This window comes from Temnothorax longispinosus, chromosome 3 (genome assembly GCF_030848805.1).
Source record: "Temnothorax longispinosus isolate EJ_2023e chromosome 3, Tlon_JGU_v1, whole genome shotgun sequence".
Taxonomy (NCBI): Eukaryota; Metazoa; Arthropoda; class Insecta; order Hymenoptera; family Formicidae; genus Temnothorax; species Temnothorax longispinosus.
Genome location: NC_092360.1, coordinates 4,359,751 through 4,431,839, shown reverse-complemented (window position 1 = coordinate 4,431,839; position 72,089 = coordinate 4,359,751). Strand labels below are relative to the sequence as shown.

General features: G+C 38.1%; 2 protein-coding genes and 1 long non-coding RNA gene across 3 annotated transcripts in view; 1 reads left to right on the top strand and 2 right to left on the bottom strand.

Moving 5' to 3' along the window:
* Positions 1–34,162: 34,162 nt before the first annotated feature.
* Positions 34,163–37,149, bottom strand: LOC139810532 (uncharacterized). The gene is made up of 5 exons (XM_071774159.1): positions 36,715–37,149; positions 35,926–36,073; positions 35,761–35,843; positions 35,115–35,259; positions 34,163–34,678 (listed from the first exon to the last, which is right to left on the bottom strand). Exons 1-5 carry the CDS (start codon positions 36,781–36,783, stop codon positions 34,479–34,481), a joined length of 645 nt encoding a protein of 214 aa, XP_071630260.1. The 5' UTR covers positions 36,784–37,149; the 3' UTR covers positions 34,163–34,478.
* Positions 37,150–38,122: 973 nt separating this feature from the next.
* LOC139809849 (ATP-dependent DNA helicase DDX31) lies at positions 38,123–52,488 on the top strand. The gene is made up of 9 exons (XM_071773082.1): positions 38,123–38,341; positions 38,502–39,620; positions 39,697–39,963; positions 40,051–40,271; positions 40,425–41,010; positions 41,104–41,334; positions 45,178–45,520; positions 49,333–49,534; positions 52,184–52,488. The coding sequence occupies exons 1-9, from the start codon at positions 38,276–38,278 to the stop codon at positions 52,320–52,322; spliced, it is 3,174 nt and encodes a 1,057-aa protein (XP_071629183.1). The 5' UTR covers positions 38,123–38,275; the 3' UTR covers positions 52,323–52,488.
* A 17,837-nt stretch (positions 52,489–70,325) lies between these two features.
* Positions 70,326–72,089, bottom strand: part of LOC139809644 (uncharacterized) — a 3,052-nt gene continuing 1,288 nt past the window's right edge. The window contains exons 2-4 of the long non-coding RNA XR_011731152.1: positions 70,782–70,913; positions 70,528–70,563; positions 70,326–70,407 (exon numbers count right to left, since the gene is read on the bottom strand). This is a non-coding gene — a long non-coding RNA (uncharacterized lncRNA). The remainder of the gene's footprint in view (positions 70,408–70,527; positions 70,564–70,781; positions 70,914–72,089) is intronic.

The following is a 72,089-nucleotide window of genomic DNA, read 5'->3' as shown; positions in this document are numbered from 1 at the left end:
AATTGTATATCGCCATTGTCCTCTCTAAATAGTAATCCGCCTCTTATAACGTAGCCATCGCGTTGTCCTTCGTCCGCTAGCGAATGAATAATTTATGAATTCGCATCCTCTCGTTGAGCCTTCGAATTCTCGCGGTAATACTTTCTTTTAATTCATTTATTAGTATTATTACACGGCAGTGGGCAGTGGATATCAGTGAATAATTTACATCTACTTGTATTTTTACCTGGGCGATATATCCTATAAAAAAAAGGCATAGCGCGGGAGAAGCGCGCGTCTATGATGTCTAGTTTACTGTAAAATACATATACTTAATCAAATCTTTCAAGTAGCAAAGCCCATCTAGCGACGCAGATCTTTATTATTCATTGTCAACGAAAACACATGGCAATTAGTAACAATTTTAAAGATAATTCTTAAAAAAATAAATTCTAAATTTTCGCAGCTATATTATTGCAATTTTGCATAGTATTATATCGGATATAGCGCATCACCGTCGTCGAATTTCTGAAATATTATAGCACCGTATCCGTACTTGGAGGCATCCATGTGTAATTCCGTTTCAGTTTTCTGTTTGTACAATTTCAACCGGCTTAGTACTTAATGCGAATTTTAATCGATCAGAAGCTTCTGTTTTTTTAGCACCAAATTCAAATTTTTTAGATAGACATTCAAAAATTCTACTTTTCACGTTTTTGAACGTGTTTATGACGTCTTTGAGACATGCGTGAGAATGTTCTATCAGCTTTATGCATATACCATCATGAATCTATTCCTTTCGAAGAAATTCCTGAACTGGGACACAGGCCGTAATAAGTTGAAGTGAAACAAAATATACTTGTCTCAACCTTAATTGCATTACTCATGTGGGGCACTAGTTTCTTCAAAACGGAACACACGTATAAAGTTTTTTCAATGGCCACGTTCAGCAGAATGTTTATTTTGCAACTGTTGGAAGTTTTCTAAGCTCAGATTTTGTCCGATGACAAATAGATTTAAGAACCGGTAGGACAAACTTAATTCAAGAAATAAATGGAAATAATGCATGGATAAAATGATTTATTTTGTTAATAATAATTAGTGCAATATAAATTTAAATGTTTCAAAAAATGCTATTAAAGCTATAATTATATAATGTATAGATAAAGCAAATTATAATTTTTAAAGGAAAAATTTAACAAATAGGTATTTTTGTTAACTGTAGAAACGTAAAAAATACGTTTCTTAAATCATGGTTTTAAAAACATTTTTGTTCAAACGTTTCTTAATGGTCCTATACGGTTATGAAACTATGTATACGTTCAAGAAACATATATGAAACTAATATGTGCTATCTGGGAGATTTTATGTTTTAAATTATGCTCTTTTATTTTAGTCATTTTTCTCAAACGATACGCTATTTGTATTAATAACATTTTTCATTAATACAATTATTTCACATTATTATGTTCTTGTAATCTATTTAACCGTACTACTAACAGTTAGTTAAATATTAATTAATTAATTATGTTAACATTATTTGTTTTTTATCAGTTTATACAAATTATTAATTATTACATCAACTTCATATTATATGGCTGTAACGTTATAATTTTCTGAACTTTCTAAAACCCTACTGATATCTACTGCCGTGCATCTATCTTAAGAAACGTGCTTTTTCGAACCAGATTCGATTAATAATAAAACGAGCCGTTTATACAAAAATTCGGTAAGTGCAGCATTGCATTCTGTACGTGTTAAGAGTATATCGCACTAATCTTTATTTTGGTACGGCGAAATGTCTAAACGCCGTGTTTATTTATTCTTCCTCGTATTAAACGCATTAAACCACAGAGTAGGGGAGACCGTGCCGCCATAGAGTACCCACGAATACGCTGTCATAAAGCTTGTAATATTTCATCTCCACTAACCGATGAAGCGGCATACTCTTCTCTATAATAGAGGGTTGCTCCTCTCCTTGTGCTAGTTGGGTGTACGAAATAGCTCGTTTCAAAAACATCGCATATGATATATTTACAAGCATTTACTTAAAACTTGGACGTGGTAAATAAACTATTCTTACCTCTATTTTATGTCCCGTTGGTTTTTGGAATTACTAATCGTAATTTCTTTTTAGTCCATAAGAAATATTATAGTTTCAGCTATATTTTTTCCTGTATTTAGTTAACCGTCATGGCAACATATATTTTATAAATATAATCTTCTTTGTTTAAAATGACCGTTCGAGATAAGTTTGTCTCAAATGAGATGAGATTCAAAGTTTATTTTAGAATTATTATTCTTTTCTTTTACTCTAAGTTATGAGAAAATTGTATTATATTACAAAAGTTTAATATTAACAAAGTTCAAGTTAAAAATCACTAATTTTTCGTTTAATTTAGTGCTGCAAAATAAATAATTAACGTATCTACAAGAAACTGTCACTAACATTAATAAAATATTAAACCAGGAATTAATTTGTCCGTATGTTTCCTCTATATGAAAGATACATGATAAGTGAATAACGAATCCGGAGTCAAGTAACAACCAACCCTGGGTATGGGGGTAAGTTGTCACATTTGCACGATTCTACTTAGAATTATATATCTTTTTTGTGTATAAAAAATATAAATAAGTCTATATATTTTCTTTTTTACACTTAAAGGATGTAGCTGACATTATAAAGTAGTAGTACGATATTATGAAATATTTTGCTAACATTTTTTTTTAATCATTATTTAAAAAGTGTATTTCCTGAATTTAGTTAACCGTCATTGCAACATATAGTTTATAAATATAATCTTCTTTGTTTAAAATGACCGTTCGAGATAAGTTGTCTCAAATGAGATGAGATTCAAAGTTTATGAGAATTATTATTCTTTTCTTTACTCTAAGTTTATGAGAGAATTGTATTATATTACAAAGTTTAATATTAACAAAGTTCAGGTTAAAAATCACTAATTTTTCGTTTAATTTATGCTGCAAAATATTATTAAGTATCTACAAGAAACTGTCACTAACATTAATAAAATATTAAACCAGGAATTATTTGTCGTATGTTTCCTCTATATGAAAGATACATGATAAGTGATAACGAATCCGGAGTCACGTAACAACCAACCCTGGGTATGGGGGTAAGTTGTCACATTTGCACGATTCTACTTAGAATTATATATCTTTTTTGTGTATAAATATAAATAAGTCTAATATTTTCTTTTTTACACTTAAAGGATGTAGCTGCATTATAAAGTAGTAGTACGATATTATGAAATATTGCTAACATTTTTTTTTAATCAGTATTTGAAAAGTGTTTTTCCTGTATTTAGTTAACCGTCATTGCAACATATAGTTTATAAATATAATCTTCTTTGTTTAAAATGACCGTTCGAGATAAGTTGTCTCAAATGAGATGAGATTCAAAGTTTATGAGAATTATTATTCTTTTCTTTACTCTAAGTTTATGAGAGAATTGTATTATATTACAAAGTTTAATATTAACAAAGTTCAGGTTAAAAATCACTAATTTTTCGTTTAATTTATGCTGCAAAATATTATTAAGTATCTACAAGAAACTGTCACTAACATTAATAAAATATTAAACCAGGAATTATTTGTCGTATGTTTCCTCTATATGAAAGATACATGATAAGTGATAACGAATCCGGAGTCACGTAACAACCAACCCTGGGTATGGGGGTAAGTTGTCACATTTGCACGATTCTACTTAGAATTATATATCTTTTTTGTGTATAAATATAAATAAGTCTAATATTTTCTTTTTTACACTTAAAGGATGTAGCTGCATTATAAAGTAGTAGTACGATATTATGAAATATTGCTAACATTTTTTTTTAATCAGTATTTGAAAAGTGTTTTTCCTGTATTTAGTTAACCGTCATTGCAACATATAGTTTATAAATATAATCTTCTTTGTTTAAAATGACCGTTCGAGATAAGTTGTCTCAAATGAGATGAGATTCAAAGTTTATGAGAATTATTATTCTTTTCTTTACTCTAAGTTTATGAGAGAATTGTATTATATTACAAAGTTTAATATTAACAAAGTTCAGGTTAAAAATCACTAATTTTTCGTTTAATTTATGCTGCAAAATATTATTAAGTATCTACAAGAAACTGTCACTAACATTAATAAAATATTAAACCAGGAATTATTTGTCGTATGTTTCCTCTATATGAAAGATACATGATAAGTGATAACGAATCCGGAGTCACGTAACAACCAACCCTGGGTATGGGGGTAAGTTGTCACATTTGCACGATTCTACTTAGAATTATATATCTTTTTTGTGTATAAATATAAATAAGTCTAATATTTTCTTTTTTACACTTAAAGGATGTAGCTGCATTATAAAGTAGTAGTACGATATTATGAAATATTGCTAACATTTTTTTTTAATCAGTATTTGAAAAGTGTTTTTCCTGTATTTAGTTAACCGTCATTGCAACATATAGTTTATAAATATAATCTTCTTTGTTTAAAATGACCGTTCGAGATAAGTTGTCTCAAATGAGATGAGATTCAAAGTTTATGAGAATTATTATTCTTTTCTTTACTCTAAGTTTATGAGAGAATTGTATTATATTACAAAGTTTAATATTAACAAAGTTCAGGTTAAAAATCACTAATTTTTCGTTTAATTTATGCTGCAAAATATTATTAAGTATCTACAAGAAACTGTCACTAACATTAATAAAATATTAAACCAGGAATTATTTGTCGTATGTTTCCTCTATATGAAAGATACATGATAAGTGATAACGAATCCGGAGTCACGTAACAACCAACCCTGGGTATGGGGGTAAGTTGTCACATTTGCACGATTCTACTTAGAATTATATATCTTTTTTGTGTATAAATATAAATAAGTCTAATATTTTCTTTTTTACACTTAAAGGATGTAGCTGCATTATAAAGTAGTAGTACGATATTATGAAATATTGCTAACATTTTTTTTTAATCAGTATTTGAAAAGTGTTTTTCCTGTATTTAGTTAACCGTCATTGCAACATATAGTTTATAAATATAATCTTCTTTGTTTAAAATGACCGTTCGAGATAAGTTGTCTCAAATGAGATGAGATTCAAAGTTTATGAGAATTATTATTCTTTTCTTTACTCTAAGTTTATGAGAGAATTGTATTATATTACAAAGTTTAATATTAACAAAGTTCAGGTTAAAAATCACTAATTTTTCGTTTAATTTATGCTGCAAAATATTATTAAGTATCTACAAGAAACTGTCACTAACATTAATAAAATATTAAACCAGGAATTATTTGTCGTATGTTTCCTCTATATGAAAGATACATGATAAGTGATAACGAATCCGGAGTCACGTAACAACCAACCCTGGGTATGGGGGTAAGTTGTCACATTTGCACGATTCTACTTAGAATTATATATCTTTTTTGTGTATAAATATAAATAAGTCTAATATTTTCTTTTTTACACTTAAAGGATGTAGCTGCATTATAAAGTAGTAGTACGATATTATGAAATATTGCTAACATTTTTTTTTAATCAGTATTTGAAAAGTGTTTTTCCTGTATTTAGTTAACCGTCATTGCAACATATAGTTTATAAATATAATCTTCTTTGTTTAAAATGACCGTTCGAGATAAGTTGTCTCAAATGAGATGAGATTCAAAGTTTATGAGAATTATTATTCTTTTCTTTACTCTAAGTTTATGAGAGAATTGTATTATATTACAAAGTTTAATATTAACAAAGTTCAGGTTAAAAATCACTAATTTTTCGTTTAATTTATGCTGCAAAATATTATTAAGTATTTACAAGAAACTGTCACTAACATTAATAAAATATTAAACCAGGAATTATTTGTCGGATGTTTCCTTTATATGAAAGATACATGATAAGTGATAACGAATCCGGAGTCACGTAACAACCAACCCTGGGTATGGGGGTAAGTTGTCACATTTGCACGATTCTACTTAGAATTATATATCTTTTTTGTGTATAAATATAAATAAGTCTAATATTTTCTTTTTTACACCTAAAGGATGTAGCTGCATTTTTCCTGTATTTAAGTTAACCGTCATTGCAACATATTTTATAAATATAATCTTCTTTGTTTAAAATGGCCGTTCGAGATAAGTTGTCTCAAATGAGATGAGATTCAAAGTTATGAGAATTATTATTCTTTTCTTTACTCTAAGTTTATGAGAAAATTGTATTATATTACAAAGTTTAAAATGAACAAAGTTCAAGTTAAAAATCATAATTTTTCGTCTAATTTATGCTGCGAAATATTATTAAGTATCTACAAGAAACTGTCACTAACATTAATAAAATAATAAACCAGGAATTATTTGTCGTATTTTTCCTCTATATGAAAGACATGTGATAAGTGATAACGAATCCGGAGTCACGTGACAATCAACCCTGGGTATGGGGGCAAGTTGTTACATTTGCACGATTCTACTTAGAATTATATATCTTTTTTGTGTATAAATATAAATAAGTCTAATATTTTCTTTTTTACACCTAAAGGATGTAGCTGCATTATGAAGTAGTAGTACGATATTATGAAATATTGCTAACATTTTTTTTTAATCAGTATTTGAAAAGTGTGACAACTAGCCTTGGTTCTCTTTTTATTCCGGATTTGACCACACCCCCTCATACAATGAAAAAAAAACAGTCGTGTATTATTTGGTGGAAATGATTTTAGAACAATTACTTTTACATTTACTACCAGAAATTGAAATTTAAACAACAAATTGCAAATTTCTACAAATTTGTGAAAATTGTAGAAATTCATGATAAATTGCAATAAATTATAATGAGTTGTAAAAGTATTTAAAAATTTTTACAAGTTTCAACAATTTTATGAACATATTTATGAAGACGTAGTAAATTGTAGATGCTGTAAAAATGTTATTTTTACAAATTTTTACAACTTTTAATGCCATTTTTTTAGCAATTATAATTGTTTTAGCAATATTATAACAATTTCCAATTTTCTACATCTTTTTACACAGTATTAAACAAGTTGAACAAGTTTCACGTAAAAGGCATTTAAATTTTTTATGTCAGTACATTCCCCTGTGATACGTGGCTAATATATTTCTTAGCATTATGAGTTCATACAAGATTCAGTACTATTTTTCCTATTTTTATGAAAAAATACAAATCGTATAAAGTTTTAATAAAATCGTAAGGAATGTTCACTCTATTTTCTACATTTTACAACAATTATGTAAATTGACGTATTCCTTTTAATACTTCTTTTAATACTCATCTTCACTTCTGGAAGTGTTTTACTATAACGTAGAGAAAATAAATAGTTTTGCAATTTGATTTAAATATGTTTTATTTACTTCAAAATATTTCTAAAATTAATTACAAAATATAGTTCATTTATTAATCGTGTAAATGACCATAAAGAATTTTACTTACATATTAAAAATTATCTACCTGCATAAATATATACGACCTAATGAAATATAAATTTTTATAATATTACAAAATATAAAACTAAAATACACATTAAAAAAACATAAAAAATATAAAAAATACTTTTCTTATCTTACAAAATATATTTTTTGTGTTAGATGCAATAGATCACACACATAAAAATAACTAAAGTTAGATATGTAACAACTCATAAATAATTATCTAATTTCTTAATCGTTATCAATAAGTAGCATTTTTTTTTTTAAAATATGTTAAACATATCGCGTATTTACATCTAAAAAGTTGTAGTTGCATAAAAACTTTCTACGTAAATTTATGAAAAACTGCAAATAGGCACAAATCGCATAGTTTAATGTAAAAATACGTAAAAATAATCTAAAATAATAGTTTATCACATAATTTTCACATATTTTCGCGTAAAAAATTGTAAAATATTTTCACCGTTTATTTATTCTTACAATAATCGGACAAAATATTTTAAAAATATTATTCACCCTATTGATTTTTACATATATATTTTATTTTATTTATTATTATTATTTTTTTTTAGATATGACTGAAAAACAGAGCTGGTCGACGGAAAACATGGCTGCAGCAATCGAAGATGTTAATAAGGGAAATGACCTACACAGAAGCTGCTAAAACCCATAAGGTTCCTGTTTCCTCTCTACAATATAGGCATGAGAAAAGCTGAAAAAAGAGGTCTGTCTCCTTTAGAAGCTGCCCAGAAAATCCAGAACCTCTGGTCTGAAGAAAACATGGCTGCAGCAATCAAAGATGTTAATAAGGAGTATAATTACCTACATAGAATTCTGCTAGTTTTTATGGACGTTCCTTATCTACTCTGACCCCTAGGGCATAAGAAAGCTGAAAAAAAAGTAGGTCTGTCTCCTTTAGAAGCTGCCCAGAAAGCAAGACCTCTGGTCTGAAGAAAACATGGCTGCAGCAATCAAAGATGTATGGAGGAGAAAATAGCCACTACCCAGAAGCATGCTGAATTTTGACGTTCCTGCTACTCTGAGCGATTATGGATAATTAAAGCAAAGGTAAGGTCTGTCTCCTTTAGAAGCTGCCCGAAAAATCTACTCTGGTCTAAAAAAACTGGATGCACCAATAGGATGTTAAGGGATGACCTACACAAAGCTAAAACCCATAGGTTTCTTCTAACTAGTAATGAAACTAACAAAGAAAAGTCTTCTTTTAGAAGCTGCCCCAAAGCACCAGGAAATCCAAGATGATGAGGCCTACTCTGTGATATCTGGAAATAATGAAACCCACCCGTCAACATTTGCAATGTCCTCGACTTCCCCTTCTCAAGAAGAAACAATATTTAAAAGAGAAATAAAAAAAGAGAAAAACTGCCATCCTGACTTCGTCTCTGTACAAAAAGCAGGAAATGGAGACTGCCACTCGGAAAAAAAAGTTAGAAATAGAAGCCCCTAAAGTTGAAAATAATTTAAAAAAAAAAAAGCAGAAAGACAGCTCATCCTCAGATTAGGAAGAAGATGAAGCCTGCATCTCTTGCAATGATTTGTCAACAACAATCGAGCGCTGGATACAGTGTATTAAATGCAAGGGTGAACCTATGAGTCCGGCAGCAATGTAAAGCAAAAGGATATCTTTGTTTGTGATTTTTGTTATAAAATACATTTTTGTATTGTACACTAAGAAAAAAATTTCTGCATTTTAGTAATATATAGTTTTGCAACAAACCTTGACTCCATTTACTAAAATGAAGAAAAGTTTCCTTATTATTAGCATATGTGTATTCACTAAGAAAAATGCAGAAAATTTTTTTCTCATTGTCAGTGTAATTTGACTGATAAAACAAAACTTCGTAATTGTACTTTGTAATTGTAACTTCGGTGTTTTACATGCTTTCAACCGATTTTACTCTACCGGTGGAGCAAAATCGGGTACTATAATATCTTTAAAAAATCCCGTTTTATCCTTGTTAAATCTTTTTTCAAATAACTAGCCTTGTTTTTTCTCATAGTTCAAGGTTTACTAAAGACTACTAACGGTCAGCAAAATCTTTTTACTTTCTGATTTCTTGTAGATAGACAAATCCGAAAAAGCATCCGTTTTTGCTCCACTTTCTCCTACTTTTAGGTATAAGATTTAAATAACCATCTAGCCTGCCTGTGTTTTTCATTTGCTAAAAATTCACGACAACTTCGAATATTCTTTCGATTGTATTACGTATATTAGGAAACCAATAATTTTGTTTTATAAGTGCTTCTGTTTTCTTTATAAGTATATTTTGAGTGTATTTTTTTATGTATCTTATATCTTGAAAACAACAGCATTTACATGTCGCGGGCAATTATGCATGGCATTATTTATACAACGTAAAGTGTCATGTCCTGTTCCACGGAGAAATTCAGATTGCATTGTACAGATATTGGTAATACACTTTGTCTAAAGCAAGCATTATACGAGTCGCACACATTCTTTCAAATCTTCTCCGATTATCTAAATCCACAGCATTTTCAACCGCAAAGTGACTATTTTCGTGACCACGCCGTACTATCAGAAATTGCAAACATTTCGGCGCTACTAATTGTATATCGCCATTGTCCTCTCTAAATAGTAATCCGCCTATTATAACGTAGCCATCGCGTTGTCCTTCGTCCGCTAGCGAATGAATAATTAATGAGTTCGCATCCTCTCGTTGAGCCTTCGAATTCTCGCGGTAATACTTTCTTTTAATTCATTTATTAGTATATTACACGGCAGTGGGCAGTGGATATCAGTGAATAATTACATCTACTTGTATTTTTACCTGGGCGATATATCCTATAAAAAAAAAGGCATAGCGCGGGAGAAGCGCGCGTCTATGATGTCTAGTTTACTGTAAAATACATATACTTAATCAAATCTTTCAAGTAGCAAAGCCCATTTAGCGACGCAGATCTTTATTATTCATTGTCAACGAAAACACATGGCAATTAGTAACAATTTTAAAGATAATTCTTAAAAAATAAATTCTAAATTTTGCAGCTATATTATTGCAATTTTGCATAGTATTATATCGGATATAGCGCATCACCGTCGTCGAATTTCTGAAATATTATAGCACCGTATCCGTACTTGAAGGCATCCATGTGTAATTCCGTTTCAGTTTTCTGTTTGTACAATTTCAACCGGCTTAGTACTTAATGCAAATTTTAATCGATCAGAAGCTTCTGTTTTTTTCGCTCCAAATTCAAATTTTTTAGATAGACATTAAAAATTCCTACTTTTCACGTTTTTTGAACGTGTTTATGACGTCTTTGAGACATGCGTGAGAATTTTCTTTAAGCTTTATGCATATACCATCTATGACATCTATTTTTTTCGAAGAAATTCCTGAACTGGTAAAAACACATTCGTGCAATAAGTAAAAGTGAAACAAAAATATATGGAAGTTTTCTAAGCTCAGATTTGTCCGATGACGAAATAGATTAATACCGGTAGGAAAATTAAAATTAATTCAAGTAAATAAGTGGATATTATATGCATGGATAAAATGATTTATTTTATGCAATAATATCTAGTGCAATATAAATTTAAATGTTTCAAAAAATGCTATTAAAGCTATAATTATATATATAGATAAAGCAAATTATAATTTTGAAAGGAAAAATTTAACAAATAGGTATTTTTGTTAACTGTAGAAACGTAAAAAATATACGTTTCTTAAATCATGGTTTCAAAAACATTTTTGTTCAAACGTTTCTTAATGGTTCTTTACGGTTATGAAACTATGTATACGTTTAAAAAACATATATGAAACTAATATATATCTGGGAGATTTCATTTTTTAAATTATACTCTTTTATTTTAGTCATTTTTCTCAAACGATACGCTATTTGTATTAATAACATTTTTCATTAATACAATTATTTTACATTGTTCTTGTAATCTATTTAACCGTACTACTAACAGTTAGTTAAATATTAATTAATTATGTTAACATTATTTTGTTTTTTTAGTTTATACAAATTATTAATTTGTTTACCTCAACTTCATATTTTGTGGCTGAGACGCTATAATTTTTCCTTAACTTTCTAAAACCCTTACTAATATTTTTATCTTTCTTTTATAAGTGTAGCATTGTTGAAATTATCATGAAAATATAATAATAAAGTAAACAAAAGAGCAATACTTATAACAAGACGACGTTATAATAGCATTCAAAATTAGGAAACATACAGATGAAAAAGATAAAGTTGTAACTTTTGAGCAGACCAATATCTTTTTTTTTTTCGTTTTTCATGATGCGGTCTTCTTTTCACGGGACAGGAACGTTCGAACACGACCGCGCTAGTTATTTCGAGTCTACGCGAGGGGTGGCGACGCGCGTTTCGCCTGCAACCTGCAACTAACTTCCGCGGGTACGAGACAATGTCGGGTTCGGCAGCTGTGTGCACACTGCACAGCCGGTAGCCGTGGTAGTTATCCTCTGTCTCGGAGAGTCTTCTCTCCTCTCGTCCTCGGTGGCTCACAATGGCATTAAAATTACCGAGGAAATTCAATTCCCGGCTGGATATGTATCCCGCGCTCGCGCGCGCTCGGCCATGCGCGGAGAAACGCGCCGAAAAATCATGGCGGCCGGATGGGGAGCGTCAATCCGCGGAACGTCGAACGTGCTCAGGTGTCCAGGTAAGACGAGGAGGCGCGAGATAACGCGCACCTCGCTCGACAATACGGTGGTGCGAAAATTAAGAGACGTTCGATCTATCATGTTTTCAGCGAGCGGAGAGGGATATGGATTCGGCGCGGAAATGAAGGCGAAACGAAAACTTCGTAGTTGGGAGTAGATCGACGCGTTCGTAGTGAGTCGTACAGTTTTATTAAAAATTTTAAGAGTAGATTTTTTATAAAATTTCTTGCTTTACCAAACGTAGCTTCACCAAAATATTGTTGATCATTGTTGGCAATTTCCATAGATTATTTTTTAAAAAATACGATTAATTAATGGGAACTTTAGCGGAATATAAGAACGAGCTAAAATTATCGCGTGCGATATTATCGAAATTTGATTGAAATCGTTTGACAAATATTTGAGCAAGTGCCCATAGTTTCGCAGAAACCTCTGTTGAGATACCAACATCGAATCGATAATAAAGCTCATAGTGTAGTACAAATGTGTACACACACATCATATACAGAATATTCAAAATATTCATAGGGAGTTTAAACCAAAGATGCTTTTCTTCAAAATTTTTTACGAATATAATAGCTTGTTTTTTTCAAATCTTCCTTCATTTTTATTTAATTCTCAGAGAAGTATACTTTAAAAAACAACTTGATGCTCCTATATAATTGTATAACTATTTAAAATTATTTATATTGTGGTAAGTTATATATTATATAATATTGTATTATATTGTGTGTATATATATATATATATATATATATATATATATATATATATAAGTTTATATCGTGATATTGTGTAATAGCTTAAATTAGATTTGCTCTAAAGGGAAAAAGTAAAGTAGTTTTAAAGACATTCTAATCTTTCTTCGATATCTCTCTAAATAAACGTTCTTTGGGCGAACGTTTTTGATATTCGGGAACGAATTCCCAACTCATGCGGGGAACTTCTCAGGTTGAACGAGGATACGTTTGGTCGAAAACACCCTGTATACGTCGCGCACAGCCACGTAACCAGTAACCACTATGGATAGCTTAGGTTGGTTAGTTAGCGTGCAAGTACACGTATCAAAGGCACTCAGAATCCGAGCTTAACAAAGGCAGCTTCGGGTTTACCAACCGTGTCACGTAGTACGTGTATACCTTACCTGCCTGCTCGCGCGCTTCGCAAAACCTAAACCTCCTGGCGGGCCGTATAACTTTGGCCTTAATGCGTTAGCGGGATAAGTTTCGGGCGGGTCAATTAAAACTAATTATTCCCGTCGGCGTAATCGGAGCTCCCGCGGGCGATCGCGGCTAATTGTATACGCAAGGGCGTGTTTAAAGGGAGTCTCCGTTTGCCACCGACTGAAAACAACACCGAGGGTTTCCGAGATAACTCGTGAAACTTCTCCGTCCGGTGATCAATTTCGAGGAATCAAGGTCTCGCGAGAATTTGATATTAAACTGTAACATCACTAATGCTATCGAAACTGTAACGAAAATGAAGAATGTACAATCGGGATAATATATAATCGCAGATAAATATAGAAATCGATATTGCGTATTTGAGCAAACGCCCATACATAAATGTTTTCAATTAATTAAAACGAACGATATATATTCCAATATTAAATTTTGTTTTGATTTAAATATATTTTTGAAGTATTCTATAGCATAATTTTATCGTATTATCTTTTTAGAGTCGGGCATAATGCGATTGAATGTATCTATGGCTTGATTTTATTAAGATCTTTTAATTACCCTTTTATTTTCAATTTGATATGCAACTGACAAATATTTGCATCAACACGCATAAAATGAGAGAAGCGTGTAACACATTAGAACGCCCATAAAGATGATGAAATTCAAAGTATATCAACGTGACGTAGTTAGATACCACTTGGGTCACAGAAGTGCCGATAAGCATCGCAAAATCGCTCTCCATGGCCCAAGCTATCACGAATTTCAAACCAAATGTGCATCTAAGTACCTACTTAGGCCCCGTTTGACGCAGGGGATTGAGATCGCATTTGAATGGGAGATTTAGCCGGCGGATTTTCGTCCCGAATTGAGCCATTGTGTCCTTTTAAAACGACCACCTGACGGCCCTTGACACGCTACCGTTTGCCTTTCTGTATTTTAAGCTCGCTCTCGGCACTGCGGATCGCTCGTCGAATCTCGACTGACAATGGCGACTCTTAATCCTGTAGCCTGCCACTTTTCCGAATCGCGTTATGTCTTGGTTTCTATTGTTGTTACATCACGAAAAATTGATACAGAATATATAGGTGGAGAGATTTTAAAAGTTGAAGCAAATACCAAAAAGTATTATCCCATTTCATATAATTACTATAGTATTTATGATCAAATTCTGTTGACTTAATTTTAACATGTTTAAATATTATTTTTGATAAAATCGAGTTTAGCTATATATTTATTGTTGCACAAATAGATGCTTTAAAAATAATTGCCAACAAATATCGAACATGTACTTTTGCAAGCTTTATTGCCTCAATTTTGGCAGCTGCATTAACGCTATTTTTTCCAAGCCACGGCGCCAATCTGCCCTAAAGCATAACACGAAAATCTAATAGGCGCATCCACGCCCAAAAAATTAGCTCAAATGAATAAATACGAACAGGCTCGACGTGAAAAGTATTGACCTTCGGTGATTATGCGTCCATTCTTCCAGCGTGTCTAAAAATATGTCATTGATTTCATTAATATTTAGATTGTTTTTTGGCGGAATCGTGATATTAATACGATAAAATACAAATAGAGCTGATCAGATAATTTTGTGACAAACAAAAATAAAGGATAATGATCCTTTGACAATACTTTCTCGAATAGCACGAGATGTTTTGGCACCCCAACGCGCAGAAATATTCGTCCCTCTTGTAATACGCCACCCCATCTATCGAATTATTTTGATTCTGCGATAATTCACCCTTAATACGCCGTTCCCCCGCTACGTAAAGCGAGAGGAAGAGGAAAATGGTGATTCGATCTTTTTGATGGAAATTCGAAAACATCGCGCAGTAGCCACTCTTCCTGAAAATTCGACACGAGAGATTAGCAGGATTTATAAAAAAAAAAAAAACGCGAGATATATGCGAGCGAATTCTGTTACAATTTCAAGTATGTTTTGAAACAAATGTTTATTAAAGCAGACACGTTAATAAATAAGATTACACCTTTCAAACAGAAAAAAATCTACTTAAAAACAATACAATTTTGCAGCTAAATATATAGTTTAATAAACTTAATAAAATCATATAGATACGCTAAATTATTCTTAGAATTTTATAAAACTGTATTGTTAAAATTGACATATATTGGTGCAATTGTTCAGTATGTAAGCGTAAACAAAAGAAAGAAATATTTTGTTACAAAACCTGACAGTTCGCAACAATGCGTTTTACAATGCGTTATATTACATTGCGGTTTCCCCGAGGAAAATCTTCTATCGCCGTATGTTCGGCACGATGATCGAATGCGAAGGAGCTCTCCAAAGTTTGCCGGACGGCTTAGCGTCGTCACGCGGTCCGCCCGGTGAAAGAATAATCGTTAGCACGATTCGCGCGATTCGTCGAATCCTTTGGCCGTGTCGAATCGGATCGAGGGAGGAATGTGTCGAAGCCGATTTCAACGTAATTTTTGGAAAGTACAGCCGGTCGCGTATCGACGCGAGCGCGCGATAATCCGTCGCGGCGACCATTGTCGACGTGAAATTGTATTTCGTCAATTAGATTTTCGGCGTTTACGGTTGGTTAATCCAACGCGCCGAGTCCACAATGGACGCACGCCACGTGGACAGCTGTACACGTCGCGATACATACTTCTGCTCCGCGCCAGATCACCCACCCTCGGGGGACTACGTCCGATTCCCGCATTATTATAATGTGGCCTCGGGCCTAATTTTACCAGATCACGAACCCGTGCCTAATGCATTGTCCGTATTCAGGGTCGCGACGAGTGCGAGATCAGTCAGTGGATCCGGATAATTGGTAGCAATTCCGCTTCGATTAATTCGCGATGATTGGGACACGGGAAATGTGCGGAACAATTTAAATATTTGTTTATTCCGATTGATTATATTAAGCGGGATCGGACAAGGATTTTAGTATAATATTAATGATCTTCAATTTAATGATAAAAACGATCTTTATTAAAGCTTAGTATAATCAGAAAAAATATTGAGACACATTTTTTCGCGGAAGATACCGTAAGATTTTTCCCAAGATACACAATTTCATTATTTATCTCGTTTACCTCATTCGCAATTTGCGGTAAAAGTGTTTAACATAATTTCAAATTGGGATATTAAAGATCGAGATAAAAATTTCTCGAGAGAATTTCTTGTTTCGACAGGGAAAGAAAAGCAACGGCGAGTCCTTCGGCAGCATTTTGCTCTTAATTGAAATGCCTCGAAGATCGTCGCTCGAACGGACGGTGGATTTGAATATTCCTTCGGCTAATTCCCGACCGACAAAAGATGTTATTCTCCCCCCCTTTCTCGTCTCGAACTCGCGAACCTCTTCCTCTCTCTTTCGTTCCGTGTTCCCGGGAGAGTCGAAGTTTGCGTCGAGCGTCTTGGTTAATCACTATAATTGATATTCCGCTGATATCACCGTCGCGAGTAACGGAGTAACGCGGTAACGAAGTAACCCGATTAAAGGGGGCCTCTTATTGGCTCGCTCGCTCATTCTCTTGGATTGAATTATATTATTACCGCCGGGATAGAGAGAGAAGGAGAAAGAGAAAACGGGTGAGACAGTTTCTTGTCGCGAACTAGACAACGATCTTCGAATCGGAGAATACGGCGAACAAACACCGATGAGGTCGGCGTCGTATTTTCATTGATGCCCTCGCCTGCAATTATTACTCACAAAATGTACTGATTCGCTCGATATAAACCGACAGAGAAATTGAATGGACAATTGCAGGAAAAACATATTATATAAAACATTTTTATTAAAAGCAAATGTAAGCAAAAACAAGAAGTTTCTAATTTAATACATGTATAATTAAATATCTACACAATGATCAGGGATTCAAGGAATAATTTTAAATAAAATACAACTGCATTATAGGATATAAAACACGATATATAAAATAGTGCTGTTGATAGAAATTACAACTAATGTAGGTTCTCTCAATTTTGTAATCAAATGTGTTTTTTTCCAGCGCTCAATTATCTAATCACGAAACAATGCTAAATGGTCGATAATACAAAACAACCTATCAATCTAACGACAATATCATCCTTGACTGTAACAACGTCGCTGTTAGCCTTGGTGAAATATGGAGCAATCGCATTTACAAACCGAAAATGATCATTATGCCGGAGCGGCTCGCGCGCGTTTCCAAGAGCCGAGACAAAGGTGTCGTGACACCCGTTCTTTCCGGCAGCAGCGATTCGTTTAGCAGGAACAATGACGTATCGGCGACTTCCGGCACGCGGGGCCAACCGCCGGAATCCTCCGCGCCCGGCGCACAGGACTCCATTGCGGCAGATCCTGGGGAACCGCATCACGCAAGGGCGGTTACGAGTACGGGCCGCTGATTTCCGACGTTAATGACATATTTGCGACAATAATGTTCTGTGTAAACGAGTATATTATATAATGGCGAAATGCGCCGTCGCGGGAAACTGAAAGGTGCACTCCAGGCTCGGACTAAAAAAAAATATTTTAATAAAATAAAATATATATATATATATATATATATATATTTTCTTTTTGACTTAAATTATATTAATACATGTAAATTGAAATTATATCTATCTATATATATATATATATAAAAATCGATATGAAAGAGAAAAAGAGATAAATTTAAGTTGCATTTCAAATACAACTTAAATTTCTCTCTTTTTCACTCTCATATCAATTTTTGTATCAAACTTTTACACATATAAACATAAAACACTAGATAATCTAATGGAAAAGAATTTAAATTTTTACACAGGTAATCTAAATTCTAATCTTTTAACTTTTCGAATAATGTATGTATTATTATTTTGAATTTGATTATCTTAAATTGGAAAAGTCTCATCTAATTCCTATATAAAATAACGGCACTGAATACATGTGACTTAATTGTAATTTCAAGTATAAAGAATTCAAATGTAAAGAATTTCCGGTATAAAGAAAAATCTACATTATAAAGCTTTAAAAAACTATATATCATTTATCATTATAATATATATACTCTTTCAATGTCAATATTTCTAAAGTATATCTTTCATATGTCATAAATTTTGCATTTTTGGAGTAACCAAATTTACAAGACGATACACATGTCGTAGAGTTCGCAATTTAGCTTAAAATGCAATTTGCGTAATACAGAATAAAAAGGTATGCGAACGCGAATAACGTCGCGTTGCTTATGATGTCGTTGAGAAATTTCTCATTACATTGCCTGTCCAGTCCGACCCTGAATGCGTTTATGAAACGTACGCGTGTAGACGTGCGCAGGTCGTTACATACCGGTCGTGTACATATCGTGCACACGAAGTACCACTCGTGCGTGTACACGCACGGGCCGACACGCGTGCGTTTTCCTTGCCGCGCCGCAGCGTGGGTGGAAGATACTCACGGTCGCAGGAAACAGCGCATCATGGTAATAACCGTCATCAAACGACAACCACTTAGAACCAGGTCGAGTTCCACGTGGAAAATTCGTTGTTTTATGTATATCCGAACGCACAGGGGTACGATGCACCGTGAATCGTTGAAGAACAACACGGGAAAGCAGTCGCGCTCTTTGCAAAGTTTATCAACGCTTTAATTTTTATGTTAAAAGATAATTGCAGAGCGATATAATTGTAACATAATTTTTCACTACTAAAATGTTTAATAAATAATTAACAATCAATATTATCGTAAGTTACAAGCAATATAAAATACATTCAGAGAACAATATTTTATTATTATAACTAACTGACCGACAAAGTAAATTGTGAGAAAATGCATTTTCTCACAATTTTAATAATTTTTAAAAATAATTTTTCCTTTTTTTTTAAATTATATTAATAGAATTTTCAGAGTTGTTAAGTTAAATTTATTAAAATGTTTCAACAAGCTGTCAGATATTTTTTTATTATTCAGTAACCTTATTTAAATAATTGATTCTGGAAGTTATTCCCGCTTTTCTCTATATCTTAAGATAATCAAAAAAAGATTTGTAATCAGAGGATAAAGTGCTTTTTTCGTAGATAATAAGTAAGCAGGTAGCAATAAGTTCAAAGTCACGTTAGCTCGGATCCAAAAATATCAGAAAAAAGGTGGTAATTTAATGACACACTTCGATTTGACGTTTATTGCCTTTTTGCGGGGATATCTGTAATTCCAAGCATGGAATGCCGTGTTGATTTTGTACCAGACATGCTCGTTCACGGACGCAGGAAACGGCGCATCATAGTAATAACCGTCATCACACGGCGACCAGTTAGAGCCGAGATGGAAGATTCGCGGAAAATTCACCATAGCTACGGTGAAACAATATTTCAAAATAATCTAACAGAGATATATCCTCAATTGAAATAAGGCAGTTTAAAACAGATATCCGTATAGCTAACAGTTTATTACATAAAATTTTTTGTATTAAAAACATTTTTAATTTTATACATTTCTTATAGAAAAAAAGAAACTATAATATAATCCTATATTAACAACAATATAAATTCTATTTTTTTTAGTTTATTTATGATATGTAATTTTATGTAATTATATTTATATTCAAGTATATAAATATAATTTTATTTAAATCTTATATTCCCGTGTGGCATATTACAAGCAAAGTTTATGATATGTAATAAACTAAATTGTTTTCTATATTAAAATTAAAATTACGATTTGAGGAATAAATGCAAATAATTAAAAAATAATAAATTAAAGCTGCGGTTGCAGTCGAATAATAAAAGTCATCGACAAGTCTCCAAAAGCAAGCAGAACGAGTAAACTGATAAACCCATTGCTGGTTAATGTCACTGGCTGATTACGCGAAACTCACAAGGTGAATTTGATTTAACTGAAGCATCGTTCGCTAACGAGCGGTCGTGATGTTGGCGCGGCATTAAACTGTCCGCAATATCCGCCATTTCAAAACGGGCCGCGAACGATATAGGGAAGAAAAAAATGAGAGCAGGATAGAGACGCAGGATAAAGACTGGTAGAGAGAAAGAGAAAACGCGGGACGGACGGACGGACGGACGGACAGAGAAATTACAGCCGCATGCTGCATTCAGGAAACGGCGCATTCTATTGTGCTTTTGTCATAGTTAAACTGTCAGGCCGATTCTGCGTCAAGCCAATTTATGCTCACGTGTCCCGATTCGTCCGCGATTCTCTGCTGCTACACGTACCGGCGCACGTTATGCTGCCCCGCATAATTCCACGGAATTTTCTGCGGCCGCATACGAGACGTAACAAAAAAGAAACGGCGAACAACGGTGCTCGACATTGCGGAACAATTTGCGTGGGTGCCAAGTGCTCGTTCACACTCACACGAAGATTTTTACGCAGGATCGCACAGATATTCGTTTATCATTTCATTGAATTAGTAATTTACGAAACTAACAAAATGCCGTCTCAATAAAAAAGATTATTTCAATTCTTGCTTACATATTTATAAAAATATATGTACATATAGTATAGTATTTCATTAATAGTATATTTCCATTTAAATATAGACAATTTTTATATTTACTATTTATATAAGATTATTTATTACAACTATAATTTTAGCAAATACTATAACTATATAATAATAATATAGAAATAAAAAATACGCTTGTACATCTCAATCAGCACAAAAATTCAAAATAAACATTTAACAAACGTTAAAAATATTTTAAACATTTCTCTGATATTTTCTTACATATACATTTTTAATTCCGGCATTTCCTACAATTAAAAAAATGATAGAATATTTAACGGAAAGTCCGAGTAATATTTTAAAAATATGGAAAAAGGTCACAATAAACAAAGAAATGGTAATATAAAAAATTGCGATTACGGCAATTTGCATGTCGAGTAAATTAATTAGCGCGTTCCTACTTATATTATTAGTGACGGCGATGATCACATCCAAGCGAGCCCGATTTATTTGGAACCCGCGAAGTTTATTCCAGCTTAACGATCGCCGCTCCCCCGAACGGCTCGCAAATCGCAAGAGGCCGGGACTCGGCAGCGGGCAATTAGCGTAATTAAATAATAATTGAAAGGAGAGAACGGTTGGCCGAGAGCTAGTAATCGAGCCACGCCCTGAGCGTTCGTGATATGCCGACCAATCGGGCAGGACGACAATTTCCTCCCGACTTGTCTTGATCGAAACTTCATAAAGAGTGTGCTCTTCCAACAAGTGCGCTCTAAATCCAATAAGCTTCATTCACGAGCCTCACGATCGCTAACTAGTTTGACTGAACTTTTTTAATTATGCATTACGTAATGATCATAGCTTCATAACTATGTCTATTGATCGTCGCGTTTATTGTAAGTATAAAGAACTATTTTTTGAATTAATAATCGTAATCGATACATTTGATTGATAGATGGTAAATAAATTAACGAATCAATCAAACTTAATCAACTCTGAACTTTAAGTATTCAAATAAATAAAAACAATTTTATTCTTCAGTTAATTTTAAAAGGACTTGCTTGAAATTACAGCTATCAGGAGAGTTTTAATGTTATGTAAAATTACAAATTTTAATTAAATTTTAGTAAAAAAGTGGATTTACATACAAGAAAACATTTGTTGTTCGTAATTTGTTGTTTGTAAATATCTTTCATGATTCAATTCTCTGACAGTTATTAAAACATGCTTCATTATTCGGAATTCAATGAATTGTGGATGATGGAGGAGAGGGGACTCGCTTCTATTATGTATTTTAAATTATTCCCTCAAATAAATTGCAACACCGCGAAAGTATCGGAAGTGCGAAACGATCAGCAGAGACTTTCATTCACGGCACGTAACCACGCAATTAGTCGAGGTGCTAAAATATTCTATGGTTTCAAGGAAAAGTTTATACGCACTTAAATATAGGCAACTCTGCTCGACCAACGCTTTCGATGGACGCGGTGTGCATGAATAAAACATTATTTCAAGGGGTTCAAGAAACAGACGAGCTTTGAAAAACACTACTCTTCAAAGGTAACATAATTCCTTCCGCTCGTTAACAGCTACATAATATCATGATGACGTCATAGGTATCTTGTAGATCTATACGAGCTATATAGAAATTGCATTATCTTGTGAGTTTATATATGTAGAAGTTTTGAGTAAAATTTGATGGTAAAATGTCTCGACGAATGTCTGAACTATTAAACGTCAAACAAAATATTTTAAATTTAAAAAGTGCATTTTTACTTTTCTAGATTTCTTAAACTTAATGTTTCAAAAATGTGTCAAAAATTTCTTAATTTTCGGTATTATATAATTCTATAATTTTTGTAATATCAACGTTGAAATAACGGTCATTTTTTCAATGTGATGTTTAGAAGAGTCTTGTATAGAAAAATTAGAAAACTGTAATCTAGACTAGAACTGTATCTCGGGTATCATATATCATATTGATAAATGAGTGATATCGAAATTAGGTCGGAAGAACAATTATGATATGAGTATAACATCCAATGGTTTTAAATACATAACGAAATAAATGTGTGACAGCTATCGCGAAGGGTGGGCTTCGACATCTAGACACTCGGTTCAGGAAATTACGTTATGCCAGCGGGATACCTGTGATTGTAGTCGATGACGTCAGCAGCATCGGTCGTATAATGGAATATTCCAGTGTGTGGCGTGCATTAACGATACCATCAAAGCCTTCGTCGAGGACGTTTATCTTCGTAGAACGTGGACGTAACGGTCCAAAATTCTTTAAAAATATAAAACATTATTTTATTTTTACGCGGGATAACTTGGCAAAAAGTTATCTTAGGACTATTCAGCATATAGGAAAATAATAAAATGCGAGTTTCTTTGAGGACATTAAAATCAAAGTTCTCGAAATTAGTTTTTTAGATGTCGCAAAAGCATGTTTAATCCAATAGTGTTTCTTTTGAAGAGAAATCCTATGTAATGGTAAAATAATGTGTGCGTCAAAATAATGTGATCAAAGGTGAAAACATCCTCATTGTCAGTTGCTCGATATAGCGGCGACCTAGTTCGTGAGAATATACAAGGATCGTTGTTGTACACTCTCACGGTTAATTGACTTTTATTGGGCGTTGCGTCATCCGAATGTATGGAAATGCGATCGCTGCTTGCTTCCCGGTCTTGAGTTTCTAAGGATTTCACGGGCTCGGAGCCCGGGCTCGTTTCCCGGGAGAAAAATGGAACGATAAAGTGTCTTCACGACCATTTTGGTGGCGCGGGTGGCAGGATGTAGGTATAAAGTATACGCTCTCTTTACTAGTGTCTCAGTGACTGCCAGGGTGCCGAAGTACCCCCGAGCGACGATGACGACGGCAACGACGGGCGATGGGTGGGTGGATGGGTGAGTGAGTGGATGGGTGGCCTCGTGTGTGCGGTCTGTGTGCATGTGGCTCTTCGAGCGGCACCAGGATCTTCCAATGAAATCGCAGCGCATATATACATCGGGTGGTACGACCCGGCGCAGACGCGTTAGACAAGTTGAACCGAGAGCGGGAGGGTGCGTACTTTCCACCCTCTCGACTTGGTGTGGCGGTGCCGTCGCCGTCGCCGCCGCGGCCGGGGTGTGAAAATCAGGAGCGCGAGCTGCGGAGGAGCGAGATGAGGGTGGCGGGGAGTGAGAAACTGAAACACCCTCCGGGGTCCAGTGGACTGGCGAGAGGGAGGAGGGCGAGCGGGAAGAGGGAGGATGAGGACGCGAGGGATGGTTGGCGGCCGCTCGAGTGAGAGGGAGAGATTGCCGCCATTTTACAGTGGCGCGGATCTGCATAACGATCAGAGACTGTCGTGTTTATCAAAGGTTTTCTCCGCCATCTGCATAATTTTCTGCCGCGCCAGGGATGGCGGGAAGGGTGGGCTGGTGGATAGGAGGGAGCGAGAGCGGCGCAACGAGATAGAGAGGTGGCGAGGGGGTGGACACTCTTACTCTCCATTCTCGAGTGCATTTTATGTGCACGACTTATGAAACTTTAACGCCCTTACGAATAAATTACGCGGGTAAGCACCAACCACTGCAGTGCCCCCCGAACGCGTGATTGAGCCATTTGCATTCGAAGCGAAAACAGAGTTAGTAAAAAAAAATATATATATATACTATATTCAGCCTTAAATGCAGGAGCTATCTTTATGTAAAGCTTTGATCTGGTTTTAGCATCTGATAAAACTGAAGGGATATTTTTATTCATCGCGCGTTGTCTGAAGAAAAATACAGAACAATTTTCCTTAATCTCCACAGCTTACATCTTTCACTAAAACACTTTTTGTTGAAAGAAAGAAATATTATAGTATTATTGAGATAAAATATATTATTATGCAAATATAATGCAAGAACAGTCATTTTTACGATACACAGCAAAAAGGAAATTTGATGTCAATGTATTTTCCGACAAAGTGATTAGATAAATCTAACTTAAGCCTTTTTTATTAAATATTGAGAATGTAAAAATCGATCTTTGTCGAAATAAGCCGTCCGTTGAGGACATATGCGTCATGGCATCACGGACGAACTCCCAGAGCAACCGTTGAGGAAGAAAAATATTTAGTGACAGTCCCCACATATACCGAAGGGGTGGGGCACCCGTTATTAGGGCTCTTATTAGCCCAGCATATGGACCAGAAGGGCGACTTGAGATAACGATCGTGCCAATTCGGCCCTTCTAGCGATCGCAGATACAAGCAGCAGTTTATAGTAACAGGTCCTATTTCAAGGGATTACAGATAGTCGTAATCTGCATCGGCCATCTTCCGCTTTTCGATCCGTGGAGAGAGAAATGCAAATGCGCGCTCCTTTCCGACCGCAAGGGACGAAAGAAAAAAAATGAAATAAAACCGCGACGAGAGAGTAACATTACACTTCATCCCCTGTGGTGTATCGTTGCGTATATTCTGTCGATCGCGACGATAAAACATACTTGATATTTCATAACGTCATCGGGCAATACGCAGTGCTTGCCACTTGCGGAAACCGCGCGGTGCGTCATATTTTGGATGAATCACGCAACTTTGTAACCTTTTATAATTTTTACTTTAAAAATTAGGTAGGTAAAGGTTTTCTTTATACAAAAATCTTTTAATGACTTTTATTTTTATTATCCTGTATTTTATTCATCCGTGTTTACGTTTTATAGTGAATAAAAATAATATTTTAAATATAACATTTCTTATATCTATTAAAATTTTTATGATTTTATTTAACATAAAGAAGTCATGCTTTAGTTTATAATTTATTATATATTCTATATATGCTTCTTTTATACCGCGGACAAAAGAGAAGCTGGAATCGAAGCTTGATCAGTCATTGAACGAAAAGGTGTCGGAGCCCTTAATACGCACATAATGGCGTGAACAAATTCAAATTAAACCACTAGGGTGTTTATCGACGAACCCGAACGAACGGAACGGTCGAACGGTTACCGCGTTAGTTCACCTGATTTGGAGGCTTAATGAGCCCGTTGACACTTTGATGCAGGGCGTACCGCGTGTCGCCGGGGAATTGCCAGCTCAATAATTCAGAGCCGGCCGTAATGGAACTTGTCCGCGGGACTCGATCTATCATAGGAAATTGCACGGAGCCCTTTTACCGGCGCTCATAAGAAACATACATATTAGAGGAATAACGGCTAGCTCGCCTCGCTTGCTCGTAACCCGCTCGTCTGTCGTTTCGCCTTCCGAGAATTGATTAGATCCCGGAAATCAAACGGACAACGTGTGGGTGCACTCGCGCGCGCGGACACTTGTATATGTGAGGGTGAGTGCACGTGTGTTCGAAGGACGGCGTTTTGCGGAAAATGTAATATCTGTGAAAAATGCAATGGTATCATTGACGCACGCAGTACAACGTGGTACGCCCTCGCAAATCATAATGCATATAATCTGACCATAATATTTCGTCTAAAGTGAAGTCTATCTGAAATTAAATGAAAAATAAGAAAATTGCATATTTCTGAAAATTCGTTTTTGCAAATTCCTAAATTTCTCGACGCACAGATTATTCTCGAAGAACGCGACTAAAAAAAATCCTTTCGTAGCTTTTTGCTGCGAAGAAATCGAATCGGAATCGATGAAAGCGTCCGAATGTGAAACGACGTGCATGGAACGAAGCTGGAGCGCCTCTCTGTAACGCGCTCCATGCTCCATCTCGACCGGAGCCGAAGTCGACCAGACTTTAGCGACGCACCTCTCCGCCTGTCGACAGCGCGAAATGCCTCGGCATCAAAAGCAAAGCTCAGAGGCAATCATGAGCTTTCGAATGCAAAACAGCAGCTTTCGCCTAGCGGCACTCGGCACTTTTACATTTAAATGTAAACTTGCTGAGTGCGCGCCGCAGAGCCGCCTCGCCGTATCCTCCTTCCCCTTCTGGGGGGGCAGCTTCCGACCCCTTTCCGCTCTCTCCGCTATCGCCCTTTCCTCCACTTTATCTATCTCTTTCTCTCTCCCTCTATCCTGCCGCCCTGCCGAGGACGTAGGCGATATGGCGGAGGCGCCTGGATTTAATATTTTACACCTCAAATGTTCGGCGCGCGCGCGAGAAATGCAAAACAGCCCGACAGCCACCCTTCTATTCCCTTTCCCCCCCGCATTCTCGTTCCCATCCCCGGCATAGCCATCCACAACGACTCCCCTTTTCAGCACGGATTGGATTTAAAACGCGCTAATTTGTCGAGCACGACACGACCCACGCTTACAGGCTCTTACGTGTGGCCCGCGTGGATTCGCGCGCGCCACACGAACGGCGTGCTAGCGCGCGCGTTATGTGTGTATGGGCCACAGTGGGCCGCATCTAAATTTAAAATCTGTTTTGCATAATGCCCGACCCCGTCGCTGCGCCCGTCGTCGACCCCGGGACCGCCTAATTGCGGGCTCGTTCGAGCCTCGTGTCCCTTCGACACCTACGGCGGCAGCCGTTCCCGAAAAACCGGCTTCTTCCGCCTCCGCCCCCCTCGGCTCACTTCCGTCGCTTTGAATCGCCGGGCGAGATAACGCCGGTGTCTTTCTATCTTTCGACGGTATGATCGATACGTGCCCTACCGCGAGGCGAACGTTATAAGTGATCGATGCCTGCTTTACTTAACACCCAGATTCTTACGAGGTTCAGCGCGTTATCGAAAATAAGGCAGAGCTCGATACTCGCGTGCCGTACTTGACAGTACGATTCTATTGATTTTCTCTTGCTACTTTTCATGAGCGATTACTTTGCTTAACATTATTGTGTTATTAATTGCTAATAAAAGATATTAATATCGCTAATATCTTGAACTGTTACTTATAATACAATACCTGATGAAAAACATTCTATTGTGTTTTAAGTACTATTAAGTTATTTTCCTCGTCAATTGGAATAAACAAAATGCTATTAGAAGTGGTCCGATAACAGTCTTTACGCATGAAATTGATTTCTGGTGACGCCAAACATTTCTGGTGACGCTCATTACGATTCAATTCGCACGCACGCGCACTTGAGCGATCGCGTGAAAGCCTGGTAGCGATTTTTACGCTAATTTCCAGCATGGCATCGCGCGTAATGGCAAAATGCGCCATTGAATGGTAATTAAAATTGCCGCTGAATATTCAGAGCTTTAAAGGTGAATTTGCCGTCAGACACGGTACGTCGCCCCATAATTTACATCCATATAAGTGCGTCATTGGCGCGCGATATTGCGCGGCCAATTGCCAACAATTACCAATTACCAATTACGTAGCGCGGTAACGAGGCGGAGCGCGTGCAATTGCTCAAACCGCCGCAAACCGACATACGTGCGAGAACGTCGATGCCTCCTTGCTCTTTCGAGGCCGGAAGTCGATCGAAGGAAACTCATTTCGAACAGTTCTTTCATGGCGGAGGATAACGATTGCGGCAATTTAGTCCGACGTTGCAACGCAATCTAAACTGATACATCGAGTACGTATTATACGCCGATACTTCGCAGATCGAGATACGGTATTTCCTCGTAATTGAACACGAGAAAAGAAGTTGTTTCTCCTTTATGGAATAGCGCAGCGTATCATTTTCAGGTGATTACGACGAGTGGAAGCCAAATATTTGACTTCTATATACCTATTTGGTTTTCTATATACCTATTTACCCGCGATTTTGATGAACAGTAAAATTCGAAATGTTTATTCGTTCTTTGAAGTAATTGACAATTTTTATTACTTTACACGATTTAATTATATTTATGAAATTTAATTTTATTTATCCAGATAGTTGATAATTTTACCGAGCAGTTTCGGTGATTCTTATTAGTCTTTAATATTATTGACAGAGTATGTTGACACTGTATTATCTGAAAATAGTACTGATTACTTTGATGATTCAATTAAACCATCGTTGTTATCAAAATGTTACAAATATTTTCGTTTCAATTGTCATTATTTTAGAATGGAACTCAAGAAAATTCAAGAATAATATTTATTTAAGTTTTCTTTGCTTGTCATTCTATTCTTAGCGAGTTTCATCAGTCATCCTTTCTTATATTTTTATTATGTCTTTTATTAATAAATAAGATTTTGTTTGAACAAATAATAAATTTGTTTTGAATACATAACTATTTGCTCTTTTTTCTAATTGGCGCGGGAAACAATCTTATGTCTTATAATTTAAAAGCTTATAATGTATTAGCTGATATATATTTGCTTCGAAAATAATTTATTCAATATTATCTAAAAATATATATAGCTAAAAGAGAGGTAAACTAGTGACTATTTATTGTGAGTTAAATTATAGCCTGCACAATTATGTACATACATGAGTAAACTTAACATGCGTCAAATAGGTATAGAGATTTTTTGCCTAATATAACAATAATATATAATATGCACATTTCAACAGTATTTTTGCACAGACTCATAAGACTTTCATCCCCATATGGGGGATTCGCACCCGGATGTGATTATTGCGCCCTACTGTCCGAGGAAAAGTTCGTCACGGCGGTCACGACTAAGGTCGTTCCGCGATGTGCTTAATGTACTATTAAACGCAGCCATTGTGTCGGCGGCCGTCCATCGCGCTCACAAATTTTCCTTCCGCCGCACCCCCGTTCATTCTGTAGATCCGTCCTTATACAGCCTTAAAAGGACGAAGACAGAAAAGACGAGCACGTGCCACCCTCATTCCAACGAAAGAGATATACCAAGACCCCTCCCTTCCTCCCGCCCCGTATTCACTAAACCTCCGGTCATCGGTCCGCGTTTTCGAATTTCCATTCACGGGGGAACGGGGAAAAAATCGTATATCTCGCGGGACAGAGGCGGCATTCATATGCTAAGACGTTTGGCCGAAATTCCCGGACGATCCTTGTAGAACGAATTTTTCAACACGGAATTCGCGCAATTTTATTTCATTTTTTGTAAACTAAAATTTTCCCTATTTCTTTTACTTATTAAAGCTTATTTATGGACTTATTTCTTATATTTATCAATATCGAGTGCCGGTTGTAATATATCTTTAGCCAAGCAAATAAAAATTCTGAAAATAGCTGTGTAAAATAATCATATTGCTATATAACTAAAAAATTAATTTGAGTCACATCTAAATTAATTCTAAAATTTTCTGATATATAGTTCTCGTCTTAGATTTCCTTTTATATGAAAAATGTGTTTACAAATACTTATACCTATTGATAAAATGGAAATCGCTGATAAGCGGAAAGCGAGCGGGAAATAAAAGTTATTAAGAAAACAGCCGGGAAGAATATAACTGTAAAATAAAGAATGATGACTCATTCAATGAAATCGAAAAGTGTGTGTATGAACGGAGTATTCTGTTAACTATATAAATATTGACAAATTTGTGATTTCCTAAAAAACTTGACACATTCCACAACGGAAAAACCACCACAGGGAATCCTGATGTATAAGCCGCAACTGCAATAGCTGAAGGTTCAATGTGTTGCAATTTTTATCTTGCCATAAGTTATTGAATCTTGCAAATTTCTCGGAGTCGTTGAGCGAACAATCTCTGAATAGAGGCAAAGCGGAGAACGCTAATGTAGCATTGCAAATGCTGCAATTACCGAGTTGATGATGAATCGACTTTCATGAGCGGGAAAAGATAAACATTGCTGAAGGAAATAAAGATTTGCACACGGAGGTTCGTTCAACGAAATTTGTCCGCTGAACGTATTATCATTAACTGTTTGGTATAATAAGCTTTTTACTGTATTACTATAACAATATTAATTTTCTGGTAATCTCTAGCTAATCTACATATTTAAGCCTAATTATACATGAAATCATTTTCAACAATTTTTCAGTTTGCTTGATTGATAACCATTTGTTCTATATCAAAACCAACAATGAAATTTTTAATTTTATAACGTATTTTATAAAATAACTACTTAAATTTATTTGCATAATTTAGATTTCGTTCTTTCTGTGCGCGATCGCAACAGAGTCGCAGTGCGTACGATCGACAGCCTTCGATTCACATCAAAATTCGCGTTATCGATTCAAGACGCGAATACACGGTTCCCTTTCGTTCGTCTATAAATTAGTAATCTCGGCTCAGCGTTGCGAATATCAATTTAGTGGCGAGCGACGCGCGATAAAACTGAAATAAGGGAGCCGGACGGTCCAGGACGGCGCGGCGCATCGAGAAGAGAGTGCATACCTCTTGCCACCGTTACTGGCAGTTTCCTGCGATAACCCCAGCGTTATACTCGTCGTCCCCGGCGCGGCGAACGGGACGGGGAGGATTCACAATGGTCCACAATGACTGGGCCAACATTACGAATTAGGCTCGGTTACGCGTTTATTGCCGATTCCGGTCCGGGCCAGCGGCGTCGGTGCGTCCTTCCCCGCCGACGACGCGCGACGTCGAGGCGAATCGACGACCGGGCGTCGCGCCGCCCGGCACCGACGCCACTGCCGAGACGAGAAGTATTAGCATTGGTTAGCTTTATGGGGCGTTCAGTTCCGCCGTTCTCTCTCGGTTCTGACTCCGCGGCCCTCACTCATTCGCGAGAGCGAGACGGAGGAAGGGAGAATGAGGCAGAGAGCCGCCACGGTGCACAGATCAATAAAATCTGTCTGTCTAGAAAAGTAATGCCAAATCGACTCTCCGCTCTCTCGGCACGTATAAATGCCACAAAGGAAGCGGAACAACGAGCGATGGTTTAAATTTCGTCGATAAGGCGCCGATTTCAATGTGGAATTTTCTGCCGTCCAATTCCAAAAATGGATTGTCTCATTTGAAAAAAATATTTTATCTAGAAATAGAGAATATATGAAAGGATTAAATGTTTATTCCGAGAAAAATCTCCTTAAACAAAAATATGATTAATTGAAAACAATGCAATAATAGCATTGAGGGTGCCTAAACAATCATCAGAAAATTAATCACTGTCGAATTTAGATAACGAACGAATATTGTGGAACACTATGATCCTTATCTGGTGCGTGTATTTTTGCAGGATTATTGATGCTCTTTTTTCATCTATTTCTCCTTCTCTTTCTCTCTCGTCGTTCTCTCGTTGTGGTGACTGGCGAGAGTCCGAGAGAGGGTGGAAATTGGGGCGCGGTAATTATTAATCAATTTCCGTATTAATTGTTTTCTGGGCGGCGGGCTTAAGTGGTATGTTGTGTTCTGGTTCTTGGCAAGCTCTGCCCCGTAACCAGCTAAAGTGTCATGCGAGAAGATTAATTACGTCGCGGCTACGTTTTATGTGTGTCATACGAGCGGGTACACTCTTCTTCGGCCGCTCGATACGACTCGAAGTAGGCGAGGTCACGTAAAATCTGCTTTGAAGAAAACACCACCAGAAGGACGGTGAAGCCTTGAGGTGTAGAAATATGATTAGTCAGAAAGATTGTGGAATGGTAATTCTCCGGATCAGTATTTATACCACTTATGATTAATAAGCAATATGTAATACAAATATTAATAATCCACTATGTTCTTATAATTGAATTTAATAGGTACATCTTCTAGGAGAGCATGTTCAATCCCATTTACGCATTTAGTGTCGCTAATTATGAATAAGCATTTTGCACAATATCAGAACAAATAATTGGTATTTGTACATAATTATATTGTATAATGCCGTATATTCCTTTGAACGAGAAGATGCTGGCTGATTACGATTTAAAATAGAGATAAAGAGTTGCGATACTTTCAGCAACTATAACCATGAATCTCGTAAGATGAAGATCTCATTAAGCTTCCTTCGGAAGGCAAACGTTTCTTCAAACAGACGTGACTCGTTGGTGGTACTCAACAACCGTCCGGGCTCCCTTCGTTACGCGGGGGATGAATAAAAAAAAGGGGTACATGAAAATAAAAGAGATCCACGGGAATGAGATTTCGCCGGTACTCCCGTTCCCGAGCCACGAAAAAGCCAAGTTAGTTTTATTTTACAATCCATCGGCTGCCGCGACACGCAGGGGTGGGCCCCGGTCCTTCATCGGGAGCGCGAGTCGAGGAGCAAGAGGGAAAGAGAGATCGAAAAGAGAAACGGGAAGGGAGAGAGAGGGAGACAGAGAAAGAGAGACGGAGGAATCCTTCAGGACGGTTGTACGGGCGCGGGCGTCGCGACGGGGGTGGAACGGCTGTCAACTAGTGTTTTAAAAGTTTGCGACAGCCTACAAATTGACTCGCTCAGTTCTTTTTAAAAGCAGCGGCAACCAACCACGTCGCGCAACCCGCTTTCTGTCTGTCCCCGGCGCCAGGACCGTGTCGACGACTGAAAAATCCAGTCCTTCTCACGGGGACAAGGAATTTTACAAAATATCGAACAAATCGTTTAACAAGAACATTTGTTTTTTTTTGTCTTACCTCTTATCGAATACATTACTTGCTTCAGCGTTACTTCCTTTAGCAACAGAAAATTAATTTTATATATATTTGATAAGTTTTATTAGTAAAAAATTTGTTTCTATATAGATTCCTAGAAATAAAATTACAAATTACTACTTATAAGAAGAAGAATTTTCTCAACATTTCATGATTAAATATAATAGTGAATGCTAACAAAATCATTTCTCACTTGTATATAAGTTTCAGTGGAAATTAATCAAAAGATTAAATATTTATCTGTTTCTAGAGATGGAAATAAAAAGAGCAACTTATCAAACAAAATTTTAAATCATGTTACATTTACTTTTAAAATAACAAAATATTGAATAAAATAAAAGATTGCCTCCCTTATATATAATAATTTGTATGCATAATAACATATAGATGTTATATGTGCTATCATTAGAGTATACCCCTTGCAAACATAGATATGTTATACGAAATCGATACGACAAAACATCCCCAATAAATTGTATCGAGAGCTTTTCTCTATCATGTATTGTACACTTGATTACCATTCTCAAGAGTATTGCGAAAAGTTGTGGCCATTCTCGGACAAATCGACCTCTATCCGAAGAGACGGTCGATCCCGTATAGCGAATATGCTTGCGTGCGATTCGAATCCAGGAAGTTTAAAAGTATTTCGACGTAAAACGCGGCCATTTCTCATATTTTCTATGCAAGCACGCTCCGCCGGGGGCGCATTTGATACACTCTATTAGTCGCATCTCCCGACTGATTTATGAAGTTACTCTCCGCATTATTATACATTTTCCCCGTTTCGAAACCGGGATTTACCGTAGCGAAGTTTAGTGGTTTGCGTATATTCCATTAGGCAAGGAAGATCAATGGATATTCCGCCGACTTAACATCTAAATTCTTTGAAATGCCATATAGCTCACGAATAAATGTATTGAGATCAGTAATCTCGGCTGGATAATCAAATATTTTTGGAACAGAAATTTCTGCACGTCTTATTTGAAATTTATATTGTTTCGGACATTTAATTAAACTTAAATTTAATTTTATTTAATGGGTCGTTACTAAAATTTTGTTTTATCAATTTTTCGTGCGCACGCGTTACAACAAACTTCGTACTATACTAATAGGATCAAATATGTTATGCAATAATAAATTGCCAAATTAAATGTGTAAAAATTATATTAATTAAATAACGTAATCTTATAAAATAGAAAAATTTTTATCGCTCACTTTTTAAACGTGTGAAAGATGTTTATAAGTAGATGTTTATTTATATATAACACTATAACGCGTAAGTCTTAAGTTATGATGGCAAATAACGTCCACGAAGTATGAAGAAAGAAACCTCTCAGTCTTCCTCTCACATTGTTCTGTAAATATCCCCCTCAATCCTGCACGTTCTAGCAACGGTTCGCCTTAGGCGGCAAGTCTATCAGGATTGTTTCAGCATTATCCATGATTCTTCATGGAATTCCTGCTATTTAGGTAGGATCGTTGGCGGTCGCGGTGATTCGAACATCGAAAAATTTTGTGAGAGGAAGGACGGTGACTTCGAACCGCTACTAGGTGTCGATACAAATTCCAACACGCTCGATTCGATACTCGCAATTCGGTTCTGCTCGTCATACCATTGGTTTCGAGCTGCTTCCACGACCTTCCAGAAATACACGCTCAAAACTGTAATTATTGTCAAATGTGATTATTGTATATAGAATGTGCCACACACATATTTTTGGTTTTAATTTATTTTTCAATTACATTTATGGAAATTACAATTTATTTTTACGAAAGACTTAGTAACGGATCATTGTACGTTATAACTTTTAAATTGATAACGCTAAATACTCCTTTTATTAAACACTTCCGATACTTTTAGAATAAAGTTACTTTGATATTGATCGTAAAAAACATATCTTTTTAATTTATTTAAAATAATTAAAAATAATTTTCCATCAAACTTTTATCTTAAAATCATTAGATTAACAGTGATTTGTTCGCGTTTAATTGCAATAGAATTCGCAAAGGTAAATCGAGATATATTTGTATTCAGAATTCAGTGATTAGAATGCATTATTTACGTTGAATCGCAAAAGAAGATTAGAAATATACTTACTCAGATAGATGCTGCATATCGTAATGTACCACAAATAAAAAGTAGTCTGCCGGTCGTGTATTATATGGCTGCACAGCGCCACGGTCTGATCTATTACGCTAATCGTTTGCAAATACATCCAAGGCACGGCGCTCATATGTCTCCTCTGTGAACGTACGCGGAAGTTAACGCGGTCGTTAGCGAGTTGAGACAAGGCTGTTACGTGCCTAAAATACATCTCGCGGAATTATAAAGAACGCCTGACGAATTTGTATTCGATCGGCGGTGTCTCTGCCGCGACCTTTAAAAAAAATAATAGAAATCGTGCTTGCGAGCAGAGTGTTGTATATAAGAATTCTTTACATTGCTGCTAGATATTTTGAGAAAAAAGAAATTAGAAGGCTCGCGCAAAATTTCTCGCAATACTTATCGAAACTTAATAATTTACAGGTGTAAATAAATTCGAAATTAATTTAGTAAAAAGATGAAAAATAAAATATATGGCAGAGTTATATGACTAGATCAATTGAAATAGACTAACTATTCTCAATAATTCTCTTTTATTCGATCGGTTCTTTATCCGTTAAATAGCTCTGGTATGCGGTGTGTTAACTTAAGGTCGATTAAGTTATTTAGAAGTAATTACACAATATTTTAAGACGCTCACCGATATCGATCCCAAAGCGAGGTATGCACTGGCCAACAGAAACGAGACGGCGTATATGAGGAAACATATCAAAGCGGCTTGTGCTGAAATGTACCACGTTACGTTATACCATTCGTTTGCGGAAGCAATTTGCGTATCTAACAATAAGTGTGAATCGGGCCTCACCTTTTTTCTGCAATTGCGTATATCTCATTGCTTGCATCCAATTCACTCCTAGCATGGCCCAAGTCTTGACGGATTCAAAAAAATCATCATCCTCGTCTCTTGAGAAGAAGTTGCTCACCAACACGTTTATTAGTAGAACCGAAGTGGACTGAAAAGGAATAAACAAAAAGCTGAATGATTTGGAAGTAAATATAAAAATAAATTAATACAGTTGACAGATTGATATAAATTTTCAAAATTATATGTGTTTTTAAACGGCTTTGTTCAAAAATATTTAAATTACTATTTATAAATTACTCTTATACTATATTTCGCTTTTATTTTTCAATAAAATAGTTGATTTAATATCAATCGAAGTATGTCTCTAAAACAAAAATAATACAAGAAGCAGTATATCTTAAAATAATAATGTTATATTTATACTCCAGACTTAAAATGACGTAGAAAGTAGCCGTGATCAATTGATTTGAGTCGGTATTCAACAACGTCACTCGAGTTATTGACAGTCTCGGCACCGGAAATATTGTGTGCGTGCTCATACCAAAAGAAGATCACAAGGCAGATTTTATATATTATTCCACGTTGGCAACATATATAATATATGTGCCAATCATTATAAACATAAACAGAGTTCATGTTTTTCGTTATCTCGTTTCGACATCTCATTTCTTCGGCACGATTACATTCGATATTATAATGCAATCGCAATATACGCGAATCAGACAGCGCCCGCGTAGTCCGAATGCATGAAAAGAATACAGAGTAGTACGCGTGAAATTTTAAACTTACCATCGTATACGCCCCGATTATCCTCGCCGCGAACGACACACCGATGCAACATAAACTACGACTCTCCATGATCGAAATAAACTTTTCGTCTGATCGCTCTGCCTCACGGACACAAAATGCCCGATTCCACCGGCGCGGCGTCACCTTTCGTGTTACCTTGCCAGGCAACACTCGCACGATACGTTGTAAAAAGTGTAAACACACATGGACGGAGGTAAACACACGTTAAAAGCGACAATCTTCGAAATTAATCTCGCGCACCGTTGGCGCGTTGTATCGCGCTTGCGAGACTCCCGGTAACAATTGCCGAACGTGTTAACGAATAATTAACACCGTTCCGTCCGTCGAATAATGTGACGATTGTCGGACAGGAGTCTTGACTTCAACAGGCGCCTGCACGCCGAACAGAATCGTTCCGTATTGTTCGACTGTCGCGACGACAATGTTGCCTTAGCTGGTCCAAACTCCGAAAAGACGCGCTAATGATACACCGTTGTAATCATGATAATCAAACACGTCAGCGTTTTATCGCGTTATTTCTCAACAGGTCGTTTCAACTTATCATGAGGAAGTAATATTTATTAAAATATATTTGATCCAATATCTAAATGCAGGTCCTGATTGCACGTGTGTTCTATACGCACGTGCACGCACTAATTTTCAGTTGTAACTAAATCTTGACTAATCGTTTTAATTACATTATAAAAATTGTATGAATGTATAGAGAAATGTGTATAATTAATTTAATCCTAAGTAATATAAAAAACCAAATTTATTTGCAATAAATTACCTTCAGTGATTTTTAAAAAGGATGCTTATTAGCATATCAAAAGTTACGTCGATTGAGAAGGACCAAAACCAAAAGTCGAAACGTCGTGATAATTATAATTAATAAAGATGATTGAATAAAGTTAGGTCGAATAAAAAATCTTTATTGTTAATAAACTTTATTCTTTGAAAAATATAAATTAATAATAACTACACGCGCGTACTTATTTAATATTTAATTTATAAATTTATTTGAAAATAAATCTCTTGTCAATTTATAAAGAATTCAATATTTTCAATATTATATATGTGTATAATATAATACTTCTCCGTATTATATATAGGTACATGTATAAATATGTATATAAAAAATATACATATAACATATATCGCACATATATTTAATATTATATAAATATTTATATAAGATACATATTATATAAATAATAAATATAAATAATATTATACATACATATAAATATACATTATAGCATCTCCACAATATATAATTGTGCATTAGTCGCATATTTTAATACAGTATTATATAATTAATAGTAATCTTAATAAAGTTAAGAAATATATATTTTCATACAGTCAGTATCGGAAATAGACTCTCTCTGAAATACGCGCATGCGCCAGCAGTCGAGCGTCCAGCACTCGCGCGGTTCGCCACATGTTTCACAACGTGCTTTACGCGGGGTGCTGGGTGTATGTTTATAAACGTTACAGTTTTACGCGTATTTTATTTTTCCGCGTGTAAGGAAAAAGTGATTTGTGGTAAACAGGCGCACCAATGACAATTCAAGACATGGACATCTGTTTAAATGTCACGGCGGGTCCAGCTGTCACAACGAGGAAGGTAGGTGCTTGGTTAGGTTAGATTTAGGTTAGGAGGATCTGTAAGCATGCCACATGTGTGCAAAGAATTTGCACCAATTTTATGCAATTGCGTATGGTAAACTGAACAAAAATCTAAGAAAAAGACTGATGAATAACGTAAAGTAATTGTTTGTGCTTAGAACACATTGAGAAGAACCGAGTCTTCCAATACCTCAATTAAAAGATTGAAGAATCAATCTTTCCATAAAGATGCAGTACTGAGTAGCAAGGAATCAAAGAGAAACGCGAATACGCAAGAGCCAGGGCGTAAGGGAAGAATTAAACAGAAGTCATTATCAGTTATCTTTGCTAAGAAGTTAAAAGAAGCAAACGCTCTTACTCAAAACATACAGCAACCTCCAATTCTATCTCAAGGTAAAGGCGCAACAGCGAAGATTGCAAAGTCAGAAAAAATTGAACAATCTGATGCAGCAAACAAGAAGCATGTGAAATTTGATAAGATTCCTTCAAAGATCCATTCGAACTCTGACTCCACAAATGAATCAACTGTCTCCTTCGCAAAGGCGACAAAAGATCATGTTGGTAAAGTACTGTTGGCGAGAAAGAGAGATGATTCAAAGGGTGAATCAAAGAAATCACTTTCTGATATATTTTCGAGTCAATTAAAGAATCAAAATAAGTCAGATACACTAAATTTGACTCAAAAACATTATATTCCTAAAAATAATTTTAAATCAGACAAAGAATTCACAGTAGTAGCTAAGGAATCACCAGTTTTAAAATCTAATAAGATTTTTTCTACCAAAAACTCTGATTCCACAATTGTGTCTTTTACAAAGGCAAAAAAAGGACATGTTGATAAAATATTGGTGAAAAAGAAAAATAATTCAAAGAGTGAACTGAAGAAATCACTTTCCAATACATTTTTGAATCAACTAAAAAATCAAACTGAGTCAGATACTCTAACTTTAACTGAAAAACATGATACTCCGAAAGATAATTTTAAATCAGACAAGAAAAACAAAGTAGTAACTCAGGAATCACCTATTTTAAAAAACACAAAGAAGACAGATATCTTAAACAAAAAGAAAGAGAGAAAACATAAAGAGAGAATTGTTAATAACGATAGGGAATCAGACAAAACTCCAAAATTAATGCACAGAGCTGGTGGAAAAATTTCCTCTTTGTTTGGCAATAATCCCGATATACCAACCATAGGCCAGCGATTTGTAAAACCTGTAAATGAACCAGTTTTTACAGAGATCACTTTCGCAGATCTCAATATTCATCCGTTTATGGTTAGTATTTGTATGTAGTTAACATTTGTAATGAAAACGTTTGTAACAAAGTAACGATTTATACCTCTTCTTACAGATATCAAATTTAGAGCAAAATATGGGTATAACTAAAATGACAACGGTTCAACAAAAAGCGATCCCTCAAATATTCTCAGCTAAGGATATTCTAATAAGATCTCAGACAGGATCTGGTAAAACGTTAGCGTATGCTTTACCAATTGTTGAAATGTTACACAAAATTAGACCAAAATTAAATAGAAACAGCGGTTTATCAGCCCTTGTGATTGTTCCGACGAGAGAATTGGCCTTGCAGACGTACGAGTGTTTTATAAAACTAGTTAAAGTGAGTTAGAGGCAAATATATTTTAAATACATTAGCACGAGCATTAGCATTCATTAGATGTGAAAATAACGTTTTAAATAATTTTAGCCTTTTACATGGATCGTACCAGGCTACATAGTTGGCGGAGAAAAGAGAAAAGCGGAAAAAGCTCGGTTACGAAAGGGATGTAATATATTAATATCTACTCCTGGTAGATTATTAGATCACATAAAGCATACAAAAGCTTTGAGATTAAATGACGTCAAATATTTTGTATTAGATGAAGCTGATAGAATGCTTGATATGGGATACGAAATGGACATTTCTGGGTAGGTTTTCTGGTTTTTTATTTTTAAAAAAAATTGGCAATTAAATTTTGTATATAGGTTAATGCAATTATTATTTAATATCTTAATAAGAAAATTAAATAATAACATGAACACAATTACAATGATTACAAAATTATATATTGTGCAATTCAGGATAGTAAGCGCTTTGAAAACATCATGTTCTAATAATGACGAATCAGGATACGACGCTATGAAAATATTTAAGCAAAATAGTAAAAAGACATTTACAGATGAAGAAATTGAAGAAATTTCGAAGGAACATAATATGAAATCCAAAACAGGAGAAAATAATATCGATGGTAGTAAAAAGAAACAAATATATCATTCAAGTGATGACAGCGATAGCGATCAGAGTGCTAATACCGTTCCATCGAGAAAAATGAAAAAGGATGAAAAACATTCCGGTGTGAATCAAGAATCTTATTCGAAAGTGGAAGATGCTGAAAACGTCGAGCGAGATTGTGAAAATCAATCGAAAAGGCAGTCAATCTTATTGTCCGCGACTTTGACACAAGCCGTCGAGAAATTGGCGGGTCTCACGATGCACAATCCGATATTCGTTGACGCGGCTAAAGAGAATTTAGAAGCGAGCGAGGGCGATATTAGCGAGATTAACGAAGACCTAATAGTTCCGCAAAGTGTAATTCAGAATTACATAGTCACGCCGCCTAAATTAAGAATGGTCACTCTAAGCGCTTACATCGCCGGGAGATGTCAGGTAGGAAAATTTTCAAACTGCATTGTATAGCAATAATACATTGTGTCGACTTGCGACTTGTATAGTAGCATTTTCTTTTTTTTTTTTCTTTAGACTCCTGGGCAACACAAAACACTAATTTTTATGGCCACACAAGACATGGTAGATTATCATACTGAAATTTTGTCCTCTGTCCTTACGAAACCAATTGATGACGACGACGAAGATTCCGATCCGCTGGTTGACGTAGAATTCTTTAAATTACATGGTAATATGACACAGAAAGAAAGGACGGAGGTCTTCAAAACTTTCAGTCAAGCGAAAAGTGGAGTACTACTGTGCACGGTAAGTTATATATATTTGAAAATTACTTTAAATGCTTCGAACGTCTACGAATATACCATGTACCTATTGTGGACATAATTAAGTTATCTTTAATTCTTTAGCGCATTATAAGTGTTTGAACTTCTTAACTTGTTTACTCTTAAATATACATTGCACGTCATGAGTTTTACTCGAGAGCAGATATACTTTGAAATATTAAATATTATATAAATAAAAAATATAAGTGTATAATACGGCGTTGAAAAATTAAGAGAGAATAGCAACGAAAGAAAAGTCAGGGATATCTGTCGGCACTCCCTATGCTGTAAATTACTTCGTGGCTTATTCTTTCGAGAGGAAATTTAATACCCCTCAGGACCCACGCTGTGTTCGGAGGTTAAAAATTATGCGGGCGCATGAACCCTTCGTAATGAGTATAATTACAATCATTTGTCTGTTCCCCATATCTGTGCTTTCTTTACTTCACGAAGTGATTTAGGGGAGTCCGAACTTTGCATTAACAATCCTTTTCTATTAACAATTACTAATCTTCTGCGAAACAAACTGCGCCGCTTTTCAATCAAATCTCCAATAGTTTAATGGAAAGATATTTCTCATCCGAATCGTAATAAACGCGAAATGTTTACCTATTTGCGATATATCCACAGAAGTGTCTGTTTCGCTAATTGCATTCTGCGAGCGGCGTAATTAATCATGACGCGATAATGTTTGCGAAGTAACGGATAACTTTCTTTCTCCCCGCTCCCCGCCGCTAATTACATTCGTATTACGTCGGCCGAATTAATCCGACGTCGAATAACAGAACAACTTTCTGATTCGCATTGAACTCTCGGCGACGGCTTTAACTGCCGTAATTACCGGTGAAAGCGATCGATTTCGTCATTAGACGCGGGGACCGTCAAAAATAAAACGACGGCGGATCTCATTTCTTCATCGACCAATTTAGATTTTAGCGTGAAATACTGTTATGGCGCTTTCACGTGTCTCAAGTATCGCGAATATCGGAAGAACTCGTGCAAAAGGAAAGAAGAAAAATATTAAATCGCGGCAAGATTTGCGAATTGTGAACTTCACGATCGGCGTCACGCAAACGAATGACACAACTTATCGTAAAAATTAATTCTTTTCCATCAGGCGATCTCTCTCTCTCTCTCTCTCTCTCTCTCTCTCTCTCTCTCTCTTTTTTTCTCTCTTTCTCGTAAAGTCGACGTCCGATTCGAAAATTCCGAAGACTCGCCGCGGGTTCTCGTTATCCTCTCTACTGTCCTCGTTAAGCCCTATACATTGCGATTAATTGACGACCTGTTCTTTCGAATTATGTCTCAAAAACCCGTGTCACGAGTCGCCCTCGAAAGAAGAACAACAAGATCAGAATCTGCAAAATTAATTCTGAATATAACGAACATTCGTTCGTCGGACTTTATAGCTTTCTTTTCTCACGATTTTATTTATTCTCGACTTTCGCATATGCTATAATTTCTCTGGCAAAACAAACTTTGTGTAAAGAAGTTACGGCATAAATATAATAATAATATTTGCTGCGATGAAACGAGGCAATTAATATGTAGAAAGATTAAAATTACGATCAAATGTGTAGAAAGATATATGTGTAATATGTAGAAAGATTAAAATTACGATCAAATATATTTTGCACTTCTTTAGAAGCATGAATGTATGATGCTTAAAAATTCACGTCATTTTACGGCGATATAAATATTGATTAATGCGTATATAACATTTTGATGTTTATTATTCTAATTTTTAAAAATTATGTTATAATATTATCTACTTTATTTACTTTTTACGTGATTTTTTTTAGTTGCATGTTATGCCAATGTAACTTAAACAATCTGCGCATAATTCTTTATTACAAAGAATGCTTATATATTTTACTTTTATATTTCATTGTTTGCTTATTAATTTCTCTCTCTCTTCTGCGAGATCTGTTTTAATATCGATCAAAATTCTTGAAAACTGAGTTTAATATCGTTAAATTTGCTTTGTTGATTTTAAATGCTTAATTGTCTAAAAAAAGCAGGTGGATTTATCAAGATCATCAAGATACAGAAAATTCAAAATATAAAAAACACGTGAATAATTACGCTACTAAGAACATGCAACGCATTTACTCGAATTATTATTAAACCGATAAATCCCGGTCGCGCGAACATATTGACGTGACGTCGCCAACGTTGTTGCGAGCACGAGAGGAAGAAGGAAGAAGGCGGAATAATTTACTGTGTACTTAGAGAGACGTCGGGCATATTTAACTCCTTAATGTTGATCCGCGGAATGTGCGATGGCAGAGCCGCCCACGTTTTATGGCGTCGCTACCACGTAGGTTTTACGGCCGCGTTATTAATTTCCACGTTGAAAAGCCACGAGGGCACCCGCGGCCGGAATGTTCCGCGGCTCTCAGCGGTGGTGGATCCGGATCCACGATGTGATCTATGGCCCGAGTGAGATGTTTTGAGCGGACGATCCGTTCTCGATCCCGCGGCCCGCGATTCCCCGGTCCCTTTCTTAAACGATCGTTTGTCTTAATCGCCGCCATCGATCGCTCTTCAGCGCGCCGCTCTCTTTACGTGTGTTGAAACCGGTGGCAGGTATCGTGCTTGTATCGTTTTAATGTGCCAAGTGCACTTGCTCCGATTGCGAGCGCCGCGCAAGTGATTATAGGCTTGCGTTGAATTTTAAGAAAATATTCTTTGGCAAAGTTAACTCCGAGTGACAATTTAAATCGCGATGATATCACATTATAGTTAACGTTAAAAGCGTTTAATTTATTTTTCACTTTCTATATAATAAACATTCTATAATTCTATGTAATAAACACTATATTTGTCAAAGTTATGTAAGTTATTTGATATGTTTCTTTAACTATGTTACTATGTTCAAGTTCCATGTTGCAAGCATTGACTTCTCCTTTTATTCAGTCGTTTTGTTCTCATTAATATTCTTAATCGCGCAAAAAATAAATGATTAGAAATTGCTTTATCGATATTCATCGAGCGATAAGATGTAACGGAATCACGGGGCGAGCTCGAGTGATTCGGTCCGATCGACAGCATTTATTTCGATTTCGGTCGGGGGTTTCTCTCTCGTATTCCTTCACGCTGGCGCCCGGATCGCGCCGTCGTCGACGTATGTTGAATTAATAGCAGGAAAAGATGTAATAAGAATACACGGATACACGTCCGTATCGTGCCGCGAAAGAATTCCGGGGTGCCGCGACGCCCCCCCACTGGTGGTCTGGGATTAGTCCCCGGGGCCCGTCAAGCGGAGCGACCCGGCGGAGGCTCTCGCCGCGGTAAATCATCGGCCAGCCGAACGTAGGAAATCAGGGCCGTGCTCAAACGTTCGCCGTTGGGGTCTCGCAGCTGGGCGCCCGCTGCCAGCCGCGCGCATTCACGTCGCCACAAAACGAGAAATCGCCGCGGTTTGTAAGACATTTGTACCAGCAGGTCGCAGACTCGCCGTTGCCGCTCTTGTTCGTGGAACGAGCCACTTCTCGGAGGAGGTTGGAGCGCGATAACTACCAAGAACATTGTTCCGAACAAATTGCGGTGGAATCACGAGGTTCCGGTTCTTATCCGAATTGTTTTATATCAAAGTGCTTTGTATCTCGATCTAGAAAAGATCCGAAAAGTCTTTTCTTTATATATCTCGCGTGACGTATATAATTTATGAATGGTCGTAATATGTCATTGGAATTAAACAGCGGATTTAGATTTAGACAGTCTTGTTCTTATATTCTTATGTTCAACAAGATTTGGAAGATGTTCGACGTGAAAATTGCCGGTTCTAGGATATGTAAGATATATATTTCTCTTTTTTTTCCAGGATGTCGCAGCTCGAGGATTAGACATGCCGAAGGTAGATTGCGTTGTTCAGTATACCGGTCCAATTTCGGCTAGAGATTACGTTCATCGAATCGGTAGAACCGCGCGCGCAGGTTGCTCCGGCACGGCGACAATCTTCCTGACGCCTCCGGAAATCGAGTTCGTGCGGATGCTCGAGTCGAGGCGCATCAGAATCAAGCAGCAGGACATGAACGATGTCCTGGGGAAGCTACTGGGGCCCTTTTCCAAGCATAACTCCGTGCAGGCAGCGGCTGTCGCCCTTCAAAATGATTTCGAAGATTTAGTGTTGGAGAATCAGCAACTTGGCGCGAAAGCATGTAAAGGTAAGCGTGTAATATTTTACGATTTGCGCTACGTAATAAAACGTATATACACTTCTTTTGATACCATAAACTTGTTAATCATTATCAAGACTCTTGAAGCCGGATATAATATTTATGAATTTGACACTAATATAGACTGAAGTTCAATGATTCGATAATGAGGCAAACTATCGTACAGTAAATTGCTGCTATATAAATGGTTACCTTAAAATAGTGTCTTCCTAGTTATTAGCATATATATTCGCGTGTATACTTTAAGAGGTGCGCGTGCAATAAAAGCTTAAATCTTTGCTTTCGTGAGAAGCAAAGTGTTGATGAGGAGCTGCGAAGGATGAGTGAACATCTACTTTGACGCAGTTGGATTGTAACGAAAGCGAGCTGACTTTCAGGGTAGACTAAGCCAATTCCAGCGAGCACCCCACTCGCATATAAAGCAACCCCTACGCGTACACGTTATGGGGCTCTTATTCCGTCTCCCTTCACATTTGCCTCGTTCGCCACTTGGATATTTACATAGTCTACGGACGAGGAGGGATGATCCTGTTTGCTATGCCACGGTTACTCTATTAGGGTCGTTACCGAGAAGAATTTATTTGCTGCAATAATAAATCCATTATACCCGGTCTAATACTCGTCAAGTGAAGACATTAGCCCTCTTCACATTCACGATGACTTTTTTTTTCCCCGCAAATCTATTTGCTTTTCCATATAAATATCGTCAGTTAACTTGTTGCTTTCGTAAATCACTTCTCGATTACTTTATTCAAGGCTAGGGAGAACTTTGTCGCTTAAATACGAGTATGTACTTCTAAATTTTTTTCTTATTAAACTTGAGAAGCTTCAGAGAGATCTCTGCTCTATTGAGACGTAATAATAGCAATGTAAACGAATCTTGCATATCTTACGAGGATTACTTTTACGGAAGTGCATTAACCACTAGTGTTACGTCGATTGCTATAACCGCGCGAACGAGCATTTCCAAAAAGGAAATTCGGGACCATTAATCTTTCTAAGAGGTTTTCGAGCTTCGAAATTGTCCCGCATCAGCCGAGGCTTTACACGAAGGTTAGCCACGGTTTTTGAGCGCTTAGCCGCCCCAGATTTGAGTGACGTTACACAGCTAACCACTTGACCGTTCCTCCGCACGTACCGAGTGATTGATAGATTAATTGCTGCCGCCGTTCGTGACCCCGGTATTGCACTTTTCGCATGGAAACCGAGGGAGCGAATGAGAGGAAAGCAGGAAGTGGATAACAAATTAGTTAACATCTCTCGATATATCTACCGGGACTATTTGCTATCAGTCATTTATTTGTTCCAATGTGTGCCCATATCGACAAAAATAATTCAAAATGTTTAGAAAAATTTCTCGCGACAGAGAGAAATATGGTAAAAACAATATTTTTATTACAAAATATTTTCATCTACCTCAAGAATAATAACACATAAGTTGTGTTTTCTGAAATTGATTAAATAATTGTCCAAGGATAATTTTTTCACGTAAATAAAAATTATTTTCAAGTATTCCAATATTCTTTGTTATTTGCATTTTTATTGCAATTTTATGTAATCGTGCATCTGATATCAGCTTATTTTACATTTTTCACATTTAAGCTGAAAAAAATTAGCCGTACTTAAATCCGTGATAACGTCGTATATCGAACACATAATACAAGGTATAGTGTTGGAATTAAGATCGTAAAAACGCTCGTACACAGCAGAGGCACAACAATGGAAAATAACGCGGCACGTGGACACGTTCTGCGCTCTTCGCGACAATTCCGAAATTTATTTAATTCGCGACTGATGCGGAGACGAGCGGAGAAGTGGAAATCTCGCTAATTCGTAACATTATCACCCCAATAGAGCCGAACAGCCTTCAATAGCAAGTACAGCTCTATAGAACTACCCCCGAGCTGCGACCCTCGCCACTAACCTGAGGGATTCATCCCTCACTCCTATCCCATATATATACGATTTGAGCCTCGTGTCGGTCGCTCGGCTATATTCCATTCGTCATAATTCTCTGTAAATATTTTTTGAATATTATAGCTTAGCAGAAGCAGCACAACAAGCAATAATCGGGCCACTTAATCTTATGCAACCTATTTCGTTCGATCAAATAATTTATTTGCTTTAGACTTATCAAGATAACGATACGTAAATTGATATAATAAACCATATTCAAGATTTAAGATGGTTATGAATTTGCCTGTACTTTATATTTTTTTATCGGGTTATAGTCGAGTTTTCCAGACAGCACTTGTTTAAAAAAAAAGCAATATTTTGCTAATTATTATTGTCGTGACAATCGTATCACTGTTGAGCTAATTTTGCGCACTCGTCGCGAGTTAGATTGAATTTGGTGTACATCGTTCGCGCGCCTTTCACAGAGGGTGGCCGATACAATCCAACCACTGAATGTGACTTCCGCCAAAACCACTTACGCTTTGTGGCGAGAGACTCTTAACAATACGATACAGGATACAAATACAATAAGACGCAGTTACATCACTTAGGAACAATGCTACCCCACTCTTACACCCCCGTTCTTCCCGCCGCTCCGGCTTCTCAGTTAGACACCGCCCCCACGTGTGATTTATGTGCTAAATGGAGAAAAACATTTCTCCCTTTTCAACGCTGACACCAAGTCACAAGAAAGACTCTGGCAGTGTTTCTTATATATGCGCGGAAAGGAGGAGCTGAGATTGGAAGCAGACGGAAATCAGGACGGAAAACGTTGAGACATACATAACTCCGACCGCGAGAGAATTATGAAAATTAGAGGTACTTAGAGGGGATTCAAGCGAAACGTGTAACTAAATCTATTCGGTGATATATAAATTCATTATTTCGTTTCAAGAGAAATAGATGCCGCATTTAGATACAAGAATACAATAGCATTCAAACACCACCATCCAAACTGCATTTAGTTTATTTGAGAAAGTTTATTAATAATTGAAGAAGAGATGTTTCTCTTCTTGTTTCGTACCTTGTTCCATTATAATCATTGACTTAATGTCATCATCTTACGCGAAACGTCTTCGCTGCTTAGGATATAGAAATTTAAGCGATCAGGGATATCCGGAATGAGCAACCGGAAGCCAAATTCATCTACTCTATCAGGACCGATTGTGAGAGATTTTTCACACGGAACGCACGCCAACGGTGCATGTGCACATGTCGAGTTCTCTCAGGACCAGAGATCCCCCGGGTTTCTCACCCGTGCGCACAAGCAAGAGACGTTAAGAAGGGACGCGAGGGTGACTATTAGCTGCAGCACTTGACTCGGCTACCTCCTCCTCACCGTTAATGCCCCTTAATAGCCCGCCACGGGGCGCGCACACACCCCACGGAATCGCGCGGCCCAACCCCCGTGGAACCACCTAATGGAACTGCGATTAATAAGGGCGCACTACATGTAACTGATCATTACATCCGAGAGTTGCACGTGACCTCTTAAACGTAGACGAGATAAGTGTACTCGACGCGGCACCTCTCGAATTTATTCACATTTTAGGCTTATTCGTCTTGGGAGACTACATGAATTTAGTATTTTGCTATTAATTGCAACGTATGCATAACGGTTCATTATGACAGTACCAAAAGTCACGATTAATTTGAAACAAAATACATATTTATTCCTCCAAGCACAATTATCGCACATCACGTGGATAATTACGCTGGTACATATTTTTTATCGTACTTAACGTGTCTGCAAGTAATCTGATGCGCATATCTGCAATGGGAACAACGAGCGGGTGGAAAGATAATTGTTTTATTTTACATAAGAATCGTATTCTCTTCTGTAGCCTACGTCTCCTGGATGCGTTTCTATTCAAGTTATCCGCGCGACATGCGCGAGATATTTAATCGAAAGGATCTTCATTTGGGTCACTATGCCAAGAGTTTCGCGTTGAGGGATCCGCCGCAACGAATCGGCGGGATTGGCAAGAAGCTACACGAGAAAGAAATCTCGAGACCTAGGCACAATAATCGTCTGTCGAACAAACCGTAAGTATAATATTTCCTTTTCTTTCTAATTTGCAAGGTGTGAATGTATTTCGCCCGAATTAATCTTACGCGCGAGTATATCGCGAAAATCACTATCGATACGTTCTTAAAGTCCCATTTGTTCCTATCGAGGCGTCACGTACTATAGCGGAACTTCGCAAGCGCACACTTTGCGTCACGCACAGTTGCGGTGGACAATATGCTCCTATTTTGGGAGAGGACATCACGAATGGTTGGTCCGGCTGTTGACCCGCTCAGCTGACGTTTCAGCCGCGCGATCGCGAAGCCCATCGTCTCCGGAGTGACGGTATTAATGACGGATTCACGCGTGGCTTGGCGTGTTAACCGCGACGCACATCCCTGGCCCTCCTCCTCCTCTTCCTCGCCGTCCACCCCCGCGCGCGCGCGTGTACAGGCGTAGCCGGCATAGGGCGAGCAATGGCACGCACACGCCATGTGCGGGATGGCTCGGTGCGGCTCCTAGAGAGGTTGAACGCATCAAAACTGTCGCTCTGTGTCATCCGTCATGTACGACGAACGGGCGGACGTGTTCTACGGTGGCTGGCAGCCATAAGCCATACGGCTCTCATCGTGTTCATCCTCGTTGTGGTCCCCGTTCTCCCCCCCCCCCCGAGTTGCGTTCCCTCCATTTCACTTCATCTAACTCGCGTCGTCTCGCTCGCTCGCGACAAGTGTATCTTATTCCTTCTCTCGTTGCTCTGGCCTTCCTCTCTCGCTCACGTTCTATCTTCATGCGGTGTGCATTTCACATGGCACTCTGCTGGCTTCTGCCCTTCTCCAGGCTTCTCTCCGTCTCTCCTTCTCTCCTTCTCTCTCTCTCTCTCTCTCTATCTCTCCATTGTTCATAATTATACAATACGGCTATTAAACAGACTGATGCGACCGCCACTTCCGGTCGTGGCTGCGCCATTTACGGAAACCACGGGACGAGCACGAGCCTCCCTCTCTTTGCCCCCGTCGCTCCGTCTCGCTCGCGTTCTCGAAATCCTGAAACTGTCACCTACCCACCCGCTCGCATACTTCTTCCCCGCTCGCGTGTGCCCTCTTGCGTGTCCTGATTTTTTTGACACGAGCGCTTCCCGCCTTCCATTCATGCATTATTCTCCATTATTCTGCTTTTAATTTCAGTGAACATAATTTCTAATGCTGCATATAAACATGAAATGATATATCTTACTACAAGTTTCCTATTTTCATTTTAAATCTGAATTTGTTTTCCCGGAGTTACCCCGGTTATGAATATCCTAGTCTTATCATAGCTAACGTATTTTACATCTGTTGCTTGTCACGTCTCCGGCTTATACACGTATACATACACATACACTTAGTCCGTTGCTCTTTCTTTTCACGGCCGCAAACGAGCCAAGTCCAACCACCACGGGCGCTATACTTCGTAATTTCTACGCCAACGTTCCTTCTACTTCATGTATCACGTCGTCTACATCACACACGAGTACCTCCCGCGTTTTTACCGAGCTTTATAATTCCTATGTTCTCCGGCGATCATTTGCCTGCACTGCCATATTCAGCGTTCTCTGTCTCTGTCTTTCTCTTTCCTTCTACGACCACACAGTCTCCTCTATCAGCCCTTTTTTTTCGCGTTAAGCGCGGCGAATCTTTTTCCCCGAGACCGGCATTACGCATTAACGTGTTTAATGCGATTTGAATGGGCGTGCTTTGGGTGAGCACGACGGGCAACCGACTGGTGCCCTCCGCACGGGGAGAGAACGAGTCAGTTTTAATGGGTGAAAGGCGGGCACTGAGCTGACGGTCCAATGGATCGAGAGACGACCACGGTATACGCCTCTGTGGGTGCGATTACCTATACGTTTGTGTGCGTATCTTAGCCCAAGTGCGTTTGTGAATGTATGCATGCGTGTATGCTTGACGCGGTTTCACGTCGTCCTCCTTGCAGTCTACTGCAGGACCGTTGTAAGACCGACGATAATTTTCATAGTTTCGATACTTTGCAACTGGAACGATCAATGCCATTCTACAACTTAAGGATTTAAAATGTAGCCAATATTTTCTATTTATATTTTCTTTATATTTCCAATTTACAGAACTTGCTTTCTGGAAACCACTTTACTTAAATTAGTAAATAAATTGCGTATAAATTAGATATACGTATACATATGTAATATACACATATATTTTTTTTTATTGTATACAACAACGATACAATGCGAATTTTGGATAATTATGTTATTTTATGTATAATTCCATTGTAGTTAAAAACTATCGTGTCGATTACTACTGCAAAGTTAATTGCGAAACTTATATGTAAATTATCTCGGTTAAACGGGAGCTGCCATTGTAGACCATAAAGCATGATAACGCGTACTTCGTGCGTGACGCGAAGCGGTGGACAAAAACGTGGTAGCGGACATGAAATTTGGTACGGCAGTTGGTGGAGGCCCACCTCCGTTTCGTCCGCGGGGTGTATCGTCGCGTTTTGATGCGCGCGCGCGCGCGTCCTGTTTTTTCTTTTTCTTTTTTTTTTGCCTCAATTTCCGATTACCGCGCTCTGTCCTCACCACATGTCGTTTACGTCGAATTATCGAAAATTGCGGGTTAGTCCTAATGTGAGAATTAAAGTGCGCGCCGGCTGACTGCTCTCGCTTCCAGATCTGAAGGGGTGTCGCAAAAGAAGCAGAGGACCCGAAACGGCGACGGGCAAAGAACGGGATTATTGAAGAGGGTTAGAATGCTCAACACCTCCGAATACGATAGCGGCCTCGAACCCCCGAAGAAGCCAAAGAAGTAATTCCTCGTGCTTCGTCGCAATTGTATGTACATTGGCTCGATTGTATACATGTTGTAAATAGAAACAGCGATTTCGTGTCGGTGCATCGCTTCTTGTGAACATGCGCCCACATGTTTTTACCCTTGATATGTTTTACAATAAATGTTAATTAAATGTTTTAACCTAATTTACACTTGTTTATCCTTTATTTTTCCAAATACTCGATAGTTATCTTTTTATAGTGTTACGGAAAGATGTACATCTTATCGCAATTTTCTTGCGTCTACTGTGACGATTAAATAATGTGTATTTACCATTTTTACTATTTTGAATATTCTGTGGGATCATGTTTTATTAACTAGCAGAGATTATGGTTGAATCCTGATACACAAAGCAGCATAATGAGCAAGATATAATTTTTATAATGTATTTATTTTTTACAAATGTTACAATTACTTAATAACGATTGGATTTTTATTTCACGTCAACTACAGTTTCTATTTTTATTACTGTGCGTTTCTGATGTCATTTAACATCGTTCCCCACTTTATTTTTTGCAATGGTTACTAATTGGTGGCAAATACGCTGCGGCAAAATGCAGTACGACGGAAAATGCCGGGTTTAGGGAAATTAACTGTAATGATATCGCGCTAATCGCACGGTACGGGCTACGTCGAATACGCTTTCGCGGTCACGAGATCGCGCAACGTTTTAACTCCCTTTTCGCTGCCCCGGCTCCGCTTATCTCATTCTTTTCACAATAATTAGCAATCACCTTCTGATAGTACGTACTTACAAAACCGCCATTTCGCCGGCGTCATAACGATATCACGCTAATTGCGCTTTCGTTTCCACTCCAGCATACCGTCCACGCAGTCACGAGATTGTGACTCGCACTATTCTTAGGATCGAACTCAACGGCCATTAAGAACACAAGTATTTTATACCTCGCAATTAGATATCGCTCCTTACCTTCTATCGAAATATCTTACTTGTATTTCATTCAACAGTGTAACATTTATCTATTATTTTAATTATTTTAAATGTATCTCAGGAATATTTATTCGTTTCTTGTTATTCGATATAGGTATAACTCAGAATTTCTTAACTTTTTAATTGAAACTTAATGTTTCAATAAACACATTTTGCAGAGTCGAATTCAAGTGCCTCTCCTACTCTTATATTAATGTAGATATATAAATATTAAATGCTTACATTAAATTTGATCCTAGTGCACTTTAGTGGGGTCGGTATAAAACCGACTGCTAGCGGTAACGTTGGAAAGCTTACACTGCATACATCGCATCGTGTGTACCTACGTAGATGTGTATCGCGATGGAATTAGGAGTTTCGTCGCCGAGGCTAATTTGCCAAAGGGTGCTAAAGAGCTAACGCGTCCTGCGGTGCTTCTTTCCCGGCTTCCTCGGACTCGATTTCAGGCAGCGCGAGGGCGCCTGAGAGAGAGACACACACACAAACACATGTACTACAAAGGATCTCGGCACGTGATTGCACAGCTATGCGTCGGCAACGAACGGGAACGCATTTTTGCGGCGGAGAGGAGAGGGAAGGGGGTAGCATCGGACACGGGGCACGTCGACGAGGGGGCCCCGTCGGAAGAAGACCCCTCGCGGAGGAAGAGAGCGGCGAGGAGACGTCACGAGGACGATGAAAGAGGGACGCGCGGGCACGCGGCGGGTATGATTAATACGCGAGCATTATTTTCGGATTTTTTGCCGCGCGATCCGCGAGCGCAAATTGCTTGCAAATAAAGGCGGCGTCGGGCGACTATCGCCGCCGGTAGGACGGCAGCGGCGGCGGCAGCGGCGGCGAGAACGACGGAAAGGAAGTCACGGAAGGAGGCCGAGAGAGGAGAGCTCGTCCCGGGTTTAATTTAATTTAATTATGCCCTCTTTCTTCGCTACCAGCGCGCCCGAAGATAGATGGCGGCCACGGAATCTCGCACGTCTCGTCTCGGCACGTTGCGCCGCCCCGTGCGAGCGTAACCGCGATTTCCGCGACATAATTCGATCTCCATCTAAAAATTACGCGAGTCTCAAATTAACCGCGAATTCTTTGGGCTTTTCCTTTTGTTTCGTGTAAATTCCACAGATCGAGAAGGGAGGTTGCGTTCCTCCAGAAACGTTTACTTTTGAGAGAAATGTAATTTGACAAATTGTAATTAATATTTGTTATTTTTTCACCTATTTACATAAAACTTTTTAATACTTCCGATCGATATTATAAATATTTTATAACGGTGTGACCCCCCTCGAGATGGGTCCGAAATTAATTTTTTTTAAACAAGAAGAGCAACGCATTTTCCATTCAACGTGCTTTGTTAAGAAACGCTACTTGATTCTGCTTGTTGCATAACGCGTCCGATTCACGTTTCGCCACATTCGCGACGGCGGCACGCGATTTAATTCAATCGCACGAGGTTTCCGCGTTGACGGATACGTTTTCGAGCACCGCCTAGAGCGCGTTGTTACGCGGTTTGGCGCTTAAACGCCGCGCGAATTAAGGCGGACGCGTGATTGATCGCGGTGATAAATCGATCGTCTTGGGCAACATCACGCCGACATATGTTTATCGCGCGATCTGATGAAAAGCCGCGCGTTCGCAATTTAATTTAATCGCGCGCGTTATTTCGCGCCGACCGCCGCCGCCGCCGCCGCGTGCGCACACATTTTCGAAACCCACCCAAGTGGCCATCTGCGAGCGGCCGCATTAGACGCGCGAGCGGAGCAAAGAGTGCGATATTTATTCGTAATGCGCATCGCAATTCGTCGTGCCGCGGCATCAGTCATAGTCATCGCGAGCGAGCGTGCGCGCACTCATAATGAACCGTACGATTAGGATATCCCGTTCATTCGTTCGTCCGTCCGTTCGTTCGGCGAGCGCGTTCCAGGGGAGTAAACGCGACTCGTGGAGACCGAATAAAAAGATGTCTCACGGAAACAGGGGCGGATTTATATGCGAACCAATAAAATCGCCAGCTATCGAAAGCCTTCACCGAATAATTCCATTCGGAAGCATTTATCAATCTATTAAAGAATAGGATAAGATTTATTTTGAAATAGTGACTCTTTAAGTATACAATGTTCTCAAAGTTTCTGAAAATAAATATAACGTTTTGATTGCATTTTTAAACAGAAAAACGAGTTACATTTATAAGAAAATGTTTTACAGAGATAGAGAGATAAGTAGTAACAACTATGAAATATCTTTTATACAAATAAATAAATATACATATACAAGGCAAAAATTCGTATGACAGACAAAATAATTCAAGTTAAACGCGAGCGCGTTATCTTGATGCTATACAGAAGAATATGGATGTATTCTTTATTACTAAAGTGTGTAAAAAATATCTTACATAATGGATACACACTTTAGAAAATTCTTCACGGATGAAATCAAGATACTTCTAATTTCTCCTTCACGTATATCATATATACGCAATTAAACTCCAAAGGTCAGCTTCAGGCTCCCCCCGACCTTCATTATCCGTCCCTGTACGGAAAGAGGATAATCCTCATTACCGCGAGATATGCGCAGCTTGAGTCCGATTAACGCGACGAGAAAAAGGAGGGCCGTAGGGACCCGGGCAAGAAAGGGCCCCACCGCGGGGACCGACTCTAACCGCCCTACGCCCGCGTCGACGACCGCTTCTTACGCGTGAAACACCCGCGGTGACGCGCCGTGCCATGCGCGCGCGTATACGCACGCACGCACGCACGCACACGACTCTTTCTAATACGGGGCACAAAAAGGTAAGCACTTATAAGAGGCGTCGATTATTCCACGTGATTACCGATTTCCGACCAGTTAACGACTTTTTCGAGTCGCTTACACCATCGCGCCCGGACGCTTATTACTAGTCATTACCGCACGTATCCCGCTTATTGCCTTCGAATTTCACGTCTCGAATCGACATCGATCCCTCGTCCGTGTATTCGTTCCAAATCAAGATCGAAACGAGGCCCGTAATGAATATTCGACGAATGGGTACCTTGGCATTCTTTATCTTCGCGTCGTCGCATAATTGTTTTGCAACGTTTTATTAACATGATTGGAGTTCTTAAGTTCTTACCTCGTCAGCCGAGTTTCTAAATTTCCTTAATCGCTGGCACAATGAAAAATATTCGGTAATTGGATGGATTCTAGTTTTCTTCTTTTTTTTTTTTGTCGAGAGAAATGATTGCCATAAATCTTGCGGCATACTTATGATGCTTTAAGGGAAAAAAAGCAGAAGAAAAGCTGAGTCATGCATTTGCTTTAATCGCACTGCTTTTCTATGAAATCAACGTTTTATCCGCAGATATGTTTGTGCCGTATAACGTATTTACTCAGACAAAAGATATTACAAACGTTACGGATGTTAAAACAACATACAGCTTGCGTGACCACGTTGCTTCTTGAGCATTCCAAGGTGTAAAGTCTTCATCGTTTTCCGATTTCACGCTCAGAATTAACGGCAATTTATTACGAAAATTGCCCACCACGGCTTGTCGAGCCTCTCACTTTTTCTCATCTAGAAGCACTTTTTTGATAACGCCTCGCAATTTCTAAAAGACCGAATTAACTTGCATTACTAGTACGAAAATAATTGGCACAACAATTATTCACCTCGCTTCAAACATTTTTTTCAGATCGGCGCATTTTATGTTCAAATTAACTTATAATTTACACTCGAATTGGAGATCCAGAAACAAAAATTCTCGTGAGCACTCTTTCGCGCTTTATGACAGTCATTAAATCTTTTCTTATACGCTAAGCACGGTGTGGATTAAATTTCCCTAACACGATCGCGTCGCAATTCTCCGTTCTCGATTTTCGCAGCCGGCATAATAAGGGCACGAGAGAGAAGGAGAAACTCCTGTCGTGGCGGCAGGAAGACGGAGCAACCGTTTCCGCGAAGTCGACGAGTGAAATCCGTTCGAGGACGCGTTAGAATCGGCGCGATTAGCATTTTACGGGCCGCGCATATCCCGTGGAAACGTTTTATTGGCGTGTCGTGCGAAGGAGCCATAGCCTTGCGCCGCGCCGCCGCCGCCGGCAGCGACGATGGTTGCAGGTTGCTTGCAACCTGCACTCTTCCCTCGTTATTTTCTCATGTATACGGTCTGCATATTGCAACGCGATTCCGCGCTCTCCGCTACCGTCGGCGTCGCTTAAGCTTTCCGCCATTCGACGGGTATTGCTTAACAACTCGTGTGTACTCATCGACGTGTTAATCCGGCAAGATCATGTCGCAAACTGCGGATTAAGGTTTAACGCGATCCTCGAGTTTCTTGTTTCTTTCATCGAATTTACGTCCTAGCATTACTGGAACCATATACTCTTTACGTGTCGCTTGTGAAATTCCGAAATTTGGTTTTAAAACGATAATAAGTGAAACAGGACCGATGTAATGTACAATCAAGTAGAGAAATTGACGCGCAGTAAACTGAGTTTGGAAAAAGTACCTCTATATACAAAATTCACAGAATATTATTATTAAGATACAAAGATCCAGCCCAAACCTTAAATGAAATTTCTCTAATTGATTGATTTTAAAAGTTAATGTAGATTTTATACCAAATGTGATTTTTTAATATGATTTTGAGCTATTGATGTACCAGTTTGATCCAACGTACCCTTATATATACACATCCGATAAATTATATGTCACCCTTTATCATTTACCCCTTTTAACGCTTTTTGCGCCGAGCGATAGAGACAATAATGCCAATCTAATAAAATAAAAAAAAATAACGAGAAACGTGACGCAACGTTGCATAGCCACGGATATCATTGTACACGATTCGTGGTAGATTTGCTGGTCGATAGGATTTCTCGTGCATTAGCGCGTTACCGCGCTCGATCGCGATAAGTAACAAGCTGTAAACTACTTTTCCCTACGCGACGCAGGGACTGCGTGCGATTTTGTTGGACGGCACACACGATAATAGTCCACGTATAACGCGGTTACTTAACGTTCATTATAATTAACACGCTCGATGCGTTAGCTTTCCCAGGAGGAAAGCGAGAATAAATGCGAGCTTGTAATCGTCGGCTCGTAGCATTTAGTTTTTATCGCTTCCTCATGATATTAATCGCCGCGAGAAAATTATAAATCCTAACGAACAATCGGCCAAGGAGCTCTTTTAACCTTCGACATACTGTAAACATATTCTTCCCTCCCCCGCCCCTCAAATGAGATTCATTGATACAACCTCTAGACTTGGAGTCCATTGAAAAATAAGTCTTCTTCCTCGTTAATATTCTAGAATCCATGTTTCTTTCATTCTTAAAATAAAACGCATTTTTGCAAGTAAGCCTTTCCGAGAATTTTCGCTACGCGAAAGTCGCATCCATGTACGCTTTTGAGACGGTTCATTAGCAATCTACGATCAATTATGGGCACGTCTCTTTCTTGCAGGCAATCGTGTGAAAATTCGTGTAAATTTTGCGGTGCATACAGTGAACTTCCGGAACGTGTGATGAGGTCGCTTAAATATCCTTCGCATGGCCCCGCGTTCCACTTATCCAAATATCTTCGTTTAAATATTCATCATGCACACGAGGTTTAACGTCCGTGTGCAGCGGAAGCGAACGGCGGCAGCGGTGAAGGCGGCGAAGGCGGTGAAAGCAAAGCGATCCTCGTCCGACGGATTCCGGGTGTCTTTGATGGCGGCCGTCCGCGCGCAAGGCATCGCGTTCCAGAACAATTAACCGATGGCAATTAAGACATCTAAATTAATTCGTTATAAACAAGAAGCCGGGCTGAATAGAGGCCCGTAATTGCCCGGGTTCTCACAACCGCCCGGGAGAATACGATACGCACCTGCGCGCGTGTACGTGCATCCGCGTGCATCGGCGGCGCACCAACACGCGAGCGTGGTCGCGCCCGTAATAGCGACAATTACTTTATTTTGCCATCTTTCCCGGTTCCCAAACGAGCGCGCGGCAGCCATGTGTTGATTCCGTTTCCTCCCGCGTCTTAAATATTCCCCGTCCCCCTCGACGCCGTTGATGAAACGGCGCACATCTTGAATATAATATACGGCGACTTTCTTTTCTCGCCGAGAACCGCGCCCGTTCTCTTCCCCCTATCTCTCTCTCGAGCTTCTTTTAGGCGCGCGTCAGAGCGTACGGTTGCGCACTTAGCTCCTTATCTCTTATTATATCCCGCGGTAGTATCCCGAAAACAATGTGCCCGCTTATCCGCGGTATCTCCGGTCGTTATTAGCTCGCGAGCTAGTTTTTCCCCGAATTGCGCCTCATGGCGATATGCCACGGGAAATTCGAAACTCGCGTCGCGCGCACGAACGCGATTGTGTCGGGCATTGAAAAAAAATAGCGTGACACGACGGAAGTAGTTAAAATCCGGAATAATTCTCATAAAACTGGAAAAGAAAGTTTTATAATTGCTTTACGTATTCCCTCGTACGCTTTTATCAATTCGTATTGTAAACAAGGCTATGCCTTTCCTAAGAACGTATACGTGAAACCACATAATAACAGCAATCATTTTCTATCATTTGATTAATACATTCCTAAGTTTTTAATATCTTTTTACCATCTATAGAACTTGTCCTATATGCAATTCAAAACATTTTATGTAATTTGCCACACGGAAGCCAATAGTTTTCTGTCACAGCGTTTTGTCGCGCGATACCACCTTTCGTGTTCGATAAATGTGAAATTTTGCCATCTGCACGAACGTGCTGTAATGATAAATAAAATTCTAACAACAAAATATAGCGGCATAGATAACTTAAAAAAAATATGTAAAAGAAATTATAATTTTCTATTAATTTGCCGATTATTCGAGTATTTCCTGGGTGTTTCTGGTAGACAGCCAAATTAATAAATCCGTTAAGACCGTGTATTGTTACAAGCGTACAGTCTGCAGGACTTTATGTAACAATTTCGTTATTGCGCGGCTCACGGCAGTTTCCTGACGCGATAACGCCGCGCGCCGCGCGCTAATTGTCGTTTTTCACGTCCGTTTCCTCGTTTTAAACTATCCTGCCTATTCGCCGAGCGACATTTTAGCGCTAACTAGTAGTTTAACGATGCACCGGCAGCTTAATTGGCCGTCGGTCGGTTTATCGTTCCAGCTACTGCTCGTTCTCTTTGTTTCGAAACCGCAGACTACGTGAATTTATTATTGCGGATTAATATCTCGCGAAAAGCGCATCGAAAGATTTGTCCGCTGTAATCTTATCGCAATGTTGTCGTTATAAAAAATCCCATATCTCATTTGTCGAAGTTCATCTTGAAATAAAAACAAACTTACTTCATCGTATGAATTAACACAAAATTGTTTTAAAATATTTAATAAATATAAAATGTAAATCTATGTGATAATGTAAATAATTATTTAAAGTTTAATTGACATCTAAACCTATGCTATATTTATGTTTACGATGATTGTAATACAGATTATATTCTATTCTACTTGAAAAAAAAATGTATGGACTAGTGATGAAATTAATAAGCTATTTTATAATCTTTATAATAATCTGTTACATATATATTTGAAATACTTATTATATTTGCATTATCTATGTATATTTAAAACAGCTATTAGTTGAATTGAGTCGAGAAACGTTTAACCGGTGGTGTAAGTTCATGGAAGCTTTGTCGTAAAAACGGTCGAGTAAAATATAGAGAAAAAAAAGATATATCATGAAAAAAAGGAAGGTTTCGCGCGACGGTTCGGAGGGAAGGGCGTTCGAAAATTATTCCGATATGAAACTCATCGCGCGGCGTATCGCGTCAAAGGAGCCAATTTAAAAAAGCCCCTTCCAAGATTATCAGCGCCTCGTTGCGGCGGGATTAAAATACAAAAAGAAGAAGCGCCGGTAAGGGGGTTGGAACGTAGGCGCAGAGCGTAAGAGAGAGGGAGGGAGAGGCACGGGTGCGAAAAGGGGGATGGCAGAGAAATGCGTGGGATTGGTAAACTTCCCTGTAATTTGTCCCACCGTCGCTTTGAGCCTCTTTTAAGCGACCGCGCGCCCTTTCCCGCATTTTTACCTTTCCTCTTCCTCGTCGTATCGCAGTATTTGCAGCTCGAAAGAGAAAGGGAGAGGTCATCGGTAGCGCCCTAAAAATCGATGGTACGCGAGACAGATTGTGTGACGAAGGGAAGCTCGTGATTAAAGACGTTTCAGCTTGTTAAATATTCCACGCGGGATCTCCATTAAGAGATCTCATTACGACGAATTTCGTTTCACAATTATTGATCAAATTGATGAATTTGCGTAACGAAAGCTGCTTTAGAGATAAATTTTCACGTGTTTTATTTTAACTTTATTTTTGTATCAAATAGTCTCGCGCAACTTTGCGGGACTATGTAACTCTGCGACTTCTATATCGTAGTGTTGACAACGCGAGATATCATCTACCGCGTGACTTCATCTTCTCTGCATGTCGCTTATGTTGATCGCAGAAATGATTTACCAAACGGGTTTTCCCACCTATCATATAGTAGTGCAACATAGTTAGCGGACCTATAAAAATCGGTCTTATTGGCCTAGTAATTTACTTTAATAAGTAAATTTGTTTTCGTTGGCTCATAATTTCAAAATTATCGAATCCCTGCTGAGAAAAAAAAACCTATTTCCGATTAATTAAAAATTTGACAGACGAAAGGTGACTTGGTGTGCTCAGGACACCCTATACATATATTTACGGCGTCATTATCATCGAGGCGGGCGAACGCATCCGACTACCAAATTAACCGCTAATTCGCGTACGCCGAAGTCGCCGACACCTCGAAGGCATGTTTCGAGGATACCACCGAAACGTGCGATAAACGAATTACGAGAGCCATTCATCGACCGCGAAACTCGTTTACGACGCCTTTAGCACGGAATTCGCATTTTCACAGCTTGCGAAGTATCTAAATGGCGCCAGGATGTTGCACGATGGCCTTTTCAAATTTGAAATGCGAGGACAGTGGTAAAGCCCGAAGGCTACGAAGGTTCTCCTCAAAGACTTTCCAACGCTAAAGCTGGTGCCAAATCATACGTGATTCATGGTTCAAGAAGGTTCGAGATTCGCAATTCGTTACTCATAAGAATTCACGAATAGTATGTGAACGGCCATATTTATTAAGTTCGCATTCATTGTTTACCATTTGTGCCAATTCGCTAGCGGAACAGTTTCTTCGATGAAATCAAAGGGCGAAGCAAGCATAGTCTGGCATTATATAGCTTAAGGGAGATAATTTCTGCGTATAGAATCGATAACTTCTTAACCCGGGAAGTTATGGGCGTCTGGGGTAACTTTTACACCCCAACAGAAAAAATAAAGTTTACGTCACAGTAATTTTAATGTTTTTTTCGTTTTTAAAATATTTTTTTGGTTTCTCTTTATTTTTTTCAGAAAATGTTAAGTAAATCTATAGGTATACATATTATCCTTAAATATTAATAAATTATAGAACAATAAAAAATATGCAATATGTAATTAATAACAATAATTTTTAAGTGGGGTGTAAAAATCACCCCAGATGATTTATACAAAAATAAATCAGGCACCCGTTCCTGGATTAAAGTATTTAGCATTGAAAATAACACTGTTAAATTCGTAGTGCCAAATTATAATAATTTTGAGTCATTTTTAACCATTCCTATAGTCACCACTGCACCTACTCAATATGTCAAATATAATTTAATGTAATTTAATGTAATTTAATTTAAACATGTTAATTTAACTAAACCAATAGAATGAAAATAATACTGTTTTGTGTTAAAATAATAAATTTTGACACACGTGGTAGATAAAAATAACCGCTATACTATACTGTAACTGCAGTTGCTGCTACATTTCGTTTATCCGGTGTACATAATTGGTGCGAAATTCGATCGCGCGGTATCATCTAGGGTTTCACGACCGTTATCTGTAAACCTCATGATCCCCCAGATTGCAATTTTACATTCGGTCATGCATAACGTAACCAGAAGAACGTAAAAACGTAAGACACAATAATCCAATGATAGCAATCATCCGTATTACAGACAAACTCGCCCATAAAAATCGATTCTGCATAAAAAAAAATTCAGTATTTCTGTTTGCATTGTACGCGTTATGCATATTACTTTATATATGTCTTGTGCAACGAACCGAGCGGTAGGTGCTTACTCACAAACGCTCGTATGCACTTTGCTTGCGCATGTATGCGTGTGTTGTGCGCGCCGCGTTATGGATCCCCGAGTCGTTAATTAGAGCGGCGACAACCAGAGGTGCGCGGAGCTTAAGTACTCCATGCGTCGCTCGAATCGACTTGATTAATTGATCGATGCGAGGTGGATGATCGCGGTCGTGATTAAAAGCACGGAGGAGTATCGCGGGGCGAGTCGAAATATTTGCTACCGGTTATAGCGCATCTCGCCGACGTCCATTATGATACGCACCTGCGAAATCAAAATCGCGTTCGAAACAGTGTGGTGTGATGGATGATTTTTTTTCGGGAAATGGGAGGCGTCTTCGAAATCTGCCGAAAAGCCGATCATAATTGACTGCGAGTTACACTCGATTTCCGCAACCGGCGAGAGAATTGCACGTCATACATTGTTGTAATTAACAGAATCCTTCCTTCACGGGCCTTCACGGCGCGCGTACGCAGAGAAGCGGCTTTCTTGAAATTATTTCCTGCTTCCGCTTTCACCTACCGTCGCGGAACTGCGGAACCGCGTAATTAATTTCGTAATGAAGATCCGTATCTCCAAACGTGCCGTAAATTACGTTTCTTTTCACGCAAACAACCTCTTCGCATCTAAATGCAATCGAGTTTGCAGGTAATATAATATTTTCTCTCTCGATCAAATTGACAGATATAGCACCTTTCATTCTGGAGAAGTCTTTGAGACGCTCCAAAATTCTTTTATATTTTCTTCCGAAAAGAATGAACGTCTTTTAATCGTTAATAATAGAATGGTCCTGTTAAATCCCGCGCGAAATTGTCATTGAGATAAAATCCACTCTGTAAATTCGTCAAAGAATGCGCCATTAAAATTGAATGCGGAGTACGACACCCTGTATACACCGTGGTACGTGGCAGCGTTAGACGTTTGATTAATAGCGTCAGCGCTCATTGGTCACGCTACTAATAAAGGAGCGTTCACATGTATTAAAACCTCGCGCCGCCGCGCTGCTCGCGAGCGAGCGCGCGGCCACGTCCTCCGAGTTGCGGTCGAGAACGACGCAATATAACGAGGGAATGGCGTGCCTCGCTCATAATTGAGGCGAGCACCTACAATCCAATCGCTCTTAATCATTCAAATTCATCTCGCCTATAGCGAACCGCGGCAGCCATTACCGACCACCGCGCGCACCGACTTGCGGAAACCGATCTTTACATCCTGCACGAGGATTGAAACTCATTGACACGCAAATATAATTCCGATGAGCTTCAATTGTACGATGTCATAACGAATTGTTTTATGAAACGACGATCTGCGTTTCCGCAGATGCCATATTTATATATTTTACGAGAAATTCTTTTGAGAGCAGTAAACTTTTACAATTTCGTCGCTTTGATCGATTAGTGAATCTTAATTAAATTAAAAAATTAATAATTAAAGATGTCTAAAAATTACTCATATACGCGTAATCGTGTTGACGAACTTACCGAAATTACATTAATTTCCGAGCCTCATCGTCTACGCGCGCGATATATAGCTGCCGCGAGACGGGACGTGAGGAAGGCAATTAATTCCGATATCCATTTTTTATTAGTAATTAACGGCAAACCGTGGCATGACTCGCATTCGTGGCGTATCGGGCCGATTAATCTTCCTCTCGCGGATTTTCCGCTCGCATAAAGGCGCGTTCCTTGGGAGATTCGGTCGCGCGCCCAGGAAAAACGGGGCTGCCCCTCGTAAATTAATTTCGCTCCCGTGCTGGCGCGCGAGAGGGCGAATCGCGACGAGCGAAAATGGCAGAGATTACGCGAAATTATGTAAATCCGCGGCATTGTAAATGGAGATCCGTTTTTCGTTTTATTGGGCTGGGCCCCTGAACCCCCTCCCCCTCCTCCCTTCCCCCTATTCCTCTTTCTCCGCCACTCTCCGGCATCCTCGGTCATATAACTGAGACAAAAGCCCGCCTAACGCCGAAACAAAGGGTGCAGGGGCGAGTAGAGATCTCTTGAGGGCACACATGCAACGAATTTAACTGCTTCCCCAGACATTACTCTTGCTGAATTTCTTTTATTCGCCCGTATTCCCCTAACTGTCTCTTTCGTTGTCTACCTATCTCCTTCCTTCCCCCTCGACGCTCGTTCGTTATAATATACTTACTGGTCTTTAGAAGGGTTATATCAGATTTTAGCCAGGACAAAAGCTACCTTTAGGACGATAATGCGAAGGTCCTTGTATTATTAAAGTTTCGATATACGTGTCCATCATTTTGCCTCTTCGACAACATGGGACTGTGTGTGTGTGTGTGTGTGTGTAACATCGCATCTGTGATCTGTTGTACAAAGAAATATTAGTTCTTATAGTTAACAATCTTCCCATTTGTCGAAGCAATTTTTCTTCCTCGTGCACATAATCGCTATTAATAATAAAAAGATTACCCGCGCCGGTCTGACGGAAAGTAGGTATTGTCGTCATTTCGCTCGCGATTATATACGAATACAGTGCGCTTTATTGCGACGATTTATGAATCGATGGCAAGCTCAAAAGGGGCCTCTTATTCAGGGACATTCATTATTTCCTGCGCAGCAAGTCGAGCCTTTGCAGCGGCTTTTAAAAGGTGACAAAATCCCCTTAGAGCGCTCCGCTCGAGGGTGGGCTAAGTTACAATTAATTAATTAACTCGAACCCCTGTAATTCATGCGGTAAGTCAAACTTAATTAATTACCGCCCGGACTCATGACGGTAAAGGAGGAGACGGCGGGAGCGGCTTTTCGTCTTGTAAAATCGTGATATTTGCGACGCGACTTTCGCTCCATCGATCGCTTTTGTCGCGCGGCGGGGAAAAAAATGCGTGAGTATAAATTATTCTTTCTCTCGCGATCTGCTTTCGGAAGCGATTGGTTGTCCCGGCGAAAATAAAGCAAAACGCGCACACGCGAGTCTATCGCGCTCGATTCTCGACTCTCGTCGGGCGAAAAGCATTCGGGTTTATTATCCCCTTCGCCTACGCCAATGAATTACGGCGAAACGTCACTCTGTGGAAAGGCTATTAATTACAAACCCCTCCTACTATTGTCCCGCCGCCGATAACTTTTCTATTATCCTTCTAAAAAGGGATTTAGGACAGAGTAGCCCCTACCCGCCGTAGAATTCGACCTTGCGGCGCCTCTCTTTCTTCACGTATCACAAGTTTGCTAAATACTGCGCAATTTTCTCATTACTATCTCTTCCACGAGATCGATCTATCTCTTGTTCGGAAACGTGTTATATTAATGAATATTTTTATTACACTTCCTGGAGCTTGTAATATATTTGCAGAGAGATATACGATATATACAGTTAATTTTCAGCTTCCTGAGAAATTCAACAATGATCTTTACGTATTGCGGTATCACTTCCTGGTTCATAATTAATCAATATTATCAACCGGAATTAATCATATCACGAGCTATTGTTAGCATTTAGTACTCCACTTTCTCTTTCTCTGTTTATAACGAGATCGGCAACGATTACAGTTTTAATTGCAATCTTATAATTAGCCTGCCTTTTCAAATGCCTAAGGAGTTCGAGTAACGCTTATAAAAGATAGATTTTATCGATTCAATTTTTATTTCTACGATAATTTTCCTCACGAACCGTTCCGATTCCTTGGCAACTAACTTGATTTATATAACACTCTTTATGCGATAAAACAACTGGCAATTTTTACATTTTTTTACATTTTTAAAAATGTAAAAATTGCCAGTGTTGTATGAACTAATTACTTTCTAAATATTTTCTACAATGCAACTTGTTAATTTTCTTTTTATCGCGTGGTTTTAGTTGTGGAATAGAGAAAATATTTATTTAACAATTCGGTACAATGGATAATACATCCTAGAATAATAAAATACTATTTTTGTTGTAATTCAATCGGCATATTTGTCTTTATATAGATAATAGTTTTTCAATAATGGAAATTAAAAAGTCTCCAGAGTAACCATTCTCTGAAGTAAAACCGACATGTTTAAACTAAACAAATCTTTTGTATTTTCTTTATCTATCGCTTGCGATATATAGAACTAATGATTCGAATCCAAAAGAGATTGTATGAAACTATTCATTACCGATTATCAGACAAAATAATCTTAATCCTTTCGAATCTAAAGTACTACGCTACATTGTCCACGGACTTCATTTATCAGCGATTTAGACTTGCAACTTAACATTTAGTAGATACATCGAGTAGATACAGAATGTTAAAAAAGAATGGAAAAAGGAAATATAAGAAAAGCGTTAGGGTCAGCGTGGCTACCGTGAGGGAATTGCTCCGATCTTTTGGAGCTGCTGGGCATCGAAGGGCTTCAAAAGGAACCGCTCCGAAGCGGCGGCTGTCCGGAACTCATTTGTTTTCGCTCGGCGCGAGGCTGACGCATAGAAAGATCGATCGACCGGTGTCTTAACCTCAGACTCCCACGAAATCGTCTGGTTTCGATAAGAAAAATTCTGGGGCATTAATTGGACGGACGGTAATTGAGTCGTGATGGAAAACTGATAGTCCTCCAGAGCGACTGTAATTTACTGCTCCGTCGCGACGGAAAGTACGATGCGTCGCGATACAAGTCTCTTAATTCTCGATAGCCGTCACGCTGATGATTGGTCGACGGCAATTAAGTTGCGTCGAAGATAAGGCAGTCATTAAACAGAGATTAACTCAACCTGCCTTTTCTTCTTAACTGAGATCAGCGCAAGGTACATTATGGTGAAATATTATAGTATAATATGATGAACAATATATAAAATTCTGATAAATGTATCAGTGAGAATAAGCAGCTAATACAAAAATATATTAAAAAATATATTAAATAATTCGGTTACTTTAAAAACGAAAGTCACACGATAGAAATCATTTTATGAAAATTACATCGGTTGCAATGAAACTCTTTGTCTGAAATGCCTCTTGCACTTTTTATATCTGGAAGTTAAAGAAGGACGTAAGTTTCTCATGGGGAGAAATTATGGAATGCTGTTCCATAAGAGCAGCTGTTCACCCATAAGAATGTTGTTCGAAAGATTTTCGAAAAATCGCTCGATGGAGGGAGGGATTCGATACGATGCGATGCGATGCGATGCGATGCAATGGCAGCGAGATTGGATAGTTGTACGAGGAGTATACGGTAGTCGAGAAACGAAGTGAAATTATCGATGCGATTGCCACTGAAGCATCTCCGTTCGACGGGGCCACCGACAAAGGGTCGATCAACGATTCTCTCCATCTCGCTCCGCGTCGCCTATACCCCCACTCGAACCCCCCTCCCACTTCTTTTTTTTTACGAAAGATAACCCACGGTGGCCACCTTTTTGTTTGCTCAGCGAGATTGCTTGGCCCTTGCTCGGAAATTGACCGAAGATTGCGGCCGACCGACGTTTGCTCTGCGGCCACGGCCTTAACTTTGCGCCACCGCAAAAATATCATTGGCTTCTCTTTCCTCATCTTCTTCTTCTTTGCCTCCTTCTTCCTGATGCACCACCTTCTTATTCGGTTTCTTCCAACCTGGGAACGAGCCCGCGTGCGTTGTACAGTAGCCCCGTGAGAGACTTCGGCACGCTGGAGAATCGTTTTTACGCCTGCACTTATCAGTACTTCAACCGTGTTGTGTAACTGACATGTTAGTTTATATTATAACAAAAATGACCGTTTTTTCTGGCACATCTGGGTACGACTCTTATCAGTTTATTATTGCAAATTTAGCGAGATGTTTTTTTATATTTGAATTACATACAGTTTCTATTTATTGTATTTGTTTTTTTAGCAAAAACTTCTGTTTATATATATATATATATTTTTTTTTTTTAACCATAGATATATACTTTAGAAAAATAGATGCCACGTTATTAAACTGTTCCTATGTTCGAGCATGGTCAGCGATACAGATTTATGACAGTACTTTATCTAGTGAGATATATCTTCACTTTTATCAATAGATCTGGACAGGTTGGGCATTGTCTTCTAGAATTATGTCAGAGCTATTTTAACACGCTTTAACCACGAACGTTTCCCCTTCTTCGTCGACTCAAGGATGACGTCCGGGCTTATTATCGGATCCTTTCTTCCTCTACGTCCCGCTCATAGGATATGATCGGAGGCGATGGAGCGCGCACGAAGCTAACCGCTCAGAGTATTATATATCTGAAAAATATCTGAGAAAACCTCTCCTCTTCGAGGAGCAATGACTTTTGTTCGCAGCGATGCTGTCAGAAGTCATCATTCTTAATGGATCGTCATTTTGTAGCCTACTCGCAATGTACGAGGGATTATCGTGAAGCAAATTTTTGGCATCTGCGCATTTAAGATAGGATAATAATATCATCAATTTATTATCCCTCAATGCTAAGAATCTCTTTATGACTAAAATTATATAAAAAATTTAGAAAAAAGACATTACCTTTTTTGTAGTTATACACTGTATCTACCAAACACCGTTAAATTCGTAGTGTCAAATTATACTTAATTTGAGTCATTTTTAATCATTCTTATAGGTCGCCTGCTTCTACTCGATATATCGTTAATTTAAGTTAAAACCAATGAAGTTAAAATAATAAAATTCTGACACACATAATAGATAATAATAACAAAATGTTATTTAACTTATCGATTTAAGTTTCATCCTTTAATATTTAACAGCGAACAAATCGTGAATTAAAATAAAAATAACTTTTTGATTCAAACTTAATCGCGAAGCATATTCATTCGACGCCAACTCTATGGAATTATTAACGAACAAATCGCTTGTCCATAAGAGGACATTTTCATCGACGTTGTATATAGTAAATCGGTCGAGGGCGATGACGACAACTGATCGATCGATCGGTTGGATCGATCGGGTTACCGGTGCGCACGATCCCCGCCGTACCACGAATCATATCGACGTTATGGGATCGATTACAGAGCGAAAGACGGCAAGAACCTCGACTGGGGAAGGACGCTATTGAATTACCATAAAACGCCATGATTAATGCAAGGTAAACGAATATAATGCCGCAGAAACCGCAGTCTGTCCTACAGCAGTTAGCGAGTATCGCGGTATGGTTTCCTGTATACTTACACCGTTTCGCCTTTTATCACGTTGTCACATCTATGCCTGTCAACAATTATAAAATGTCACTGAAAAACCTCACTCCTTGCTTATCAAAAGTAAAAATAGTATATTGATTTACGTTTAGGTTTAAATTCAATTTTATTGAATTTCCATAAGATTATTGCGCGACTATTAATTCTTGTTCATTCTTCTTGTTAATTTGATTTAATGACATATTTTTTCATAATATACGTAAATATATACCAGTTTTAGATACAAACCATTTTTAATGGCACTTAAAGTGAATGAGAAGCTACTCAGCAACTTTTATGCATGAAATACTGGCGCAAGCTGACTCATTCAGTATCCTATATTTAACTTGACATCAGCAAACACGGTGTCTCCTGGCTCCTCTGTTAAAAAGAGATTGACATTTGCTAACTTAACACGTAAACGCATTTCAACCACGTATCGTTATGCAGTCTTATATAAATTATTATTTTTTTTTTTTACTTCTAATAAATAATGAGTGAGTTTTTCAACAACAATTCAAAATTTTACATAACAGTTTACGTAACAACATGTCAATGCGTAACAAATGTACAATCATAATAATAATTTACTTAAAATCGAATCGTCGACGTAATTCCCTTACATAAGGGATATTTTTTCCATAACTAACAGAAATTGAAAGTAATTTTAATACCTCAGATTCTTAATCTATTGCATCTGCAGACTTATAGACTTTCGCAAAGGAGTATTTTTGCGATCGACTTTTAAGCGAATGACGTGCGTGCATCCGTCGTGAGAATCCGCGCGCGTGCGTTTGCGTGCGTGTCGACAACATATGATACATATGGGAACCTTAAGCTCTGTGGTTTGAAGCCCGTAACGTGTGGCCGCGGACGATGTTGACGACCAGAAAACAAGGAAGGAACGGAACATGGGCTATCACATGCGATATAGATTATCGCATTATATTAGCAAATATGTCGGTGTATGCGTATCTTACGATTAGATAGCCTAACGACAGAAGAAGTAATACATTGACGTGATATTTTAATGAAATAATCAAATAACTTCTAAAGCTGGGTATATACACTTAGCGAACGAACACCGAACGAACAGCGAACGCGAATGTCCGAACATAATAGTCCATTTAAACAGACATAAGAAACTACTAATCTCACTTGTCAACTACTAATCACACTCAACTACTAATCACACTGGAATATAAAGTTCAATTAAACTTTTCGGTTTATCTCGTCATACCTTTCGTCATACCTCTCAACACTTATTACACCAAAGTGATGAATAAATCACTGCGCGATATAATAGCGCAAAATCATGAAACTTTAAGAGAACCAATTATTTGCAAAGCAATATGAAAAGGTCATGCCATGGGCTAATAAATGGGCGAACACGAATATTAAGGTGTCAAATAAATGATTTATTATCTAAGACAGAAAAACAAGTGGGACTAATGAAGGAAATTTTTTTAAATCTGACTGGTTTATGACGTTACATACCAAGTTATAGAATTCCAATTATGAAATTAAAAAAATCAAATGTCATAGTCTACTTTCTTT

Coding starts and splice junctions, on each gene's coding strand:
- LOC139810532 (XM_071774159.1), bottom strand. CDS start 36,783: ATGGAGAGTCGTAGTTTATGTTGCATCGGTGTGTCGTTCGCGGCGAGG. Junction 35,844..35,925: donor TACGCAATTGCAGAAAAAAG/GTGAGGCCCGAT, acceptor GGTACATTTCAG/CACAAGCCGCTTTGATATGT. Junction 35,260..35,760: donor TCGCTTTGGGATCGATATCG/GTGAGCGTCTTA, acceptor GTACGTTCACAG/AGGAGACATATGAGCGCCGT.
- LOC139809849 (XM_071773082.1), top strand. CDS start 38,276: ATGACAATTCAAGACATGGACATCTGTTTAAATGTCACGGCGGGTCCA. Junction 39,621..39,696: donor TCAATATTCATCCGTTTATG/GTTAGTATTTGT, acceptor CTCTTCTTACAG/ATATCAAATTTAGAGCAAAA. Junction 39,964..40,050: donor GTTTTATAAAACTAGTTAAA/GTGAGTTAGAGG, acceptor AAATAATTTTAG/CCTTTTACATGGATCGTACC.